Raw genomic sequence first — 72,089 nt, forward strand, 5'->3', positions numbered from 1 at the left:
GATTATTTTGGCTGGCATAAGGCTATTTAGGAGTCCTATGTTGCTCACTCAGTTCCTTTTAACACATACTACTTAAATTACAGCACATATAGGACAGTGGAAAGACAGTTCTAATTTATTTTCATCCTCAGCTAAAAGCCAGTATATAATCTCTGGTTTTTTTCTACAACAAAAGGCATGGGCTAACATAAATGTCAGTTATATATTTTATATGCCTTGTGAGGGAAACCCCAAGATCTATGCCTGGTAAACTGCCAGGCAATAATATAGGGTTGCCTTAAACTGTTCGTCCTGTACTGAGACCTCCAAAGAAAAAAACCAGCTTGGGGGGAAGAAAACTTTTGTAATACATTTGCTGATCTGCCCAGTGAGAAGGCTGACCCTGCCAGGGATCACTTCACTTACCCCACATCTGTGAGGGAGTTTCTGTCTGTGTCTAGCTTGGGGGAAAATCGTGCTCGATTATCTTAATGGTTTCACGGGCAAAAAGCATCCCGGCATCAGTCCGGGCACCCAGGCCCCTCTGGATGTGTGTGCAGGAGAAGAGGAGACTTATCCAGAACCTGGGGACAGGCCGAGCGGGGTAAACCCTTCCCATAACCCGGCACCAGCCCGGGATGGCAGAGAAGCACCTGAGGATGGCCAAGAGGCGTCCCGGCTGAGGGGAACGTCTCGCACCTCTTATGGAGGGACCAACCGCTGCAGGGAGAGGGAGGAGGAGTAAAGGAAGCGGAGGAGAGGGGCTGAGGAGAAGCGGGAGAGAAAGGAGTCGGGGGCTAGAGGAGGAGCTGAGCGCAGAGAGGCGGTGGGCAGGGAGCTGACGGTCGCCGGAGCGGGAGGCGGCTGGGGGCAGGTGCGGGAGCCGCCTACAGCCGCAGGGCGGCGGCCGCCTGCGGGGCGGGGGGCTCAGCTCGGCTCGGCGCCCCGGCAGCGGCCCCCGAGCCCTATGGTGCCGCGGCGGGACCCGGCTCCTGCTCGCCGCCTTCGGAAGGCGCCCGCGGAGCGGCGCGGGGCAGCGGAGCCCGCCGGCTCTCGGCTGGCATGAGGAACCTGCCGATCCTCCTCCTCTCCGTCTGCTGGAGCTTGGGGCGGGTAAGTCACCCCGCGCTCTCCCCCGGCGGAACGGTAAAACTCGCCCCTCCAGATCGCGGACGGGGTGACCCCTACGGCGGTGCCTGTGCGGTACCCGGCGGGCTGGCGGTTCCCTTACAGCTTCCCCGATCCCCGAAGCGGAGGGCTCAGCCGCAGCAGGTGCGGAGACTTCGGCCCCGCCGCACTCCGGGAGCGAGTGAGTCCCGCTGGTCACCCTCACCGGGTGTCCCCGGTAAGCGGGGATGTCGCAGGGAGGGGGCTCCTGCCCCTGGTGGAATTCCCTGCCCATCTCCACTCCGGCGCTCTCCGGGGCCGCTCAGGCAGCGGCGGGCCGGTCGGAGCCGCAGGTGGCGGGGCGCTGCCCTGCAGCCCCGGGCGCTCCTCGGGGGCCGGGACGGCTCCGCCCCGGCGGGGCAGCGCAGACCGGGCCCTGTCCCCATGCCGGTCGTCATTCCCGGTCCCCGTTCGCGGCAGAGCGGGGCTGTCGCCGTTTGTCGCCGAGTCACTTGTTCCCCGCTGTTTTTCCTGGCAACCGGTGGCCACTAGTTTGCTAAGAGTTTTCACAGAGCGCTGTCCTGGTACCGTCTGGAGGGTCGTTAGCAATCATAATATGCTGATTAAAACCCTAAGTGTTTAATTTGTCTTTAATACATGCAACCAGATAACAATGTACAAAGCATTCAGAATATTAAAGGCTTCAAATTTAGGGCATCTGCTTTTAACGTCTTTATATTTTTAAGCATTTCTTCAGTTGTTTGTCAGTCTATAACATCGTTAGAAACATGATGTATGAAAAAAAAACCCACAAAACCTGCCCTCTAAATTTTTCCATTTTTTGTTACTATAAATTTAAAATAACGGATGATGTTTGCCAAAAGTCGGGTAACAATGCTGAGGGTAAATGTAAGCTGCTTGTCAGAAGTGTATTTCCAGTCAAACTTCTGTTCTGGATGCCTTAAAAATTGTTAAGTCACTAAAAACACAGAGTCCTCAGCTGGATTGCCAGCTCTGTACCTTTAAAATGTGCAACACAGCACACAGTTCTGTATTCGGTGGTTACAAAGGATAACCTAACCCTGGTAAAGCAGGGGGATGAGCACCAGCGCTGAAAAGTGGTGAGTGCCCTCAAAATCCATTTTGGGGTTCTTGATGTGTTTTGGGATGTGGTCAGTGCCACGTAGTCTTGAACACTGAATCTCTTGAACTTGGTGAAGTACATCTGAATAAAACTGATGTATATATTAGGACATAGTATATTACAGTTTGGTATGCAGCCTAGGTTTGAAAAAGTAATGTTGTGTTAGCTTTTGGTACCAACAAATTTATGGTCTCAAAGTAACCTTTGCTATCGCATCACTGATACTGAGGAACTTGCATTTCTTTCTTAAGTATGAGAGAGAAAAGTCACTTATTCTGCAGGTTTCTTAATTGTGGTAGCTGCTTTAATTTACTTCTGATCTAGTTAACATTTCTGCTTCTGTACTTATAATATGTTTTGATGAGTAGGAGATCTGCTCTCAGCAAATGTTTGCAATCAGAAAGAGAAAAGAAAAAATCTATGATGTGAATGGAAAATGCAATTAAAAACATTAGATATACATGCGACTTTATTTTACATGGGAGCAATTGGGAATGTAGATAATACACAAGAAAACACAGATATTTTCAGTATAATGCTGCAGTTTCTATTGTAAGTGCTAAAAAACTTGATTTATGTTAAGGATCTGTACAAATTTTTCAGTAGTCAATATAGAGAAAAGATGGAGAAAAGGAAACAAAGTTCTGATGTCGTAGACAGTGAAATGAGACACTTGGAGAAGAGACAGGTTTTCGTGAGTTTTCATAACAGCTCCTGCTGTTACTCTTATGGCTGTTACACTGTATTTTTAAAAGCTGCGCAAATGGCTTACCCACAAGGAGACTGAAGAATAACTAGTTTCTCCATCCTAACTCTGGGTCCTGGGTTCTGAGTTCATGGTCAAAGCTTAATTAATTATTACTTTTTTTTTTTTTTTCCTAAAGTGTCTCGTCAATCAGATACTATTACCAGCTTCTACTATTAAAAGTCTCCTAGAAAAAGTAAGAGAATGAAAAAGGTCTGGGGAGAAACTTGGAGAGAGACTGCACTTTTCTTGGTACTACAAGTGTGAGGATGACTGAAGTACAGCGTAGTCACGTTCTGTTTCATTATGATGTTATTTCATTTGAGCTAATCTCACTGTCCCTTCATCTCCAGTGGCATTTCCTCTTTTTCCATTGTCACCTCCTACAGTCATTTCTCCTGTGCCGTCTCTTGTGGTCTCTGCATGTTTCTCTCTTAGATTCTGTTTGCCCCTGTGAATCCAGCTGACTTCAGTACAACTTCTTAGTGTCTTGTTTCTCTCCCCAGCGCTGCTGCATCACTATCTCTTCCCATGGACATAAATAACCCTTTCTGAAAACCAAGGAACTGAGGGCAGGGATATAAATGAGTAAAGGCAATAGTGCATTTTTAAACGAGTGGGTTTTTTTCCTCTGTAGCATTTGCTTGAATCAAATAATCATGCTCTGGGGCCTTCGGGAGTCAAAATACACATGACGGGGAGAACGGGAAGAAAAGCAAAATTTACCATGTCAAAGAGAATGCGGTTTGATCAGTTTTAATGTTCAGTGATTTGTATGAAACTTTCAGCTTCCTAATTTACTACAAAGCAAAAAATGTGAATGTGTTTACTTTCCTGCTTCAGTTTAACTTGCAGTTTTTCTCAAGTAAAAAGTGGCATGAAACAATATTGCAGAATGCACCAGAAAGTTAAACATTTTCTTGTAAATGACAATTGGCCTTGAAATGCTACAGAAAGGAGCCAGTGAATGCTCTAGTAGATTATTTTAATATTTTGTTTTGAAAAGTCAATGTGTGAGAAGCTAAACTGGGCAATGACTGTGTCTGTAAAATACCTAGCACGTACTTGGGCAAAACCAGTGCCAGATAAAGTCATGGATTTCATTATTGGTAGTTGCATCCTTCATAAATTCGTGTTTCAAGATCCTGGCCTGTTTGTTACATTGACACAGGTGAATGGTGTCCATCCAGAATGCAGATTTCAGCTGGAGATTCACAAGGAGGAAGCAAGGTGCATGGAACTTCTAAAGAATGCAAAGCCAGTGGACTACAAAGGTAAGAAAAGAGAAGCTGTAATGCAGACACAACCGGAGTATTCGAGATCTTTTCCCTTTACCTTCTTTCCTGTTGCAGTTTAATTTGCTGTATTTGTCTCTACTGTGCTTATAGTTTTATGGCTTTTAGAATTTATGCAGATTTTGCGTTAAAGGTACAGCTGCAGCAAGGATGCTGGGATAGCTGTGCCAGGCAATGGGCACGCACCGCATGGGGTGCTGCATGGGACCAAACGCATTCTCCGGCTCTCAGCTGTTGCTGCTGGTGTTTTCTGACTGGCAGAGAAGCTGCAGGCTGGTGATGCCAGGATCAGCAGTAAGAACAAGTCTGAGGAAAACCTGAAAGTCTCGGATCAGAGCATCTCTAGCTGTGGCTGGAAGTAAAGTACTAGTGGCAGGAATGACCTCTGGGTTTCTCAGGCAGAAGATGTTTCAGACAGAAGATCAGATTCACAACCAGCCTATTACGGAGTCATGCAAAGGAAAAGCTGGATAGTAGTGTTACATTCAAAAAACCCTAAGTTCTATCTGTTACTTCATTGTTCTTATTTTCTCTTTACATAGAAAGATACATATATAGGTACAGATATCGCCAATTGTAATTTAATAGAACAAGGAAGGAAGAGGAAGTGTTGTTTATTACTTTTTAACTTTAGATTTGACATTTCCTTGCTCTATTTCCCCGTGAGTAGAACATAAGATTATCAAAAAATGACATTTTTCTTGTGAGTTGGAATTGCTGATAAAGCCATTTGTTCAGCAAGCAAAACACAAAGGTGATAGATACATTCAGACAGCCAAATGAAAAGCAAATCTGTAACATTAAAGTAGCTAGGGCAGAATTTGCCCTAGTTTTTTGTCTTTATAGGAAAATTGGAATTGTGTATTACTTTTAATTATGACAAAAGTATTTAAAATTAATTATCATAAGGTTTTATGATTAATTGTCTTCTGTAAACTGTATGCCAGAACTTGTGAGCAGAAAATGTGAAAAGGTAAAAGTGCTTCTTGAATAGTGTAATTTACATATGCTACCTGCCCAGCACTTCTCTGGTAACATGTAGATATTGAAGGGAAGGATGGGCTTTCAGTGAGACTTGGGAAAAGGGGAAAGAAATTTTAGATCTAAAGGCAACTGAACACTTTGCAGGTCAAAATTCAATTTTGATTTTTACTAAGTAATGACATGTCTGAAACTAATCATTAATTTTCTGTTGCTAAATGATCTTCAAGTATCTGGAAGCATTTAATTTCACATTAGTTCTACAAAGCCATAAACATTGTTGTTGTCCTGCCTTTTGGTGTGGTAGTCCAGCCGTGTATCATCTCGGGAAAAACTGGGCTCCTTGGAATACGACAGCTCTTGCAGTGCAGTTTTTTTACGTTGGCTGAACTAAGTAATACATAGTGTATTTGGTTTTTTTTTTTTCCACATTCAGTCCTTTTTGAATGCACTGTGAAGATGGATATGATACTTCAGGGACCTGCCATCTGCAGTGCCTTCTGAGCATAAACATGGGTCCCAACTGATGACACTCTCTCCACCTCTCTTCTTGATTTGAATGTCTAACTCCTTCAGTACATACTCTAGTATCAATTTGTATACAACAAAATAATTCAAAGGATCACCATCAGTTTGTATTTTGCTATAAATTTTCCTTTTGTTTGATCCAGATCAGTAATTAGAAAAATTATAATAGTGGAGAATGATTTACACAGATATGTTTTCCAAGGAAAATCTTACTAGTGTCAAGCAAGAGAGATGAGAACTAGGACAGCCTAATGAATTAAATCTTGAATAAATAAATTCAGTATTAGTTATTATACAGTTTTGAAAGTCAAGCTTTCTTTGAGATCCTCTTTTGTGACCCAGACGCTGGGCTGCTCCAAGGGTATCCTTGTGATGAACACCAGTCTTATTTTAGGTTCCTTATGGAAAGAAAGAAGTTTTCTGTCAGTATTTTATTCACAACCTCTTTTCACTGGAAGAGGGCTGCCTCCTGAAGGCAAACTGCTGTGTAAGAACATCATGTCTTGGAAGGAGACAGTATATCTGATGGTGTTGATTCAGCCCTGCAGGTAGTGACAAAACAGCAGGGGAAGGACTTATACATTTAATTGAATGCCTAACTGAAACTAAGGGAATATTCCATTTTCTAGGAGACTGAAATAAAGGCCCTGTGGTAATGAACCCTTAAAAACTATATGTTTAATGTTATAGGAGAATTTATCCTGTGCTTCGTGTTATAGATAACTTTACCAAGAACCTGTGCAGAAGAGCCCGTGTTAAATATATGGATTTGCATTTCCAGAAATATCCATTCTCTATGTGTCCTTATTTTCCTAATAAACTCTCTGTATTCATACAAAGATGTAAGGAGTATTTTGAACAAAGATTTGCAGATTGTTACAATGATAGCCTGACTGCTGATTAAGAATTACTAATGAAAATTGGCAAGCTGGAACTAAGCCAAGTCCTGGCTCCACACCTAAAACTTGCAGTACACTTCAAACATAATTCATTACAATAAATTCACAAAACCTCTTTCACTTTTTTTTTTTTTGAATGGGACAATAACACAGCCCTTGTCATGCTTTTCTAACGTAGTATTTGCTACCTGCCTCACAAAAGCTATAATGATATTTAGTGGAAGATCCTGACTAGAATCTGGAAATAAAGTTTCACTGAGATTTTCCACAAGAGGTTTGGGTCTCTATTATAAAAATCAGGAGGATTTTTTTCATGAACTTCTTGGGCACCTGAGAAGCCTTCACATCTCTATGAAGCAGGCTATAGAATTTGGCTGACTGGCATGCACTGCTACTGAATTTTGGAGGATCCAAGTTTTATGGAACAGGCCTTTTCTCTTTGGCCTAAATGGCAGTTAGGTACAGAGAACCTTATCTAATGCTTCTCAGCTCCCAGTCAGGGAGACATAAAGGAAAGATTTAAAGGCGATTGTGGTTGGTTGGTTTGTTTGTTTTACATAACAAACTGATGTTGTAGTCATCTTACCTGAGCTGCCTTAAAATATGAGCTCAAGAATTTCACCCAGTAATTTTTGTAGTGCACCTCAAATCATTGGCTCTGAAGTCTATAGAGGACTTGTTTACTTCATGGCTTAATAAAACAATAGCGAGTTTTGGAAAGGAAACATTGTGTACATACTGTGTAAATATCCTGTGAACAACACTAAGAGTATATTAAAACCACAGGACCCAGTTTGTCTAAATTCTGCTCATTTGCCAACGTTAAACTGTTAGACATCCAGGCCTCCTGCTTTGTGCCCGTTGTGGGATGTTCAGGCATTGGCACATACTCTTTCATCAATTAGGAGAATTACACTTCAATTAAGGAAGAAAGTAATTCATCAGGGATCTATGGCAGTGTCTTCCTCTCTGTAGTGCTCTCCAGCAAATCTAGTTGTTTATTTTATGAAGGCTGCATTAGCTTCCATCTGTATAGATGTTTTCTTCTTTCCTCCTATAATTTGATACCCAAGGTATGGACGCACCTTGGCTGGAAGACTAGGAGAGGATTTTGTTTTTCATTCTCGTTTTTGGAGTGCAGATTAATTACATTCTAAGTCGCTCATAATGGCTACAGATTTTGAGGTCCATATGGGAAAACATTAATTTATCTTTTATCTACTACCCGTGGCTTGGCTTCTTAAAAAAATAGAAAGCTCCCAATAGAAAATTTCAAACTGCAAATTTCTGTCTTTATTTAGTATTTAGAATTTTACCTTATAAAGCAATTGGTTAATTTTCGTTCACCTTTAAATGACAAGTGAAATCTTACGGTCAAAAATGTTAAAACTCAGTCAGCAAACCTTTTGATAGGGTTCTACATCAAAAAGTTCTGAAAAGATCTTTTTATGAAAAAATTAAGCCTGAGGTTTGGTGTTTTGTTTTGTTTTGTTTTTTCATTTTGGACACAGTGGCTGTACAATTAAATGAGTTTTTTAAGCTCTTGTTTTCCAAAACGTGTTTTTGTGAGACCCATATGCCAGACAACATTTTTAATTTTACTTATGACATCTTAACTTTGAGAAAGGGATGTAGACAGAAAGAGAAATGGCTTTGGAAAGAATTTCATAAACCTCTCAAAGAGAGGCTTCATAATGCAGCCAGTAATGGGAAATTAAAACAGACAGGTCTACCAAAGTGACACACTCACTTATTCATAAATTTAAAGCAAGATATCACTATGTAATCTGATCTCCCAAATTGCACCACCAGTAGAATTTCACTCCGTGATTCCAACACTGAGCTCATGAAGTTGTGGATGAACCAGGGCGCATCCTGAAAGCTCTTTAGAATGTTGGGATGAATATTCAAATATTGGACCCATGGCAAGTTGTCAAAAAAATAGTTTATCTAAGTAATCTCTGCTGTTAAGGTTATTTTGCATTCCAAACTTGCCCCCCCCATGCACATATGTTTGCATTTCTCAAAAGAAGGACTGACTATGAGCATAACTGATGATCACTGTCTATTCTGCATTGGAAAACAGTAAGAGACTTACACAAAGAGAAATAATGCTGTTCTTTTGCTGTGTGAAAAGGAATCTCCTCAAGGTTCCCCTGTTCTTACTCCTCCCAACCTCATCAAGGTCGTCCATCAGTTGGGGGGTGGGGTGGGTGTTTGTTTTGTTTGTTTATTTTCCAGCTATTTTCCCTGTAAAATGAGTCAGTATTGCAGACTGTAGTGTTTCTAGAGTTAACCAAGGTAGCATTACAGGCAGAATTAAATGAAAGAGTGGGATCATGGAACTTTCATGCAGCACCAGTAGCTCTTGGCAGGAGAATTTTAGCTTTCTTGAAACTCTATGCTGCTGCTTTTCTAGCTGTAGTACAGACCTGCTACTGCTTTTTGGTTCACATATTTTTTTTTTTTTTTTTTAATCAGGGCAGCTAAAGGAGCTGCTTTGAATCTTTGTCTACTTTGGATTTAATTAATTGAACTGTGATCATTAATGACACCACATAAAAGTGATTGTCCTTATGGTGTTGACAATGCCTGGGCTTTGTGGAAGCTATACTTAATTATTGAGGGCAGAAGAGAGGCAGAGCTGGCTCATCTTTTGAGGAGGCTAGGTGATAGGTGGGAAAGAACCTTGAGTGAAAGGAGTTGTCTACTGAAAAATAACCAACAGGAAATAAGCGATGAATGCCAAGAAAATGTCCTGATCAGCCTCATTCAGAAATCTCAAATAATAAAGGGTACTAAGAGTGACAATAACAAACCTTTTTGGAAAGAAGAAAGGCAACTTGTGGCCACAGATACATTCCACAATTTTGAAAGTCTGAAGTACATCCTCCCCGCCCCCCCAACTTAACTAGAAATTCAGCAATAATAAATGACATTTGGAGCCCTGAAAAGGGAAAGTGCATAGCCGTGAGTGAATTTCTTGTGTTTTTCAGAAGATTCTGGAAGAAATACTGCTCTAGATAGTTTTGCGCTTGAGTCGTGATAAGGCAGCTGTGGCCATGGCAGTCTGCTCTCCGTAACATCCAAAGTTCTAATACCACAAGGAAGCAATCTTGAATACCAACACAGTAAAGAAGCTCTAGCTAATACAACAAATAACATGTGGGTTAGATGTAATCCAAAAGAACAGAAATACATGGTCCAAATACTTTACAGAGATTTTAATATTTTGTGGTGGGGTTTATATGAACAGGAGATTGCTATTTTAAAATATTTTTGGAAGAATGTACAGCATGCCTAAATTGGGGCAACTCGAAGATGAAGGTACCTCTTACAGCTTTGACTATGCATCCATTAATATCTTTCTAGCATAGCAGTAAATGGTGTTCTTAGGGTAAGATTAAAGTACTGTCCAGTCATACAAAAATAAATGCTGCTGTCTCCAAAGAACATTTTGAGCAATTGGAAAGCAGGATTTACACGGTAGAAAAATTGGAGCGAAATGTGTTTTCTTTTTTAGAGTTTTTTTTTTTTAAGTTTTTAGCTGGCAATTCTATATTTCCTTATAGTACCGTTAAAATATGTAAATTACATTTACAACTAAAGTTGGCTTATGGATTTTTGATTCTCTGATGGGAAATTGTTCTTCGGAAAGGAAATAAGGCATTTCTTCTGAAATGTTTCATTTGATGAAAAATCAGTAATCCCCTAGAAATCTGAGCAACAGTACTTTTGCCATACCTGGTAATAGGACTGGCTTTTGAAAACCTATAAACTGTTAACATTTTATGTTAATATGAGATAAACTCTACTGGTTTCATCATTCTGTTTAACTAGTTAAATCTGATGCGTAATGTAGACTTCCACAATTCAGCTTGCTCTGTATGAGTAGCTTTTTTTAACCAGTAATTTTTAAAAGTTTACATTTGCATTTCCTCAGTATTTCTGAATGATCAGAGCCTGTATGCGCTCTGTACAATTTCACAACAGCGCTTTAGCTCAACACGGGTATATTGGAGGTGCTTCTTGACTGTTGGGACACGGGACAGCTGGTAAGGGGCCAGGATCCGGCCCAGGGCAGGGGAACAAGGTGGGACACAGCCCTGAGGTGGCCGGGCAGGGTCATAATGGTGGGTCAGGCGCCCAGATACAGACCCAGGCCCTGCTGTGAGGAACCTGAAGTCAGGTGCACCCACAGCATTGCTGGAGGCCCAGGCTGGAGCTCGACTGGACCCCGGGCAGGGGCATGAGGCTGATCAGGGCCATTAAAGGTCCATTAGTGCTTGCAGGGCCTTGACAAAAGCAGACAGCAAATAACTTCAGCAAAGCAGCTTGTAGCAGGAGTATTTTTGCTACTGTGTTCTTCTTATCGCCGCTTTAAGCAGTTCTGCTGTGTGCTTTGCTAGCTCACTATTTCTCTCACACCTCCTTTTCTGCTTAATTGTGTGAAAACACAAAAAGAATATCCATCCATATATGTTCATAAGTTCTCCTGTGGCCTGAGTCGCATGCGGGGCTGTTCAGACCTACAGTCTAGAAAACACTGCCCATAAGAGGCGAGATTGCTTCTGCTTTGTCAAGTTAAGTACAAGAATCAAAACGTTTCCCTGCTTGAAAAATAAACCCTGGACTAGCTGACAACTTTCTGGTTGATTTTCATGGCACTTTCTCTTTGTTTCATGTATCATGCATACCTAGACAGCTTAAAAAATGCTAAACCTCTCTGCTAATTGGCAATGTTAAAAATCCAAATGCATAGTGCCACCTAGTGGCTAATATATGCATAAATATATAAAAAAACAAAACTTGCCAGTGCAAACTCAGTGGTACACATTTTTCTAGATGGAGAAGCAAACATGGGTAAGCAAATTTGTTGTTCAAAGACTGGATCTCAGATAGCAGGATGAGAAATGCAGTGGCAATGCTTATGTAAGCTGAAAAAAATGAGAAAATGTAGTTTATATTCTATTCCATTTCCTTTCATTATGGAGTATCTGCAAATGCATCACCAGCATCAAAGACCAAACATTAAAATAAAATCAGTAATCTCATTGAGACTAAGAATAGCATTTGCAATATCATCTGGAGGAGCAGGAGGGAAGAGCAATAGAGGGGTGAGGCACCATGGCCACACTTTTGAGTCAGTTGTTGTGCAAAGGTTTTCTGTGAAGATTGATTGTTTCTTTGGGGATACTGTGAATGGCACACCAGAAAAACAAATTATGCATAAAAAGAGACTGAGAAGAGGTTGTTATGTGTAGGGTGAAGGGGAGTTTTTCTAGACACCACAGAAACAGAGATGAAGAACGTTGTGGTTTTGCTGTTGTTGTTCTGGTTTTGTTTTTTTTGTTTTCTTGGGGTTTTGTGTGTGTGTTTTGGTTTTGTTTTTCTCTTTTTTCTTTGCTAGCTTTATTAATAGGTAAAGAAGGAGGTAAATAGTAGTAGAGATGCATAGAAAAAGCTGGGGAGCTAAGATGGATCAGGAGCTGGACTGGTTTTACGTGTCTACATATCAGGGTGAAAGGACAAAACCTTTGAAGGCTTTGAGAGAATCTATTGAAGCTGGATACAGAGACTAAAGCTATGGATGAACATAAAAGGATATGAATATACTTTAAAATAATTTGAGGTACTTTGAATAATTAAAAAAATATGATAAAGAAAATTGCAGATATGAAAATAAACACTGGAGCAATTTAAGTTTTATTTAAAATGTGGGATATTTTCTACAGAATTATTGATAGAGTTGTTACTAAAACCAAAACTTAAAACCTCGTTAAAGCTACAAAGAAATATGTTTTGTATCTTAATTGATTAATATCCTTTGGACATAGTAGGAAACAGATTTATATATGCAGGACATCAGTAAAACTTCCAGAGAATAAGAGCATACATAATGATTTTATGAATTGTGGCGGTGATGGATGACAGTCCAGAAATCCTAACACTGAATGCATGAATGGCTGGACAGAAGTAGCAGACAGTGAGTAGAGAGAAGGATATCAAGCTTGATCAAACTAGGTACTCTATGTGCAGAAAGAGACACATTTAACATAGCACTTATCACACCTTCATTATTCAACAGTATAGGTATTTATAGCACTGTAGGCTGCTCTATAGTCATTGGGGAGAAACAGGCAATTATTGGGAGCAATTAATCTGGTCTGTTTTCATTTGGTTTAGAATGAAGTGAATCATGTTCTGTCACCCTCTGACAACATTGCATACACCATTGTTGTTATAAAAGGATACTATGGTGGACAGTGAGCAATATCTGCTTGGAAGGTCCATGAAACTCATCAATGTTTCCAGCTCTACCACATCTTTAATTTCCAAGATCAGTGGGAAATTAATTGATAGCTTTAGTTGTGCACAATCAAGCTTGTGCTGTACAATAGAGATATGTTTTTGGGATGGAAGAGGCAAATTGACTCAAATGCAGTAAGAATGGACTTGTTAATTGTATCCCACCTCTGCATAAGGATGTGTTTTGCTAAGAGAATAAAAAGATATATGGCTGCAATGTTGTCAAAAATCTGTAGTAACAGGAGGAGGAGGAAGAAATGTGTGAGCTGGAAGCCCAGAAAAGTGCATGTTGTTTAACAGTTGTACTTCTAACAGCCCCTAGCAGGGCGCCAGTAGCATCACCATTCCAGCATCCAGCCCTAGACCAGTTTTCAGAAGCACACGGTAGTAATTCAGTGGCTATAAATGCCTCCAGGACCTTTCAGCAGTTTTCTCAGCTTCCTGGTACCATAATAAATAAGCCTGAAAATACACATAAATTGAGGCTTATTGTTCTTCTTGAAATTCTGATGACAGCCTCACAAGTTTCACCGATGCATTTGAATGTAGTCTAGATGTAAGAAGTACATCTTTTATGTTATTTCATCTATTTGATTCAAGCAGTCTGAAAAAGTATTATTCTCTCCTTTGCCATAGATGCCTGTAAAGTCCCAAAATACTGAGGAAAAACTGAGGTAAAAAATACATTCCTCAGAAAACATTAGTGACTTGTAATGTTTTAAATGTAAAGAACTTGTATACTGATTTCCCTCTGGCAAGGTAGCTTCAAGTTCTGATACAAATTGCGTTGATTAAGTTTATTGGGAATAGGACCTGGACCTCTGTTTTTTTTGTATAATATTTCATATAAATGAAGCTTGAATAAGAGTTTCAAGGTTTTTTTGTGGAAACGGTACTAATGGAGCTCCGAAGTCCATGTTGTTTAGCTGCCTGTTTAGCAAAACCTTAACCCAATCTATAAAGCTGTGTAGCAAAATTTATAAGGGCCTCTGAGTTGTTTGCAGATTACAGTAGCAAATCCACCATTTTACAGAGAGTATACTGAACAAAAGGGAAAATTTGTGAAAGTCATCAGCTTTTATGGGTGTGCATGAACACTTTCATGACTCATCTCAGCTCTCACTTGTTAGTGGAAGTCGGGATGAACTAAAAAGGTCTGAAGTCGCACAAGATGTTAATTATTCTTGTGTACTCCAGGGCTTGTTTATGCTGGCTCAGGCAGTACATCCATCAAAGCCAGAAGAGTTGCATTTTGTCACTGTAGTTGAGCTTGCTGGCAGATGAAGAAAATAGTTTCTTTGTCTTTCTTGCATGTCACGTTGTTGATGTCGCTTCTGGCTTAAAATCAATTGGGAAGAAGCATGACCTGAATTGACTGAATTAAAGATTCTTTTACTTTGCATAAGCCCTGATATTGCATCATGGAGATGTAGGACTTGATTTTAATCCAGTCCTGCAACTCAGGAAGCACCTAACCGTGTTTAAGGTCCATTGACTTCAAAGGGTATGAAGGTGATTTGCTCAGATGTAGACCTCTTGAATTACATATGCTTGGCAAAGTCAACATCACCTCAGAGATATCATTACTAATGCTAAAAGAAAAGCCACAAGTGCTGGAGGGAGTAGAAGGTAGACAAGTAAAGGAGAATATACATACAACCCATACGAGTTAATTCTTAAAGAAATGTATAAACCCACTGTAGGGACAGATACACTAGAAAGGACAAAGTCTACCTCATCATCAGGAAAAAAAAGAATTATTATGGAGTTCAAAGAGTATTACATTATTGAGTCATTTGCTAAAAACACTCATTCAAGAGTTAAGGACCAGAAACCTGGAAAGAGTGAATTGTCAGTGGGAACAGGAACTTCTCAGCCAGCTGTGGGATACAGATAAAAAGAATCCCACTCTCACAGTTCCTAATCATAAGTAAATCTCCCTTACCCTAAGGTAAGGCTAAAAGAAGAAATACGATATATTAGTCTAGGAGTCAGAGTTACTAAGGGTACAAAAAAGAATTAGTCCTCTTCAGGTAACTGGAGGATGTGACAAGCTGAGGTTAGTCCCAGAGTTTTAAGCAAATAAGGGTGAGATTGATTAAAGACAGGTACTTACAGTCTAAATTCTGCAACTGAATCAACAACTTCAGGCTCTTCTGGGCAGAAATAAATGATCTTTAGGATGAAATTCTTTGAACCCATTTTAGGTTTTTACTTTAGAAATACATTATTTAAACATGAGTCAGCAGTGCGCCTTTACAGAGGTGAGTTTTAGCCATATAGTGTGCTACATGAGCAAACTGGCTGATCAAGAGAAGCAGTTCTCTGCCTCACTTTGGCTCTTGTGAGACTGCATCTCAGCAGAATACTGTGTCCAGTTTGGGGCTCCTGTGTACAGGAAAGCCATTCACAGACTCAGCAGAGAGCACGAGATGGCACTGCAATATGTAGCATATAATGATTGACTGAAAACTGGGTTTGTCCAGCTTGGAGAAGAGTGATCTGATTTCTCTCTTCATTTACGTAATGGGCTTATAGAGAAGCTGAAGCCAAACTCTTCTCAGATGTGAACAGAAAAAAAGAAAAGAAAAAAAAAAAAGGGAAACAAACAAACAAACAAAACCCCAAACCCAAAACAAAACAAAACCAACAGCAACCAAAAAAACCCACAACAAGCAGCAGTGTAAACAACCTGCTGTAAGGGAGTCCTAATGAGATATTTGACAAAATTCTTCATGTGGGAAGTTGTGTGTGTGCAGGTTGCCCAGAGAGGTTGGGATAGATTGGAGATTTGGAACCTTCAGATCTCTTTGGAGATTTTTGTTGCTTGACTCGAAAAGGCATTGAAGCGAGAATGGGTGAGCGTGAGGTAATGAACAGTAATACATTTGTTGCATCCCTCTTCGGAGGTTGATACAGCATACAAGGCAGTGGAGAATAAAGCATTATATATTAGCTGTGCATGCAAATAAATTTTGTAAAGTGTTTCCGTTGGTAATCCCATATTTCTGGCATCATCTTTCTGAATATAGAACAGATGCTGCATTTAGAGCTGTATAATCCAAAGGGGAGTGAAGAAAGACCCAGTCCCCATGAACTAGTGACTCCTCTGGAGAACAGCAGTTCCTTGGGAAACTTTGTAAAGATCACTCTACGGAACTGGTGTCCAAATGCTGAATTTATCCCATAACCCTCCTCTCATCTTCTTTTTTAATCTCCAGCCTGTATTCTTGGTACAGTATGGAGGCTCCCTCCTGACTGTCATGCTTAGATGTCTTCCAAAGGAAAGCCAGGCCCACAGGAATATCATGCCCGAGGTGCAGCTGGGACATACCCCCAAGGCGAATCCAACTGCCGGTTCTGTGACATACTCTTGGGTTCCCTGGTTTACATGTACTTTCAAAGTAATTTAAACTTTGAAAGTAGGATGCTAGATACTTTACATCAACACAGGTTGTCCAAGTTTCATCGCGCTAAGATGGTTTAATACAGATACAGAACTTTAGAACGTTCATTTTCCAGCTTCATTTAACTCAGGTGGCTTGATTTGGACATGACCTCACTAGCACGGAGTAAATGAATAGTGAATTGCTAATACTGTAACTATTCCGAAGAATTGTGTTATACATGGATGTGAGTAGTTCCTAATCCAAGTTTCATGTTCTCTACTGAAGGAAACAACCTGTCCCTTATACTTTCTAATAACCTTATGGAGGTGATACTGGTAGGTTAAAAGTTTTGTTTCTCCCTTTAGCATTTATTACAAATTTAAATTGTCAGATGCCAATTGCCTTATTGGAAGCCATAAATGCCAGGAGTCAGAAGTTTGCACATATTTTTGTTTTGTTTTTTGTTTTTTTTTGAGAGAGAACTTGAACTGAGATAGTATGAGTAACGTTTCCTTACTCCTTTGTACTCATAAAGCTTCATAAGGCTTATACTCAGAAACTTTCGTAACTCTTCACTTCTCTTAGAAGGCCTGCATTATACATTCACCTTTATACAAATAGAAAGTGCGTGATCCGAGTGCCTGTACCAAACTACAGGAAGATTTATGCTCATTCACAAGACACTGCTTTGGAGCCACATTTATATGGACAAGACTGAAACAAATAGTTATTATGTACTAGTAACATGTTGTTACTAGTACTACTATAAAAAATGCCTATAACATTTTGTGACCTCTCCCTTCCTAAAATAAATATACAGAAACATTCTTTTTTCAAATCTCTGTTATTCAGTTTAGGATACATGATTTTATTAGTCTATGCCCATTGTTCCAAAAAATTCTATGGTCATGATGTGCTCTCATTGTATTTGTGACACTGAGTCCAATGAACTACTTTTACTTTTAAAAATATTTTCTCATTTTATATTTTCTTAGCATGATCCCATCAAAATGACATAGTTTTAAGGAGGCATTTTGCAAACAACGTATTAAGTGACCTAAAAATAAGCTGTTTCCAAAGCTTCCACCATGTCTTTATAGGGTAAATACAGTAAAATGATTTGGACCAGACTGACCTTTCAAGTCTGTTACTGCTGGTTTTGTTTCAGGATGTGTTGGAGTTTGGGACAACATCACCTGTTGGCGTCCTGCAAAGATTGGAGAGACTGTCACTGTCCCTTGTCCAAAAGTATTTAGCTTTTTTTCTGGCAAACCAGGTATTTCATTTTAATGTGTATTTTTGCTGGCTTCTCTTTTGTATTTCATAACATAATATGCTGGTTTTTTTCAGTAGTATGGTGTTTATTTTCTTTTAAAATAGTTAAAATTCTTAATAGATTCTTAACAGAGCTGTTCATGATACACAATGAAAAGACCAAATCATTGTCTTTGTGGTCCATATAGTATTATTTGAGTCAAATACTAAATATATATGCTGATATAGTGACACTCATCAAGGTTGAAGACATTGCTTGCTCTTTTTGACCAATTTATGGTAATTATTAAGGCAGCTGAGCCTGACTGACATCTTTAACAGTTGCCAGAAGGTCACATGTAAATTGTTCCTTCTGTACTCAGGAGGGGAGCTCTGCCTTGCCTTCATGAGAATAATGAGCCAAATTTAACACATAATACCTAAACATTATCACTATTTCAATTTAAGGTAGTTATTATAAAAGCTTTTACTCTGCTTTTTATAGGAACTTGGAAAGAGCTCATTGGTGTCTCAGACTGCTGAAGCATTTAACTGTTTTAAGTCTACCATCTTCTGCACCATCTTGTCAATATATCGTTTTGCACTTTGTCTTGTTAGTGGGGTTTTAAAAATAGAAGATGTACACATAGCATTTCACATATATATCTCAGAATGAAACGCAGCATGAAATATCTTATCCCCCTTGCTCAGGTGGGAAACCTTTGTCATGGAGAGCTGGTGAAAGATGCAAAATTTATCAGAGTGTTTCAGTTCTGCTTTTGAGGTCTCTGTGGAGAGCTTTATAATAATATTACTTTTATAACAGAGGCTAACTTGGTGTATGACTAAAATACCTTTATTCTCAAAACTGTTGATTAAATCTTGTTCCAGTAAAAAATAGATAACTAAAACAATATACGGATGAGCAAAGGTTTTCATTCCTGGAGCTGGTGAATCTTGATTAGTTTATCATGGATAGTCTAAACAGTTTATAAAGGGGAAAGTATGAGTAATCTTCACTAAATCTTGTGAAATCTATAAAAGTATTCAAGTGACTCAAACAAAGATATTACAGTCTTGTCACAGACAAGGCAAACTAATAAATATCAAAATTTCAAAATCTGGTTTAAAACACACCAATTATGTCTATTTGCCAAAAGCTAGAGCATACATGCTCTCTCTGGAGTGTGGATGTTTGATATTCAATAACTGCTAATATCGTATATTAAAATAACTTCTTAACTTTCCTATCAAACAACTGCAAGAAATATTTAAGCTTGAAAACTTCACAATGCATTACAACTCCATCTCACTTGGGCATGGCATTGCCAAGACTGAAAGATCACTTCCCTTTTCTAGTTTCCCATATGCAGCTTTTTAATAGCTACCTGTTTATTTCTTGCTTGTGAAACTAACAGGTTGGGATTTTGTTCAATTAAGAGGATTTTTTAAATCTTGTCTTTCTATAATTTAGAGAAGGAAGACAGAAAAACATACTGCATGGTTGATTCAATTAAGATCTAACTGGGTATCTCAGCACCTTTATAATTCGATTGTGCTCAGAAACATATAATTTATTTAATTCATACACAGAACATTTCAAATTAATTTGATTATTATGACAGGAAATTAAGAAAATATTTTTAAATGAGAAATATAACTATTTTTATTTAGCCACATTTGTGAGACGTATGGGGTTTTTTTTCCTTCTTTTTAATTGAACTATTCCAAATCATAAGTAGGATTTTAAATACTGACAATTCTTTAAGTGATTTCTTACTTGAAATTGTGATTTTAAAAAAGAAGTTGTCTTCTCATCTTTACAACTTTTCAGGAACTGGCTCCTAATTTCTACTGTGATGGTCAAGGTTATAGTTTAAGCATACCACATAATTATTTCTCTATTGAATATTAGTAACTTTATATTAAGTTATTTTTTACTGTAAAAGTGATCATATTATTCTATAATGTTTTTCATTTATTGTACATGACAATGTAAGTATATAAGTATCAGAAAGTTATCCTGTGAATTTTTTATTCAATGTATGTGTCAAGTTTTAAATGAGGTTGCCATCTGAAATATTTAAGTGCATGGAATGATGGTGTAGAAATAAACAGTGTCTTCCATAGAACATTCCCTAACTGTCTTTAAGTTAGAAGGTCTTTTAGTACTTACAGTCCAAAATATTTCAGCATCTTGAGTACATAGAGTCTTTTTCTTGTAAAACTGGCTTTGACATAGTTTGTGGTTCTGTTAACACTTTGCTCTGCTCTGCAGAGTCAGAGAATCTTGATGTACTTTTAAAGAGAAGACTCTTCACAGTGTATAAATAGGTTACATTTTCTATAAAAAATGCTATGTCTATGCCAAATGGCAGAAGTGTTCCTGTTGTTTGAGGAAACACTGTGGTTTGAGGTCAAGGCCTTACTGTAAGCTACAAAGATTTGGTTGTTGGTTGGTCAGCCATTTGTAGGGTATTTACAACTTCACACTGAAGACTTTATACAAAGAAGAAATTCCAGTAACCAATCGGCAAGATAAAATCACAAAAGCTTTAGTTTGGAGTATATATAAACACTTTTGGTTATTCGTGGGCAAAGCTGATCTGTGATAGATACATTTGTTCTTGTGTGGCGAAAAGCAGGCCAGTCAAAGTCAAAGGCCAGTGGTAAACGCCAAACCAAAGCAGTATGTTATTATACATTTCAAGTATTGTGAATATAAAAATTGCTGTAAGAAAGATGAGAGGAAGTTGCTTATGAATAAAAATTGCAAGATTAAGTTAGAATAATTGTAATTACTGTTTTTTATCCTAACATCAGACTCTTCAGTTTTCTCCTATTGAAGCTGTCCCACATTGTATGAACATTAGTTCACATAAATTAGATTAAGGAGCAGAATCATGGGTTGCCCTCATCTCATCTGTGTGACTTCATCTGGGAAGAGAGTCAACTTCTTCTCCCAGTTCTAGTTGAAAAATCCTTTCTGAAATTAATAGATGTTCAAAATTCCTTTCCAACCACACTTGCACATCACCTGTGCATTCCTCGGACTATATTTTTTCAGTGATTGGTTCAAAAAGTCAAATTCAGCATGCACCTTTATTTCCTTGTTCTTTAACCTACCACATAATTTGGCCTTCAAAGTTCATTACCAACTTTACCAACATTTGCTGAATCAGTAAGTCATCCTCATAATATCTAATAACTTTTATAACTCTACAATAGATCGTTTGATATTACCTTCTCAGAAAAGCTTAAACAGGAGGTTAGAACAACTCTCACTTAAATTACTTTTCTATCAAATTACTTTATCAATGAATTATCTTCTTTATAGAGTGAGCTGAAGGACTCCTTCTGGAATACTTTACATAAAGCAGTAAAATATTTCAAGCTTTTGCAGATGTAACATAAATAGCTGTTATACCAAAGCAAAAGCCTCTCATCACAGCTTGCAATTACTTTTCTTTTTTCTTTAGTGCAAAGGCAACTTAGAGCAAGAGTAAAAGCCAAAGTAATATGAATGAAGAGCATGGTGAAGGAAACGGCTGGATTGCTTTAACAGGAGGACTGGGAAGTACAGCATGTGAACAGAGAGTGACAAAGTTCGGTTGTTTAAAGGTTCATTGATGAGGAAACTTTTGAATGTTTCTGATTTAAACTCTCAAATTTTGCTTTGCAGGAAATATTAGCAAAAATTGTACAAGTAAGGGATGGTCAGATATTTTTCCTGACATCTTAAGCACTTGTGGATATAATGACTATGAAGATGATCATAAGGTAGGAAAAATACTTTTTCTGTTCATTTACATGCGGGTGTTCAATACAACTGTCAGACATACTCTTCTTCTAATAATTCCAATTTTAGTCTATCATCAGAATTAATGGAAATCTGTAGTAATTTTTGGTAGCATAGATTGGCATATGCTTGGATTGCAAATGTCATATAAGATAGAATCAGAAATGTAGAATTAAGTAACTGTTTGAAACTCAAGGCTATAAATCTGTATTTCTAATATTGCAGTGTTACTGGGCTTATGCATAGTATGTTTTTCATCATGTTATTTCTAGAAGTTTCTATTATAACAAAGCCTAATACTGTAATAATCTGTTAATAATATATGAACCACTTGATTGCTGGTATGTGTTTAAGTTATAAGTAAAATAGGGTGAATTGATGTCACTTCAATTATTGCAAATTTATATTGGACTTTAAAATGCATTAGGAATTAGAAGTGGTTCAAAAGCTATCAAGGAATCTTAAATAGACTATAAATGGAAAAACCAAATTTGTTCACTTGGTGGATCCTATTTCTCATTCTTTTTCTTGAGGGAAGTAGTTTTTCCATCATGTTTTACCTGTTTTCTATCTGTTTTTCTGCTGAGGCTAAGAGACCAAGATTTTATTTACAAGGATGAGCACATAATGTAAAACTCTTGTTATCACGAACAGAAGTCTTGTCATGAATAAAGATATTTGGCTGGTTGCGTTTTCCTGGATTTTTGTATGTGTGGAATGGCTCTAGCAGACCTGCTGTGTCTGGTTTGCAGAGATGTGCTGACATTCCAGCTAAGACATGCAGTTCTTGCCATCTCTTTCTGTATTTAAAAGCCCAACCCAGCTATTACTGTAGTTGAAAATAGATAATGAAGAAAATGGATGGAGTATGTTGTTTTCCCAACTTTTCTGAAGACACATTCTGAAACATTGGTATCACCTGACAGCTTGGGGATGCACACACATTACTGCTAAAAACAGCCATTTTAAAACACTGTCATTCAACCCAGACATTGTCATGTGGAGTGAAAATGGGTCAAAATGTAAAAATTTGAATTAGCAAAAGATAACATTTGAAGTAGTGAGAAGTATTTAATTAGCAGTAGTATATGAGTATAATAGAAAAGCAGTTCTTATTTGACATATTCATTAGTAATCTCAAGAAGAATGAAATGCAAGTTGACCGTACTTGCAGGAATTAACCTAGAGAAACTGGAAATAGGAACAGTACCAACACTTACAAAAGCCTGGAAAAGAGCAAATAATAATCCAGTAAGGATAAAGATCAAAAGACAGATGTGGAAAACAGATACTGAAAAAATATTGATTTATAATTATTAATTATTAACAAAAGTACGATAGATAGATAGATAGATAGATAGATAGAGAGAGAGATAGATAGATAGAAAGAATATCATAGTTTTCTAACACAGATTGTGTACATAAATGCACAGCACGCTGCAGGGAAGGAAAGTGGAAATGCAAGCACTGATTGCATTTCATCAGTGTGGCCCGAGGGCCATTTTCCTTTTTTTCTCAAGTACCAGTGTCATTGCTCAGGGAATATTCTTTCCCTGAAGATCATAAACTTGTTATTTCATGTTATTTCTCTACTAAATCTAAAGTTCATGAGTCAAAGAGTGGATACAATAGTGCTGGCTTGTCAGAAGATAACCTGTTCCTGTGCAAATATTATATTTTTGGTAGGTAAAGAAAGGACAAAAAGAATAAAATAGGAAAAGGGAAACAGGAAAGTGTATGTTTAAATCCATATCTTCATGTGAGATAATATAAAAAGTACAAGTATCATGCAGTTGTGAGATTTCAGGGGGCATTTAAGGTTGTGCATCAGTTAACTGTTATGCAGAAATATGAAATATGTTTTCTGGAATTGCATCTTAGTGCTCCTCAAAACAAAAAAATCTTTACTCAACATGGATCAGTATATTTTTATTTGACCTAGAATTTCAGCAAAAAGAACTGAAAATTAAATCCTAAGTATTTGTATACAAAATCCGAAGTATTATGGATACAAAATATTTTGGGCAGCAAATATTTTGGTCATCTATAATATGACAATATGCTTTGTGGGAGATGTGTGAGGTTGCCCTGAAGTTAGAGTAACTAAGGGCATCATACTTAGTGAAGGTGGCAAAATACTTTTCTCATGGTAAGTCTTAAATGTTTTCTCTGAAGACAATGGTAAAGGAATAGGTAGAAACTGTCATTGGTGTCAGTTCGGTGCCTGCATCTTCACTGCTGAATGAATCTTCATTGTAGATCAAATGAATTTTTCTTTTCCTGTCTTTTAGGATGTAGACTTCTGTCTTTACTTCAAAGGAGACTTATTTCTATACATATTTTATATTTATTTTTATATAGGTGCATATGCACAGACGTATGTACCTCTCCAGATATGCATCTATTTGGGGTAGTTTTGAATATTCTAGGGAATGTTTAAATGATAGAGATTGGTGAGCAATTATTGAACAGGTGATATGTTAATAGGTACCAAATTTTTATGCTGAAATGCACTGAAATGAGAATGTTTGTTTAAAAATACTATAAGTATGTTATCTATTATTTCTCTGCCAAGTTCACTGATACTGTTCAGGGTATGAAAGAACTTGTCTGCTTCCATGGCTTGCATTGATTTTACGCAGAGTCAAAACATTCAATTTTTATTCCATGTCAAATGGGTATATTAGAAGGTTCTATAACAATAAACAATCTGCTTAACACTTTGAAATTAACTCTAAGTTCCTGATACAGCACCGTTAAAGAGAATATTTTATTTTATGTTACATCTCCTGTTGGTATTCTCTAAAGCTCCTGTCTGTATTTATAGGGGACCAATTTGACAAGGGTGACAGTGTCTGTACAAACTTATCTGTATGCTGTTATCACATCAAACTGTAGATCTAAATCTTTATTATTAATATATACTCGTAGTCTATTTCCTGTAACTAAACAAGTTACTGCTAACCTTCAGGATCAAGTTTTAGATTCATCAAATGAGTGTCTTTTTCTTTTATATTTCTGTTTAGGTCGTGGCAGCACAATAGGAAAATGAGTAGCTTGATTTGACCACGCTAAAAATGCAGGCCAAGGTGTATTAACCCAATCCAAGCCTCACCTCAGTCTTTCCTTTTGTGTGGACATATCCTGACATCTTCCATCTAGACTGAACAAGATGTGTCCTAGCTGTCCTCAGAGGGTATTAGGCTCTCTGTCAACATTATCAATATATGTCAACACTATTAATATCTGCCAAGATGCCTGGTGAATGTAAAGGTTTGAAACGTGTCCACTTAATAACTGGGTTGGTTAATACAGTATTGTATAATCTTAGCGTGAACTGGCCCGAGGTTTATTCGATCACACAAAAAACAATATACACAAGTTATAGGCTATGTGATTTTAATGCATAGGTCATACAAAGGCAAATTAATGGAGATAAAGATCCTCAGGGCTGTTAAATGTGCAGCTTGTACATAAGTAGGCACATCATGTATGGAAGAAGTGTTCCCATATTTGGCTGGTTCCCTGAAGCATCCCTCTTAGTTTGGGAGTGATCAATGAGATTTTTGGTTAAAGTAATAAAGAAGTGTGGGTTTTTCTTTTATGTTAAGGATGATGTCTGGTCAATAGTAAAACTCCTTTGGACAAAGATTCAAGCCCTAAACTGTCTTCAGAGCATTTTGTCCTCCAGCACTGACTTACCCTGTCACCCCTAGAGGTCCTTCCAAACCAAGGCTGAGGCTGGAATATCCACTGGGTAACTGTCAGCTTTGCTTAGGAAGCTTCTGCAATATGTCTGTTCTGTAAATAAACAGGAAACTTCTGTCTCCTGAACCTAGTAAAAATAACATGAAACAAACTTTGAAGGAAACATTAGCAGAAAAATGTGTCTGTTCTAAGAAAATGAAACACAAGTGTTTGCAAGAATAGCTTTCACAAAAAAGAGTATTCAGGATAACACTAATTACACAAATTTGTACTAATACAATTTATTTTTATATGTGTGGGTTTTCCATAGTCTTTTAAAAAACTGTTAACATTAGGTAGCCACGACAAAAAGAGGAAACATTTTAAGATTAGGTATTTATAGACTAGAAAGCTGTTACATATTCTGTAAATGTTTCCATAGAGCTGTTCTGAAATTCATAAGCCACTGATTTTTTCTGTGCCTACTGTCGAGGGTTAAGATTGCGGAGTGACAATAAAACCCTGGCAGATGTATTGTTAACCCCCTCTCCCCCCCCTACTTCCCCCTTTTTGCCCCTCCCTCTCCCCGCTTCCCACTCAGCACAGGCGATCGGGAGGGGAAGAAGGACAGAGAGAAGAGAGTTGGAAAAATTAACAGTGTTTTACTAATGCTACTAATAAGAATAGAGAAAATAATACAAAATATACAAAACCAATCTTCAGAGTCTCAGCAACTGCAGAGCCGGCACCCAAAGTCCTGGATTGGACTCTGCAGCCAACCGGAGCTGGATTCAGTCTGTCACTGGCCTCAGTTCGCAGGGACGACTAGCAAGGTCCTCTCCTAATGTCGGCCATAAGCAGAAGGGAAAAAGCAAAGGCAAAAAGGAAAAAGGGAAAAAGGACGAGATCCTCATGATCTCCCACTTTTATATGAAGTATTCACGTGAATGGAATGTTATACACAGTTGGTCAGTTTCTTGGTCACTTGTTTCTCGTCGCCCCTCTCGCGAGATGTCTATCCATGCTTATCAATAAGTTTGCATTCCATTGCTAGGTTTACCAAAACATGTGTCTGGTTCTCCAGGAAAATGCAGTTACTATGAAGGCTTTAGCTGGCAGGCAAATTCACTAGAAGAGAAACTTGTTTTTAACAAAACCAGGACACCTACCTACCTATTGAGTTTTGTGACCATAATTTGAATATGTTCCTCAAAGCTTTAAAAGTAAATTTTTGGATTTCAGTTTTGGAATCAGCATTGCTCAAATAATCCCGTGAATATTTTGCAGAGCCCAGCTGTTCTTACTACTGTTGCAAAAGTACTATTTTTGCTAGACATGCAGAAAATTTCATGGCATTTCAATTTTGTAATGACATTTCAGTTTCGTATGTATGACTCTAATCAGTTTTGACTACAGTTACAAAATCTAAGCAGGTTTTGGTATTTATCCTGTATTAAAATGTTTTTAAAATATAATTCGGTTTAAAATTCTGTTTTGAACAATCCACACCTGGTTTGCACTCGTATTGCTCCTGCCAATCTTGTGATTTTTTTATTAAGTTCACAGGTTTAGGCTGAAGTAATTTCCAGGTTTTCAACTACCACAACACAATGCAGAATTTAATTATTTTTCTTTATGCAGGTCATGTGTATATCTAATCAACATTTTCTTTCAGAACACCATTTGCCAATTTTTTTGTTGAATCACTAATAGTGATAGCGGTCTTACATGCAAATTAAGACACTTCTATTTACGGTCATATAGGAAATTTAAATCTGAGTCTGATAAAGTACTTCATGCTAATCATCTAAAATTTTTATTGATTTTGAAAATGATAACACCTGAATTTAAATAACTATATTTTTAAATATAATGGATTAAAAATGTAGTAGTGTTTACTTGGCTTTGCAATAGTGTGAGAAGCAGGGTTAATTTTTGATCAGTAGAAAATTTAAAAACATTCAAGATTTCTGACCCTCATAATACTAGACCATTAACATGATCTGAAAGAAGGAAATGGGCTCATTAACCACAATTTCAAGTGCAGCATAGAGAATAATTAAAAATCTGTGTTGTATGATAAAATAATTTCAATTGTGCAATTAGTTCTTATTTGCTCTTACTTAGTTTGAACCAAATGACCGTGGTCAGTATTAAGATAACGTTGAAGTACGCTTGGCTGAGTAGCTTCAGCCCTGACTTACACCTCCTTGTAGCTGTCCCATGTTCACCCAGCAGCAGACAGTGTCCTGCCGACACTGACAGCTGTTGCGCTGGACTAAAAGTACACCAGATTCTTATTTTGATTTTAGTCAGACTATTTGTTGTAGGGGTCATGCATGTGTACAGAGTGCCAGAAACATTATTTTAAATAATGTAGTTTGGTTTTTTTTATCTGGATGAAGACAACCTCTTCTGTTCTCCCTGCTGGGTTGGAGTGACAGGAGTCATGTTACATCCCAGCTGCCCGACAGCTACTGTCAAGTTCAGACTGCGTAGCTAGAGGCTGAATTAGAGGCACAGTAACATCAGTGTGGCTGGACAACCGAGGCTTTGTTAGAAAGTTCATGCAGTGTCCCACCTTTTCTTTCCTTCATTTAAGAATTCTGGGAATCATACAAGACAGGTTCAATTTCAAAAGATTCTGTCAGTGGAGTTTTTCTGAAATAAAATCTAGGCAGATTTTTCAAGATGATACAGAATGATTAAAATAACCAAAACAAGTCCAAGTTTTTTGTTGGGCATGTTTCGATTGACTCAGTGCTGTTTGAACCACAGCTACTTTCTTTATACCAAAGTACAAAACACTTTCTTATTATATAGTCCAATGGCTGAAAAATACTTAATGTTCTCAATATGGTAATATCAACACCTGCCATGCAAGTTTGTTTATAGATGGAAATAATTTTGGTAAGTTTATGTAGTTGAATTCAATTTATGCATCTACGTCCACAGTTGGAGTTATTGGACAGTAGTCCAGCTCCCAACATGAATAACAGTGTTTTATGATGCCTTCAGAAATCAACAAGGTGAAGGGCCTTTCAAGTTTCAATTCTATGAACATAGTGCATATGTCTGGTGTAGTTCCATCTACTTCAAGAGGTGCCATATGGCTTATATATAGAGGACATGGTTCTTGCCTCCTGTATTTCTTGCCGGTGCTAAAGAATTGGCCACTAGATGCTTTCTAAGGGCTGAGATAATCTCAGCTGAAAGTCAATAACAGCTGAAGAGTGAGAGAACTGGGGTAAGGGTGCCTCTAGTGGGGATCCTTTATTGTCTTCAGGGCATTTCTGGACCATTCACCATTCCCTTTAGCAAATGCATTTACTACTGACTTTGGAAATTCACTCCTTACACATAAAAATAATCTCACAAATGCTGTTAGATATTTTTTGTTGAATTCAGAGACTGCCTGCAAATCCATTTAAGCTATTTTTCTCCTCTTTGAATGTTTATGAACATTTTTCTTAAATAACATCCTTCATTTTTTTCTTCGTATGTTATTCCCTTTGTCTGTTTATTTGATGCCTTTGCAAACTGACAGCCTCCAAAGTTGGTTAACTTGGCAGCATGATGGCAGATCATAGTCTAGCCAGACCAGTTAAGAGCAGACCTGAAAGGGACAATTTGTACACTTAGCCATAAGCACTGAGGGGTTATGAATTAGATGTAAACTCTCCAGGCTGTTGTGGAGGCATTACTACAGACAGGTCAGTGGAGAGCTTTGTGCAGTATGCTTTGGTAAAAACAGCAGATAGTGCTTTATTCATAAGGGCAGGAGTCCATCAGGCAAAAAATACCTTTCAATTATATTCTCTTTCCCTCTACCTATTTAAGTTTAGATTCACACCTCATGAAATAGACAGTACAAGTCAAAAGACAAGTTACACAGTGAGGTATTAAGAGGAGGCATAGCTTGAAGACATTGATTGTGAGATAAAAAATATGTTAGAGAAGGGCTTTTAACTCTTAATACTTCTATCAGAACTCGTTCTCAAACAAATACAACATAGGGATGCTATTAAAACTTAACAATTTTGAAATTAACATCTTGGTTTTCTTTAACATATTACAAAATCATTCCACAGCACTGTCTTCTGCAAGACACCATTTAAGAGAAAAGCACAGGATATTTTGACCAAAAATAGCATTTGCATTTTGCAGCAGCCAGAACTGTAGTGGTGCTCACCATGTGCTCTGTGCTCATTTTAGATCTGGTGAGAGTGACAACTCCTTTTGACCAGGGTCTTGCTTTGAACAAATGTAAATTACAATAGAAGAAATGAACTAAAAAGACTAGGGCTCAAATTCTGGCTACTCAGAAACAGAAATCCCTTTGTCTATGTGGTTTTAAAGTAAGCTGCATTGACAAACACTGTATTTAATTTTGTTTAAAATAGGTTTACTTATCTTAATTTCTAACTGACTTTTAAAGAATACATCCTCTGTGTGTGTACATAGCTGTACATACACATTAAAGGCCCTCTTTATTGTGGGAATGTTGCAACACAAGATTGAAATCCATGATTTTTATATATATCTGTGGGAAAACAGTATTTTAAGTGTAACTTAATCAGTAGCTTCTGACACCTGACCTTTTAGTGAATTACCCTTCAAAAATGCCTCCTCCCTTACTTCCCTGTAATTTCTCTGTACCAAGCACTGCTGGTTTATTTTTCATTAGTCTTTATAACTTTGAGATACAAGATCATCGTGTTACATGCTGGCATCACCGGGACCATCTGCGTTTACCAGTAGTAGTGTGATGGCTGCTAATGTAAGGACACATCATAAAACTGAGATTTTTGAACACTAAGCATAAAATACATACTTTTGCATAACTAGGATTACAAGTCAGATGAATTTCATCTGATGAGATTTTACAAAGTACTCATCTGCATTTCATCCAGGCAGCCTATGGCTTCTCTAGAGTCAAAGGAGATCTGGTCTTTGGAGCCTGGATGGAAATCGTATCATCCACATTTCTTCAATTACTACAACCACAATGAAGCACACTAATTGTAGTGTAGAGGAGTCTGTTCTTCTCCATTGCCTCCCCCACCTTTTGGGAGACAATGACTAATTCTCTTGAGTTGCCTGGCTTTTATAAAGATTATATCCCATTGTTACATGTATTAAGCTAAGTGAGTCTTACCTTCTTCATTTCCCTTAGTCACCAGTAGTTATTTGAAAGCTTTTAAAATAATGTTATATTTTTTCTTTGTGACATTATTACTGAGAAAAAAAAAAACCTTGTGGTATCAGAAATCCCATGAAAGTCGGACCTCAGTTGAAAAAGTTCAAAATAAAAGCAAAAACAAATGCCAGACTTCTAACGTTGGCCTTCAAATCAAGATGGAAAAAGAAGAATAAGGGAAAAAATCTTAATGAAGAAAGAACCCAAAGTTTCATGTTGCTTTTACTGCCCAATGGAAAGCTGACCAAATCACTGGAGAAACTCCTGGGAAAGGGTCATGTTGTTTGACTTCAGGTATCTGTCATCTGCACTAGTCTCTCTAGGTTCCATTCATATTTAATGGAGAAAAAGAAGGTGTTTTTACCTCACTCTCCTTCTAAATTATTTTAGATGCCTGTTTTAGGATGACATTAATAAGCACTCTGCTGCTCCTAGTCATTGGTTATAAAGAGATTCTTGAGATTCAGCTCAGATGACCTCATCCCTGCAAAATTCAGTGGCTATTAGTGCATCTGTTTCTTTATTGTACTGTCCTGCACTTTATTCTAACTTGTTTTGAGGAAATAAACAGGGACTCTGCATTCCTGGACATGGAAAACACTTACAGGAATGCAAAATTGCTTCTCCTAAAATCACTTTTATAGATATCTCAAAAAATCTATCCTACAAAAAGTCAAAACCATACTCACTTGAATTACATAAACCAGATGAATTTCAGTCTTGTTACTCAGTGTAATGGATTCCAAGAAAAGGGGAAGTAAAAGATACTTGAGTTCAAATGTTCTTGACATGAAGCAATGCAGAACATATAAGCAGAATCAAAGCTTTCCCATGGGAACATTGGTCTGACTGCAATTTCCCAATAATTACTTTGGTCCAGAGTAATTCCTATCAAAATCTTGATGCATGCCGTCTAATGACTATAGTGACCATGTATTCCTGGAGTCTGTAAATCAGTTGATTTTGTGTTCCTTATTTATGGAAGTATAATGGGTGCTGTGTCTACGACAGGAATGGGGAGACGAAAAGATTGTACGAGCAGTATATTTCATTCTGAAATGATGATGGGAGAAGTGTGAAAAAAATGAGCAAAGGTGATGCAGACTAAACATAGATAGAAATTTGAAATACTTAGCACCAAACAATTTGCATATTTTCTGAACGAAAACTTCCTAGGCAAGACAAAAATTAAGGAGAATATAAAATCTCTGTCTGGGTCTGGCATGCTTGGACCTTTTAAACTATTATTACCGTAATAAAAATGTAATACATAGATGAGAGAATTATATAATAGCACAATTGGTGACTGTTTTATAAGCAGTGAACTTGTTGAATTGCAACTAATTGCATCAGAAGAAGTGATCAGAAAACAAGAGATTTGTTCTTACCCATTCAGAGTAGAAGCCAAATGCGAAACATGTCACTCACCACATGCATCAGGATTTCTTAGCTGGTGGGCACTGACTTGACCATGGCCAGAACATCAGAGTAGGTGCTGGAACAAATTTTTTTGATGTCTCAGTCATGGCTGTGCCAACACCGTCAACCACATCAAATTCTTCCCAGTCGTTTGCATTCACATGCTTACGATGTATTTTGAAACCTGGAAGGCTGAAATTTAACTTGCAAATCAAAATTCCTGAAGTCAGATATTTACTTGAGTTGTAGGTGTCTAAGCAGTAGTGTGTGGGAATGGGGCTTGATGTGATTGTCTGAACACAGGTATCTAGTGCCAGGTGACTCGCTACTGCCATTCCAGCAAACAGGACCCTTGTCACATCTGCCATGCAGCTGTCTTGGGTATCCCAGGGGCATCCCAGGTAGTACCAGATGACTCCAGTTAGGCAAGTAGGTCCAGTTTGTTCATCGTGTCAGGGGAACTTGCGTTGACCAAACAGTGATGTCTGCTTAAGGGTGAATGAATGTCTCTCCTGACTGCGTTTTCTCATGTCTTGATTCAGTAATCAGTATCTCTGGCTGTGTAAGGAGGGGAGCTATATGTCTGTTGGGCAAACCTTTAGGTAATGTAAAATGTTGCAAGTGGGATCTTGGAAGATGAGAACAGATCTCTGTCCTTTCCTATGTGGTAACAAATTGTCATCCATGATAGCCAGCAAAGCTGTTCTTATCTCAAGGATTGATCTGAAATCAGCTAGTGCTACATCTGACGTGTTCACGCCAGTGTAGTGAGTTTGTATCTTCACTGTATTGAGTCTGGCCAGCCAAAAAAAAAGGCAATTTGATAATGGGGTTTTATTGCTTAGATATTTTATCGCTATTTCATGTTCCATTACATATTTCAAAGGAGAATTAATATCAATGAGGTATTCTATACTGTTGAGTAGAATGCACACTCTAGACTTAGTGTGATTTAAGACATTTCAGACATTAAATGTAAAGGAGCTAATACAGCTTAACTGAGTCATTATATGTGATAGTAAGATGTGTAGTATGCAATAAGGTAAAACTTTACGTTTTACCATTTTAACCACTGAGGGACACCACTTTTTTTTTTTTTTAAAAAAAAAAGGCAAGTTTTTTTGTTAGGATTTTAACTCAGGAACTTTCTTCTGGTCTTTCCAATGGCACTGGAAACTCCATTAATTCCATATTTTCCTTCTTTATCTCTGCAGTAAATGAATCTGATATAAAGCAAGCAAAACAGGAAAATGCCAGAGCTGTTGTCAAAAAGGCCGTCATAGCTTACTTCTCTAATTAAAAAAGAAACTCTATTTCCTGTGACAGCTCATAGACCCCTTTTAGCTCCTAACAAGCAGGAGAGTCCCTATGAATACAATTAAGATTTATGACAGTTATGTTTTTTCATTTTTCACCTTTAACCGTATCTACAATAGTGCAGTTTCAAGATTCTGCATTTCATTTCACATTTCATATAGACGTTTACATATCTGTATAATATTTTCTAAGTGAATGTCCAGCCAATTTCATCATGAATTGGGATTGCTAAAATATATTAAGTGATTTGCTTTTCCTTTTGCTGTCTTAGTTTATTTAAACGTATAGTTTCCTTGCTATTTTTTATAGACATTGTTCAGGAAGCTGAGTAATATACCATGTGCACTGAATATTGAAATTCTGTCTGTTATGCACAGCACATTCTATGCTGCTATTAAAAACTCTAAGTTCATAACATAGTAAAAAACTTTACAATTTAAATATTTTATCCACATTCAGTGGAAAATAATGTCAGTCTAATTACTTTGTTGCAGACAAAAATGAAGCAGCTTAATTCTGAGTGTATTTAGCATTATTTTCCTTGATGTTGTCATTCAGAATAGGATTTAATGTAATATGTAGCTGGTAAATTTACAGATAACTGCAGTTAATCAGCAGACTGTGCACTTCAGTCTGCTCTCCTTCTGTTCAAAAATCTCCTTTCCAAGTTTTAGCAAATAACTTTACTAAAGAGAGAAAGGGTTGTTTGGGTCACAATTTAATAAAGTGTTTGAACATTTAGATTAGGAAATTAATGAGACTTAAACATGTCTTTAAAATTAAACTCATGTATAAATGCATTAGGGAGTACACTGGAGCAGGAGGACTGGGAGAGACTCTTTTTCAGAGATAATCCATTCTGTCCAACTGTGCCTCATTGTTCCCATTTTGATTGTGTTTATGGAAGTTGTTGAATCTGATATTTTCCTTAACTTCATTGACATTGAATAATCAGCTGAAATTGTACCAGCCTGTGTGTTTAAGCTTTGAGTTTCCGAGGCTGAATTTTCTACTCAGATCAATTGCAAAAATATGTTGGGATAAAGTTTTAACATTCTTTAACTGTAGACCTCAGAGTGAAAATGCTTTTTATTTAGCTGTCAGAGTTCTTTAGTGGAAAGTGGTATCATTTCACAGTCAATTTTACATATCAGTAAGTGATTTCTGCTTATATCTTTTTCTGTGCAGGTCAACTTCTATGTGAGGGTGAAGGCAATTTATACCCTTGGACACAGCGTATCTCTGATTGCTCTTACAACAGGAAGTATAATTCTTTGCCTCTTCAGGTATGTATTTTCATGAGGAAATATGAACAATGAGAAGATGTTTTAACTGTTGTCTGATTGCTCAGATGTTTAAGAAATGCATCAGCTTTACATTTTTCTGAAATAACGACAATAATGTAACGTAATTTTTGATTTTGTCATACTAAAAAATCTCAAAGCCCTTCACAAATTTACAAACATTACAGCCCATGTAAGAAAGAATAGTCATTTAGGAATATACATAAAGCATTTTCTATTTGATTATTAAAACCAACACCTTGAATTGCTCTTGAAAATTAGTAGGATGCTGGTCTGAACATTGGTTGAGTGAGCAACCAGATTTTGCAGAAGCTTCTGAGTCGTCTCCAGGGGCACTGTAATCAAAGGTAATTGTTAATTTGTCCAAGGGGAGTTGTACAGGAATGGATAATTGTGCTGAAGGATAGTGCTGGGTGTGCAATGTTTTTGTTAGTCAGTGTTAGGAAAGGTAGTACTGCCTGTTGGTTTTGCCTAATTTCTGGAAGCTTTCTGAGTCTGAAAGCAATCTCTGTGTGGGAAGAGAGACTGCAAAATGGTATTCTTGGTATCATAGCTTTTCTCTGTCTCTCCACATTCATGCCTTTATGTATCACTTCTGCATCTCTATAAGAACAGCCTTTATATTATTCATTATATACTTCACACAGCTTGTCTCTTCCACTCTGCACCATGAAAAACAATAAAATGTATTTGATAGACAAGAAGTACATGTGGTAAGTAGAGGACAGCATGTTGTTCATCAGAGCCTCATTCCTCTGATGAACTGTTCCTATGGCAAGTCCTGTAAGCCTTTCAATCTGACATCAAATTTTCTCAATATTTAAATATTCAGTGACTATTCAGAGTAGATACATAACCCATAATTGCATTTTGGAATATCTTTGAAAAAGATGCAGTCGAGTCACTCATGGTTATCTTTTTCTACCAACAAAGACCACAGGCAGATTGTGCATTTCCAAAACTGCTAAAACCTAATAATGCATTTTAGATTGTGTGTTGTAGACATCTCAGTGTTGTCCATCACCAGAAGGCAGTTATAACAAACAGATCAAGAGTTTCAGAGGTGTACTCAAAACCTTCACTTTAAATATCCCAATCGAGAACTCCTTGATCTCTCTGTTGAGTCAGTGGAAAGACCCAGGCTTTGTTTTTTTTAGGGGGGAACATATGGTCTTCTAAGTCTCCCTCTAAAGAAGCCTCTTCCTCTGTTAGTGACAGAGAGTGTAGGGGCTCCTAACATAGTGAGGTGAATCAGGAACCCAAATAAGTTGTAAAAACACCCTGTTCAATATTTAGATTCCCAAGCACGTAGCAACCAGCCAGTTATTATGGAAGGCTGCAACTGAAGCAATTGTAAATTATCAATAATAAAAGTGGATGCAGATTGCTATGTGTATACGTTTATCTCTCAGACATGTTGTAGGGCACCCTGTACATTATGGTCATTTTTAAGGAAAGAGTTTGGAAAATAAGAATGTTTCTGTAAGTTTTACATTATTGCTACTCAAGTGGTAACATCTCTGATCCACGTAACATATTTTGCCCTGAAAGGTCTCAGGGTTCTTTATAGAGAATGTCAACATACTGTTTATAAAGATCAGTTACTCACTCCTGAAACACATTCAACTTTGAATGTAACCAGCAAACTTTCACCTTGCTGTATTTAAAAAGGAGAACAAAGAACAACTCTTCTAAGTGGAACCATCTGAAGGAAATTTGGTAGTTAAATGATGAGTGAAAAATTATTAACTCAGTAGGGTCGTAAAAATCCTGACTTCATCTAGCAGGGTTAGAATTTGAACTCTGGACGTTAGTAACACAAGTGATTATGAAAATTGTGCATTGCTGGATTTGTATATGTATGCTTCAAATTATACTGCATTTAATCCTGAATATGTGCAGTATATGTAATGAAAAAAAAAAAAAAAGGCAACCATGGAATAATGTGGAGTTTAATTTAATTGTAGGTAATGTGTTCATGACAAGGAAGTGGAAATTCTCTTTTAAGTATTATGGCTTGACTTCTGTAGTCCATTATGTATTGTTTTGTACTGTCTGGCAGAACAGATCCAGCCCCTGGGCTTTGCAGTTGTTCACAGGATCAGCAGAAGCACATGAAAGACAGAACTGTTGAGTGGGGAAAGGAGAGTTGCTTCTGAAAGGTTCCATGCAGTTGCAGTATTCTGTTTTGCATTTCTTGCAAAGAACTGGACTTGATTTTAATCTTTACAGAAACATTATATGGGTTCCCATTATTAATATCTGTAAAGGGCACATTCAGAAGCATTGTAAAAGGAAAGGATTTTATATCTGGCTAATCTTTTAAACTCAAAACAAAGACATAAAATGTGAATATCTGTAAATACAAAGCCAGACTAAGCTGACAGCATTTTTCAAGTGGTGCCATTCCCCACATAATACTCTATGTACTTAGTATAATTAAAGCTAATTTTTAACCTTCCAGCACAATATTTTCCTGTTGGAGTTTCCCAATTTTTCAGGCACATTCGTGCTTCTGCAAACTTAATTTATAAACAGCAAAGGTAATAATTTTGGTTATTTCAAAAGAAGTTTCTTTATGCCTTCTTAGAATGCAAATTTCTATTTCTTCATTTTGAATGTCTGAGTTTTAATATAATATATCATAAAGTTTTAGAAAAGTGGAAATCAAAATTATTGAAAATGGAAATATTATTTTTCAGGTATTTTTTGAAAGGTTAGTTTGTTCCAACACAGAATGAAAATAAATTGTAGAACAACATATTTCTGCATGACACTGACGTTCTAGATCTTACTATCGATCTTCTTATATTTCATTCAGGGTCACTCTTGTATAACAAAACCTTCTAAAAAATGTCAGTTTCTCTGATTTATGTTTCTTACCAAGGAGAAAAATATGAATCTCCATAATTTCTTTAAGATGTGCTCTCGTGTGTCATCTGTCATTAAACATTCCTCACATAGTAGTTTTGTACCACGAGGCACTATATCGAAGGAGCAAACATGACAGCTTCTATTCCATTGTTACAGAACAGCATTTCTTTGTTATTCTGATTCAACATATATACCCAAAATAAAAATACTTTCTTGCCCACTACCTCATATATACACAATATTTCTTATTTCAGCTACTAAATGCGATGAAGAATTCATAATCTAAATCAGTTACTCAAGAAAAAGATTTTTCTCCCATTTGCAGCTTGCATGTGTCTCTGATTTCTATAGGAACATATGATGCAGTCCAAAGTAATAGCAGTATTTCAGTTTTTCTCAGGACATGTTTCAGCTTGGCCACAGAACTCGCTGGAGTTTTGACAACTGCTTGAAGTTCAGCCTGGTATTACGTCCTTTGCCAAACTGGGTGCTAGTAAGATGTATCAGTTATGTATTTCCCTATGCTCACTGTAACTGTCCTTGCTCTAGTAGTTTTAGTATAGATTATTTAGTGTTCTTCAGTAAAAATCAAAACACGAGGACTACTTGGAAGCTACCGTTGGATACTGCCATAACATCCTATTGCATCTTCATTCTTTCATCGCTCACACTTGCTAAAATGTCCTGGCTTCTGGCTTATTTCCAGGTGCAGTTCAAGGTGCTGATTTTGACCAAATAATCCTCTTAGCAGTTTGATTTCTGGTGATTTGCTATTAAAAATTATGTTAAATGGAAAGATCTTCAAGGGAATGTCTTTTAAGTGGAAAGCCTTCAACTTACAACTTGCTTCCCATGAGCACTCCTTCACTTCCATGGAGTATTTAATTTGTCATTTGTTTGCCAGGTTTCCACATGGCTGCAGGACTGAAAAAGGGGGGTTATGTACCACTGGATAGAAAGGATAGGCAATCAAGTGTTTGAATGCATTTTTTAATTGTTCCTGCATAAACTCACATCACAGGATGAAAAGCCATTATAAACCAAAATGCAGGAGTTAAATAAAAAAATTAAACCAGAAAATAGTAGGTGAGAGCATGTCTGAAATACATCCAGGATAATCAAAGTTTTGTTTGCAAGACAAACACTAGGATGAGTGCACACACAGACGGATGTCATAAGCGATGTTTATTGTCAGCTTATGTTAAAGTGTGGGAGAAATACCACTTGGATCTTTTGGTATGTGATACTGAAAAGGACTGAGAGATACTTTATTTGTATATTTTGGACAGCCTATAATGATGATGAGGATATGATTATGAAAAAAGCAAAGAGCCAGGCAGCACTGAGAGTGTGACAGAGGAGGAAAGGGCAGGCTCTTACTCAAGGTTCATGTTACTAAGAAACGACAGGAGAGTAACAAAAGTCTGTTCAAGAGCTTTCTGTCTCAAAATCTAAAATGCCTGTTTTTAACTCTCTTCTTAGAAAACTTCATTGTACTCGGAACTACATCCATCTGAACCTGTTCCTCTCTTTCATTTTAAGAGCAATCGCTGTTTTAGTCAAGGATGATATTCTCTATTCCAGCTCCAACACAGCTCACTGTCCAGAGGATCAAACCTCATGGGTAATAAACCTCATTTGCTACCTGCTATAACACTGTTGTGTCATTATATTTTCCTCCCAATCCTTTTAAGTATTTAGGAATGTAATGACTAGCAAAATGGTCTATTAGAAGTAGCCAGAGAAAGAACGTTGCAGCACAGGTAAGAGAAGTTAATGTTGTTTTGCACGTCTGTGAAGGGACAACATGTTATCTGCCAAAAGCAATCAAGACCAGCTATAGCTAAGAATAAGTGTGGCCAATGCATTAATGAGCTGGGAGAGTTTAAGAGAGGCAGGAGTGTCATCAGCTGGAAATGTTCCTGCAACTTTAGCAGGGGTCCGTGAATTGGACAAGTATCAATAGAGGGATATAAATGAGTGAGGGAATTAAATATTTTCGGGAGTTGTCCTTATGAACTCCTCTTTACTTTCTGGCTGTGACAGAAGTGTTGTCATCTTCATTCTTGGCAAGCTAATATGTTTACTGCATTTTCATGTACAGTTGTTAAAAAAAAATCTCAAGTCTTGCTGTTGAAAGACAGACCACTATATGATATTTCTCATTCTCTGCCTGTGTTGTGCAGAGGCAAGTGCTGCAAAACAACCCTAGAGATATTGCTGACTAACTTCTGAATTTAATTTACTACAGTTTAAGTTTGCGAGAAAATATGGACAGAAGATATTTTTATATTGATGAAGTCATATTGTCCCAAAGCATGAAGTTCTTAGCAATGACTACCAAGCTGTAGATATGAATTTGTAATCTGGGATATTTCTAACGAAGACAAAGTAGACCCAAAGTAGGGAAAGTAGTTAGTAGGCAGACTGCCAGGAGTAATCAAAAGCTCTTAGGTCCTTGAAATATGAGTCAATGGGCTCCCAAATACTACTTGATTTCTGCAAGTTCTTGTATTCTTCAGTTATTATTGGCTGCAAAACCTCATACTTTCCTATTTGGATATGTCCAGTTTTGTGGACTGTTGAGCAGTTTCTGTTGCATTATACATGGGATGATCTGAGGCCGGCTTGGCAAGGCTGTTCTGTCTTGCACTGACTGGATGCTGCCTCACATCATGAGAGTTTGCCCCTTTTGTCACATGTGTGATGTTCCACGGTTCTGCTGCATGCACAGATGTCTAGAAGCACACAATTCAAAATGCAGTGTAACTAGATCCTGGATCCTGATGACACAGAGCCATCCTTTTGGCAGACTCTTTACTGAGAATACCTTCCCTGTTCAGCGTCTGGAAATACACCTGATATAGGATTAGCTGCAAGTGGAAGGGAAAATATGTTGGTGCAGGGTTCTGGTATGTAATTCAATAATATAGTAAAGGGGAGTATTAGAATTTAAAAGAGATTACAAAAATTTTATACTTTTACTGCTAATCTGGTTGTAAGTCATCATAAGCATAAATGAAATTTCAACTTGCCTTTTGAAATGTTTAATTTTCTCTGTATAATTTTCTGGCTAATTACTGGTCTGCAATGGATATCCTTTCAGTGGGCACAAAGTCCAGTGGTTAGATTCGTCTTACCAAATGAGATGACTGAACTAAGCAGTTTCTGTGTGCTTCTGTCTTTCTCACTGCACAGTTTGTCTCATCTGCTTTAAGATTTTCTCTGGACATGCCCGTCTCTCTTCATGAGCTGTACAAGGTGCTAGCTGGCTAGCAAGTGGCTACCTTTTACCAGAAACCTTGCTTGTAGGCAGCTAAAATCAGGTGAAGCAAATTCAAGCCTTTGGACTCTCATTCCGCTATCTTTATAGGCATGTACATAGGCATCAATATAGGTGTGTACGTTACTTGGGGTGCACTGACATACCTGAGACACCAGAAGGGGCTGATGGGTACACAGAAGTATCTCTAGGAAGTCTATGTCTGGCTGGCTTAGCAGCTGGTATCTGGGGTTCCCGAGAGCATCTCACTTCATAACAAACACCTATGTTTAGACAGAGGAATCACTCACTAAATGATTAAGTTACCTACTTAGGTATTTGGTGTACTTGGAATTTTAACAGTAATAGTGGAGGTATGAACCATATTTAAAATGGGGAAGGGAGTACAGCAGGCAGAAATGAGAAGTTTTATGTAGTCCATTTTGTTTAGTCTGTTAAATTCACCATACCATTGCATTTCTCGGCTCATTCTCAGCAGAAACATCTTTATGTTCAGTTCTCACATCCAAGATTCCTGATGGGAAGTACCAAAGTAGCAGCAGCCAGCACTGTGGAACATCAGCAGCACAGACATCCAACAATTAATTCTGAAAAGCAGCATGCAGACTACAAATATATTGGGACTTCATTTTATGGCACGTGCTTATGTGTTTTGTTAATTAAGAAATGCTACAGCATTTTCTAAAAGGAAAATGTAATCTTAAAAAGTCCAGTCAAATTTTTCTTATAAGTCTACTTGCAGTCCTCAGCATGTACATTTATATGGTTCACTCTGTTTCCCACTTAGCCTTGAAAAAATCCACAAAGCAGTTTCTTTGTTAATTTTTACAGCTGAGATTTTATTACATTTATTAGCCATGCAGTAGATGATCATTTAATCTAATAGCCATTCATTACTCAGCTGTTGCAAATGTGTGCATTTATTTTACAATATTTATTTTACAATATTTATGCTCTGAAGTTTTCAAACTTTCGGAGTGAATTTGCTATGAGAGCCATCTAAATATTTTTTTTCATAATTAATTGTCTTTTATATATACAGTAGTAACATTTACAATGGCTCAATTTGTTTGACTGAAGAAAAAAAAGTTCTACTGGACCAGGGTTACTAGTATGACATGGACAGTTAAGACCTATAGGATATATTAATAACAGAATAATACAATATCTTTCCTGCAACAGCTTTGATCCCTGCTTTCATTTTTCAGATGGGGTGCAAGGCTATTTTGGTGTTTTTTCAGTATGGTGTTATGGCAAACTTTTACTGGCTCTTAGTTGAAGGACTTTACCTCCACATCCTTCTTGTGCTGATATTCTCCCCCAACAGACACTTCACAATCTACCTGCTGATTGGATGGGGTAAGAACGTCCATGTCTTCCAATAATATTCTTTGTGCTGTATGTGCGTATTAGTCACAGTATCACAGTATCACAGTATCACAGCATCACAGTATGTTTGGGATTGGAAGAGACCTCAAAAGATCATCTAGTCCAATCCCCCTGCTGAAGCAGGAATGCCCAGGTGAGGTCGCACAGGAACATGTCCAGGTGGGTCTTGAATGTCTCCAGAGAAGGAGACTCCACAACCCCCCTGGGCAGCCTGTTCCAGTGCTCTGTCACCCTTACTGAGAAGAAGTTTTTTCTCAAATTTAAGTGGAACCTCTTGTGTTCCAGCTTGATCCCATTACCCCTTGTCCTATCATTGTTTGCCACTGAGAAGAGCCTGGCTCCATCCTCATGGCACTCAACCTTTATATATTTATAAACATTAGTCAGGTTCAATATTTCACACCAAGGCAGTCGTGCCATTTCTGTTGGACGACTCCTCAGACTCTCTGGTTCCTCAGTTCAAGTCCAGCTCCAGCTGCTGAACTATGGGCTATTCTGTGCTATTTGACTTTTTAAAAAGCACAATAATACTGTCCATCTGCTTTTAAATATGTTATTCTTTTCATTCCCAGAAAGTGCAATGATATTTATATGGAACACTTAAAAGCTTCCAGTAAAAGCTGGTCATAAAACATTTAGGTATTGCTGGGAAATGAGAATAAGCCAGTGTGTGGGAATGGTTCCTTATGAAATGATTTACACTTTGGTTTTATATTGTAGTCCTTGGAATTGCATTGGGAATGCACAACTTGTATCTGTCTCCTGGTAGGTCACTCTGACAGCTTGAAAGAAACCTGAGAAAGGCACGTTCTTCATGTATTAGTCGTTACAGCTGCATTTTTATAAGAAATAACCCCACTTCCCTGCAGTCTCTGTTTGTAACACATTGCTTACATCACATGGCTTATCAGATGGTTTTCTCCCTCCATTCGCTAAACTGTTTACTATATGTGCATATTTGGGGAATAACTGGTTACTAGAAGGCTGAAGGTTTTTTTTGTTTGTGAACTTATATTTTTGTGACCATCCTCTAATCCTCTTTGTTTTTTTTTTCAGGAATTCCTACCATATTCATTATTACGTGGACAGTAACAAGAATCATTTTAGAGGACACGGGGTAAGTGTATGGAGGAGAGAAAGCTTAAAGCCTCCGACTGTGCCTTTGCAATCCTTGCCTTGGATATGGTGGCCTTCACACATGGGTGATTTGCTGATCTGAAGGGAATGAGCACAGAACTGAAATTCCAGATAATGGCAATAAAGGGACAGATGTTGGGGAGCTCTTCTGCACGCTGTTTATGCTTGCTGTTTATTAGAAAAGCTCCAAGGGCAGGAGAGGGCAGAGATAGGTTATGACTAATCACAGAATCACAGAATCACAGAATCGACTGGGTTGGAAAAGACCTCAGAGATCATCAAGTCCAACCCTTGGTCCGACTCTAGTCTGTTTACTAGATCATGGCACTAAGTGCCATGTCCAACCTCACTTTAAAAACCTCCAGGGACAGCGAGTCTACCGCCTCCCTGGGCAGCCATTCCAATGTCTGATCACTCTCTCTGTAAAGAATTTCTTCCTAATATCCAGCCTAAATTTCCCCTGGCAGAGTTTAAGCCCATGCCCCCTTGTCCTATTGCTGACTGCCTGGGAGAATGTTACCCCTTGAGACCCACATTTAGAGCTGTGTGCCCTGGAAGTCAAAATAATGCTTAAAATAGTGGGGGTCCTTGGGTCCAGTGCTGCTGTATAGTATGATGCTGGGTATTCTAATTTGTTAACTAGCAATGGAAAAGACTGAAATCTAGATAACATTGGGTATATTTAAATTACATTCCCAGAAGTGGAGCAATGCGACGTAAACGTAGGTAAGATGCAGGAAGTCAGGTAAAACTATGACTAACCAGAGCTAGGCCTGGCTCCTGGCTTGGGAAGGGGAATTGAAATAAGAATTTTGTAGGAAGGTCAGACTTGATGCTTTTGCTGGTGCCAGGGAGTGGGAGAACTTTCCTAGCTAGTGGGACAAATGGTTTTCACACTCCTTTTTTTCAGCCTGACTTATATTTTTCAATTGACTCTGCAATTAAACTGAAAAATTGTGTCCTACAATAATTTCTAAGTTTTCTTTGCAAGACCTCTAACATGTAAACCGAAGGCCAACTACTTTTTCCTTTGTCATTGCCACCACAGTTAGAGGAACTCCGAAGGGTGTTGCCCTTGCTTAAGATTAATCTTTCAAGAGTGCTCGTTCTCAGACTATTTGGACAAAAAGTGCTGAGCTCACAGTGAAAATTAAACTTTATTTTTTTCAGCCAAAGTTTCAGGTTTGGTCTCACATTTTTATAAACCATTTCCAGCCAGCAGTAACCTAAATATCCCACAGGACTTATGTCATTCCAATTGTAGCTGTCAGTTGCTGTAGATCTTCCTGCTACCCAGAGGCTGGTGTGAAGAGTTTATTGGAAAAAGTGTCCTTCCACAAAGTGAAAATAAGCTTGGTTTACCTACAGACAATGTCCTCCATGATGTCTAATGGTACAGTCTAGTGTGCCTAATGTTGTAGCTGATTTGCATAAGCATCTTAAAACCAGGGTAATAAAATTAAAAGCAGAAGATTGAATGCCAAATTCTAGGCTAGAGCAGGCATTATTTCAGTGTGCTTTGACGTGTATATAAGAAATACTTATCCTCATAAGTTTTAGTTGCCAGATATTAATGTCAACATCATTTTCCCTCTTTTTTTATAGTTGCTGGGATACAAATGAGCATGGTGGTCCCTGGTGGGTTATACGAATACCAATTTTAATTTCTATTATAGTAAGTAAACTTTGAAGCATGAATTATAGATCAGTTCAGCATTGTGCAGTGCGTATAGCCATTATTCTTTGCTGCTAGTTACAGATAGGCAAGAATTCTGTTTTAATGAGAAGAAATTGCACTGTAGGAGAAATGTTAAACAGATGCCAAGGCCATTAAAATTTGTTGCCTTCAAAATTTATCTGCCTCCTATTAAATGAAAAATTGCTTTTATTTGTATGTTGTTCTTTCCTTAAAATTTCTCCTGTTTATGAGCCTGGGGGAAGCAAAAATCTAATTATACTTTCCAATGAATTGCAGATTTGATTTTGCATGTAAATAGATAGCCCTGCAATTGAGAATCTGACATTATTGCAGCCATAAAAAACTATGACTGTGTATATCTTTCTTTAATTGGTAGCTTACTGGAATATATATTGAACATGAAGTATTTGCAAAACAATATCATTTGAGGATGTTTCATTGGACTTTTCCTATGTGGAATTCATTAGAAGTACTGGAATAGCATAATAAAATTCCTATTCATTGTGATGATTGTGCAATTAAGTTTGGACATAATATACTGGGGTTTTATATCTACTTCTGAAAACAGTCACAGTGTAAATTAATACATTGCAGATACACTTGTCTTATTTTTAACATTTTAGTCAGAAAAATTAGGACATTATTAGATTACACAACATTTCAAGAGCCCACACCATGTTTGGGCTTGCCTGCTGAAAATTATTTTGAGAGAACTTCCTATCATCTTCATCAGAGTGAATTCTACAGTGTTTAAAGAGAAAGCAGAGTAGGCATATGTGTGAAATGACATAAGGTAAGGACTCACAGAAAAGATGTTTTATGATATGAAGAAATTGGCATTCAACAGAACTACAGCAGGAAGATAATATGTGAACCTCAAAGGACCTGGAAAATGGGGGATCATCCAGAGTGAAGAAAATATGCTGAAAAATAAAAGCAGAACAAACCAGCTGGTGTTTACAGAAAGATGAATGTCTGTTCTCTGGATGTTCAATTTAAACAGCTGATAGGCAGCTGAGACTTCATGTGCCAGAAAGCTGTGCTTCTCCTAAGTCCTAGACCTGGAAACAGAAGTTATCCACGTCCTCATTGCCAGACTTACATTTCAGCTGGATCTTAGAAAAGACTGGGAAGGAGTTGTGATTTATGAACATGGAGAACTAGTCAGTCAGCAAGTCCAGTGTATCATAAAACATGGAGCAGAGTCACTGTTTGAGGCAAATTAACTGTTGTTCTCCTTTTATTCTTCAATGGATCTATCACTGATTTGATACAAAGGAATTGTAAGACACAGGGAAATATTTTGCAAATGACCTTTTTTGGCTTACCAGGTGCACATGTTTAGGATCTGCTGCCTCCTTCCAGATGTGTTTCTTCACTTAAACAGCATGTTTTAGATTTCAGAACAACTAAAGAGAGTCAAGTGATTCTACAGTGTGAACTGTGTGAAGCCAGTTACTTCTCCGATTAGATGATTCTGCAGCTGTTTGATCAACTGCATTTTGCATTTGAGAAGTTAAGTTGTGAAAGGGAGTTATAAAAGCAGTGATACTCACCTGTTTCTGCTGGATAAGTAATGTATCTTATTGGAGCACCGAACTACAACCGGCACATCCATTGTGACAGCTAGGATGCCATGCAAACTTACTGCTGTGCAAAGGAGAGCATGCATTCACAGAGCAAGAATTGCTAGTGAAATGTCACTTAAAATTGGTCATTGTTGAGTGAAAAACACTATGTTCATGGAAACATATTTTTTCATATACATATACCACAATGAACCTGCACATTTCCTGTCACCTTCTAGAAAAAATAGAAGTTGAAAATTCAAATCTTTGAATAATGAGTTTAGTGCTGCCTGCCATTCAGCAGTGAAAAGAGATCATTGCAAGTTCTTTGGACAGCTGCAGTGAAAGAGTCATGATGATTCTCAATAGAAGTATGAGGTACATACATCACGCGGTGCCTTCAGTCTGCTCAGGAGTGTAGTGTGACAAGACTCACAGAGAATGGTGACAAGGATGATCAGCAATGACAAATGACTTCAGCAGTAGGAACAAAGGAGAGCAGAACACCTAAGCTGAGAACTCTGATCGACTGTCTCATGTAATGGCATGAAAGGAAGCCCAGAGTATGGCTGATATGGAAAATCTTTAAGAGGAAGAAGAAGCGTGAAGAAAATACAAATAGAACAGAGCCTGATTGTGAGGATGGTGCCATGAATATGCTTTAGAAAGACAGAGGAAGTCAGGCAAAGGTTTTAAAGAACAATAGTTTAACTGCATTGGATTTAATAGGAAATCTGCTCAGTCTTCATGCCTTATTCACTGTCTTCCATCAATTTCCGTGTTAAACTAACTTCAAACATTTTCACTGCTTTCTGTAAGGTTATTATCCAATAGTAAACAGTATTGTGAGAGAAAGTTCTGAAGTCACTTCTCAAAGTGCGGATGGCTTCTGTTAACTAAGTATGTCAGAAACATTCCCCGGTGCCTCCTCCTGGCAGTTTTGGCTTGAGAAAAATTATTTGGCAGGCTTCCATGCTTTGAGCTGTGCGTATTTCAGAGTTATTTAATTGGGAGTGACTATTCCAAAGAGTTAATGTGGTGTTACCCGTATTCACCATTTAGCAAAGGCCTCCGCAGCTGCCTTCTCCATACCTCCCCTTGCATAAACTGCCCTCATTTGGGCAGGAATGACGTTCAGGTGGAAACAAGACTTCTGTCACATCAGAGTAACTGAGAAATGTTTGTCTTGTTATCTCACATTGCAGGGAGTGTAAGGGAGTAAATAGCAAGAAAGAAGCAAAGTGAAGACAACTTTAAATTCTACATTCCCAGGCCATGTGTTTAGACTCAAAAAATTATTGCCAGAGGAAGCCAACCAGAAGGAAAGGGTACCAGCAGCATCTTGCTGTTACTCCACTAAAGAGGCATCATTTGTCATCACTGTCTTGCAGTTTCTCTGGATTCACATTATTTTCTCATTTTTCTGTTCTTAGATGTTCATTAGACAGTATTACTTTGTTTAGACACATTATGCTCAAATTATGTTATGGGACTGAAAAGCCACAATACTAAACATAAAATTCCAGGGCATTTTTTCTTTCATATTTTATTGAAATATACTGTTCTAAATCAGATATATCCTATAAGGGATTTTAACAAATGATCAATTCAATAATAATCTTAGATAAATTAATTGAGAATTGTAGTAATTCAGTTGCAGTTGCCACATTTAGATCTCAATACCCAGTTTCAGCTGGCTGGATTCACAAGCTCAGTAGTGCCAAGGACTGTTACAAGCTCCTATCAAGAATGTATTTTTTTCATTAATCCAAGGTTGTGCTTACAGACAGAAGTGTGTGTGTTTGAAAACAGACTTAAAAGTAACACGTGAGTGTCAGTCAAGAATATGAGTCACTGAGTGTAGTTTTGCAGATGATTTGATGCTTCAGAAACCAAGCAGGTAACAGATCATTCCGTTATAGTAGAAACTAGGGATGCCTGTGAAGAAGTTACTTTGCCAGTCCCTTTGCAAATAGAGGATAAAGATTTTTTGTCCTTCTCCTATTTTGTGGCTAACAAATATATAATTAAATTAAAGCTCTCTCCTTAAACACTAATACTGACTTCAGCGCATATCACAAACTAAATGTATATCCCTTGGTCTGTACACTCTGCTATGGCAAGTCTGTAGAAACAACCAGCAATAACAGGCTTTTGCCTGTTACTTTTATAGGAGACTTCATCCTGGAAAACTTCTAAGTCATCATCTGCATGAAAAATGTATGTTAAGTTCAGTAAATCTGTATATTTTCTAACATGTCTAATTTTCCTAATTTTTTTATTTAATACCTGTCAGTTCCTGTCACTTCCCTTCGCCTGTCATTTCTAACAAATTATTAAATACAGAGGGGCATGAAGTTGCAATGACCATAGTTTATTTATTAACCTCATAAATTGTAGTGGGTATGTCAGAGAAGACACAGACATTAATTGAAGCTGAAAAGCTTACAGCCCAGTTGTTAAGACTGCAAAAAGAAGAGTTCCAACAATACATCAAGGCAGAGACTGCATGTTTATAGCAGTGAGGCAGTGGGTACCAAACCTCCTGGTTCTGGGCTTCGAGGTGGGGTTAGTTAAAAACAATAAAATGCTCATTTTCACGGTGACGAAACATTTTTCTCTAGGTTGATTTCTTCTGAAATGTGTGCATTTGATGCAGCTTTTTATGTAGCTGTAGTTTTTAGCTCACATTGCTGTGAAGGTGTGGATTTGAAGTGTTCCCTCCCTTTAGTATGGGCATGATATATTTAGTGTGTTATTTTCTATACCACACCAAACAGTTCAGCACCAGAAGGGCTGGTGAACACAAGATGCCAAAAGCCAAGGATGAAGAAATAATGCGAGTGAGACATAGAATCTACTAAGCTTTATACTTCAGTTTGCTAGATTGACCAGGGTCTGATCACAACTTTTGTTATGCCAGTGCCTATCCATGAAATAAAATCTGAAATAAAATAATACTGCTGTGCTATCTCAAAGGGCCATCACAAGAATTAGGCTGCAGGGATCCATATCCTTCAGTGATAATATCTCCATCAATATCCATGACAGATACCTGTGAGAGGCTCTTTTAATGCTTGATTGAAGAGGACAGATCACCTGTGCAACAATCTGTTTCTGTCATTCAGACAGAATCCTGGATCCACATGACAATTTAGGACAACGCTTGATTGCATCACATCACATCAGATGTCCCACCCTGCTAGGAAACCTGTCTTCAGCTGAGATTTTGGAAGGAAGGGATTTCTGGAGGTGGGGGGGACAACTGGGGCTTTCAAAGGCTTTTGCCAGCCAGACTAGAACTGGTGGCCATGCAAAAGGGTGCTGAACATAACAAACCTGGTGAGGCCAAACATAGACAACAGGTTTGACCATGTAGAACTCGATGTTTTCTGGCAGGAGGAACACAACACCCACCACTGAGCTGATTTGTCTGACTTTATAAGCATTTTTTTGTGCTGTGTATTGAGCAGAGTGGGCAGAAATAACCATTATATTTGTTTTCTTTTTCAGGTGAATTTTATACTCTTCATTAGTATTATAAGAATCTTACTGCAGAAATTAAGATCTCCAGATGTTGGAGGAAATGACCAGTCACAGTACAAGTGAGTTGTATTTCTAGATATTATATACAGAACCAAAATAACCTCTGTAAGAGTTCCTCTGCTGAAACCTACTACCAACAACTGCTGTGAAACTATAATTGCATTTAATTCATAAGTGCTTTTAGATGTGGTTTAATAAAGATTTTATCACTATGATGGACTAGAGATGAACATAAATTGTATATCAAACAAAATTTACTTAAAACATGCAATTTCATAAAGACCAACAAACTATTTTGTTGTTCTATTTACATGTCTTCTAGGAGCTGGAAAGAAGTTATGTTGTTCCCAAAAAGTAAAAAGTGAAATACAATGTTTTGTGTTCATTTAGAATAGCTTCTTTATTCTCTTAGAGGAAAACAAGTGTTTCTGATTTAGATCAACTTCACTTCTGTTTAGGCTTTCTTCTTTTGTGTTTTGGTTTGAACATCAAATCCTAACATTCATTGGTTCCACAGCCTTAGAATCATGGAGTATTGAGAGGCAATTTAAATACATTGCTAAAATTGGATTTGTTCTTTATTACATTGCCGTATCACTTGTTGTTTATTATAATAGCTGCTGGATACTGTAATCCAGAATCAAGAGTCTGTTGTAATAAGTCTTATTTTAAAGCCCAGATACAGACAGATAGTTTAACACTTCAGGATGTTAATATGATATTTCAATGATTAATCCTGACTTGAGCACTGAAAATTCAAAATCATGGAAGTGGCCTTTGAAAATGTGCTCCTGGATAACACCTCTTCTTCATTTCAAAAATACTGAATTCGTGTCCTAAAAGCAGATCATACATGGTGTGCTAAAGTAAAACATATCTCTAAAGCCAGAAGAACTAGGACTTCAAGGGTTTTGTAAACAACATGACATTAAATGCAGAAAGAGAAGAATGCTGATGTGCCGTGGAAAAGGTGTCACAAGCAGGTTGACATGACGCTTTTCTTTGTAGGGCCACAAGAGTCCTTTTTGTGTTTTCTGCTTGAATTAACTAAACATGTAGGAGAATCAAATCAACCTAGATGAAATTATGCAGTCACCACATTATTATTTAGCACAATGACCAACCTATGGTTTGGAAATCCCCTCAAGTTTACTCCTTGTGATAGGAACTTTACTTTGGTTTCCATGTGGTATTTATGCATTGTAGGAAAATGAGGCATTCCCTTCCTATCAGTCCCATTGTTTTCCACAGTTTACTGTAGCACTTCATTGTAAAAACTGTTCATTAATAGCAACCTTGTCCTTCATTATCCAGCACTGTGAATTCTTTGCTTTTACCATTTGATTGCCTGATTAAGTTTGGATTGGATGGTCTTTAGCTGATACCCATGGGAACAGTAGATTAACCTCCTCAAGAAATGCTGCATCTACAGAGCAAATTAAAGGTCTGGAAAGCTCGTTATTCAAAATGAAAATGCATTTTCTAAAATGCAGAGAAGAATAGGCTATTTTATCTGTCCTTTTCCTTCACTAAAACATAAGTGCAGTATAGAGAAAGTAACATCAGCTAGACAAATATTATTAAAACAAGAATAGAGTGAAAGTGAGGAAGGAGTCTAAAATTAATACTACTCTTACAATTCACTGTTTTCCTTCCCTTGTTTCCCCCTTCCTTGTACCTGGTTTCATCCTTTTTGCTGCTTGTTTTACTTTCACAGTGGATAAGGTTAAGATCAAATAAAATTAGTTTTCCATTTCACTTCGGAAACTGAGAAATTTGCTGCCATCATCATCTCCTCTAGCTGCAAATGAATTTCTTCTGCTAAGGAAATCCTATTTGTCCCACTTACTGGTATCACCTTTAGATGTGAGTGTTTTACTATTCTTGAGAAACTTTGCTGTCAGAACTGATTTTTTTCCACATAAACAGATACAGCCTCTGGGACTTTATGGACAAAGCAAGGCCATGAAGACTGACATAGGAAAAATAAAACTGCCTGAAATACCTTGAGTTTTCTGTTAAAATAAGTGAATTCATGACAGCATCATTTCATTGTTGAATCAAGTTATATTCACTGAGACAGTGATTAATTACAAGACTCAACATTATAACTTCTTCAATTTGATCTGATACCAGACATCCATAATCATGCATGACTGGCCCTGCATAATATATTAAACTGATGTTATTCGAGTGAAATAAGTGACAGATAAGGAATAATTGGCAATTCATCATTTCAGTGGTTTCACAGACAGTTTGTCAGAGCTGCTCTGCTTAATAACTAAACTTCTTCCTTAACTTCAGTGTCTTGTGGTAAAACGTATTATGTAATCAACATTAAACATTAGTTAATGATATATGCTTAATACCATCAGTATAGTTATGAGATTTTAGTATTTGGGAATAAACCTGAAATGACTCATGAAAATCTCACAATTGACATTACATTTCCTACGTACCATTCGCATACTGTGTATGTGCAATATACAGACTCAACATACAGTTGCTCATTTAAAGGAAATTAATTTCAAGAGAGAGATTTTAGAATTTACAAGAGGATCTGTCAGTATGTCTTTGGAGGAAGGTGTTATTCTTTTCTACTCTAAACCCTTTATGCTAGGTAAGAAATACCTTGTGAGATTTGACGGCGGCTCGCGCCTATTTGCTGAATGCGATCCCATGGAATAATGCAGTAAAACCTCACCCCAAAACCCGTGCCATGAAACCAGGCTGGGGGCTGGATGTGCGCCAGAGAGGCAGAGCAGAGAGCAGGTCCTACACCCTGCTGCTGTTCAGGGGCAACTGAAAAATGCCCTTTGTTTTGCTGAGAGGCCCTGCAGCCTTTTGCTGGCTTTTGGAAGAGTGTGAGGTCAGAAAATTCAATGTAATGTGGAATTGCACATGTTAATTGATGAGGTTACTATGTGGCTAATCTCATGGCAAGCCTGAAACACAAACAATTTGCAATAAATGAGACTTACTAAGACTGTTTATAAATCTGAAGTCATATGAGGTTTATGTAAATGACATTGCATCTTAGTGAAATGAGAGCTTATCACTAACTCCAGCTTTTTTATTTACCCAGGAGGCTTGCAAAATCCACGTTGTTGCTTATTCCGTTGTTTGGAGTTCACTACACCGTGTTTGCTGTGTTCCCTGACCACAGTTCCAATAATTATAAAATAATCTTTGAGTTGTGTTTGGGATCTTTTCAGGTAAATTCAAAACCTTTTATTCAAAAGAAGTTTTATTGACCTAGGTGGGTGCTGCCTACTAACTAAGGAATATTGTCTTTTTTCCAGGGGTTGATTGTTGCAGTCCTATATTGTTTTCTGAACAGTGAAGTAAGTGTCACCTTTCCTACTGAGGATGTTAAATGTTGTTTTCAGCCCCTACAATTGTGTGCTGATACATGAAGCTGTTTTAGAAGGATGTCTGCATTCCTATCTGTAGAATAAATATGTAGCAGTTTCTACTCAATGGGAGAAATTAGTGTATTTGGGTGAAGAGTTAAGAGCTGTTTGAAACCTAATTCCTTGCAAACCGAGGTGTTAGTAAATGTGTCTTCTGTCATTTATCATGAATCTATTTCTACCTCTGTCAGAAGCAATGTGGATTGTGCAATTGAGGTGCAGCAATCTAGAAATTTATCCAAAACTTAAAAAAACATTTAATAAGTGTTTAGAGGTAATCTGCCAGAACAACAGCAGATTTTCGGAAGTGTTCAGCATGTAGCAGCTCTCCTAATCTCAACCGAGGAAGACGCAAATAATTCCTTTTGGAGTCAGCCACTTTTTAAGGTAGAACATACATGAAACAGCATGCAGTGTCTGACAGGAGGAACCTGTGTGAAGAAGATGCTTGCACAAGGAATTGACATGCAGGTGTCCTGAGTGCTATTCTGGTCTTTGATATTCATGAGATGCATGATTTGGGGCTAATCATTTGATTCTGTGCTTTAAGTACATGTGATTAATAGCTAGATATCAAAAGCTAATGTTGCAGCACAAGTGATACAAAACTGATTTTGAAAGAGGCCTTGGGACATCTCCTCAGACAGTGTAGGCACAGTCTTCACTTCAGTTTTGTAATCTTTGATTTGGTATCCTAGAGGGAAGGGATGCCATCCAGAGGGACCTTGACGGGCTTATGGAGTGGGTCCATGTGAACCTCATGAAGTTCAGCAAATCCAAGTGCAAGGTCCTGCACCCGAGTCAGGGCAGTCCCCAAAATCAGGGACGAATGGATTGAGAGCAGTCCAGCAGAGAAGGACTTGGTGATACTGGGAGATGAAAAATTGGACATGAGCTGGCAATGTGCACTTGTCGACCAGAAGACCACTCATATCCTGCATTGAAAGAAGTGTGGCCAGCAGGTCAAGCTAGGTGATTGTCTTTCAGTACCAGAGTGACATGGACCTTTTGGAGTGAGTTCAGAGGAGGCCACGGAATGATCAGAAGGCTGGAGCAGCTCTCCTGTGAAGAGATGCTGAGAGAGTTGGGGCTGGAGAAGAGCCTGGAGAAGAGAAGGCTCCAGGGAGACCTTATTGTGACCTTTCAGTATAAGGACTGGGGATTACAAGGAAGATGGAGAAAGACTTTTTAGCAGGGCCTGTAGTGACAGGACAAGGGGGTACACTTTTAAAGTGAAAAAAGGTAGATTTAGATTGCAAGTAAGGAAGAAATTTTTCTATGAGTGTGATGAAGACACTGGAACAGGTTGCCCAGTGAAGCTGTGGATATTCCAGTGCTGGAAGTGTTCAAGATTGCGTTGGATGGGGCTTTGAGCAACCTGATCTAGTGATAGAGGTCCCTACCCATGGCAGGGGGATTGGACTAGGTGATCTTTAAAAGTCGGCCAACTCTATTCCTACAGGTCCCCATTTGACAGCAAATAAACATGGAAAGGTTCCTCACATAAAAGAACATTTTGTTGTGCATTTTCATTTTAACACAGGTGCAAGGGGAGCTGAAAAGAAAATGGCGGAGTTTGTGCTGGAAGCAGACAGCAGGCAGAGATTACAGATTCCACAGCTCGTCGATTTCTCGAAATGGATCAGAAAGCGTTTCTCAGCTCCACCGGAATTCAAGGGCTCAGTCATTTATGCAGACAGAGACCACCATGATATAAATCAGCTAGTTCCCCCAGGACATGAAAAACTGTGGGATATATCATTCATTATGCAGCTTGATGTGATATTTTATAAAACATACAGTTTAGTGCTTTGCTTTTATACATGTTGGTATTTGGGAAATCGGTTTGTGCAACCAACTAGTTAATAACAGATAGGCCTGCCCCATGGATGCTTTCTGGGTTTTGGGGTTTTTTTTAATGGTATCCATATTCATTCTGATGTTCTGTTGCCATTTATGAGCCGTAACTATACAAAAACTCATTTACTATAATGGTCCGTTTACCCTCCAGCATGTCTACAAGATAGATGTATGGTATCCTGTTCAATGCAGACTGCTTTGGTACGTGTTGAAAAGGCTGAGATGGGAAACAAGAAAATTTCTTACACTTTATTTATACTTTAGGAAACATTTATTTCCTTGAGCATTCAGAAATTCTCTCCTAATTATGGAAAAGAAAATAAAGAACTGTAAGAATATAATTAACCACACTGGGAGTTTAGTGTGCTAATCCAGGAAATTGTTAACGTTATTTATACAGAGGATAAAAAGTTAGTACTTCTTGGCTAATTGTATAGATTTCAGGTATTACTTTCTACAGAGTTTTATTCCAATCCTGTTTTTCCTTTCAGAAGTGCTTGGGTTTATGTTTAGGTACAGAAAGTAGGGCTACCTTTGCAGTCCATATAGAACAGGCTATGTAATAATTTTGACTAAAACATGAGCATTTTCCAATAGTGCGATTGCAATCACCAGTCGTTCCCTTCTGTTTAAAATCAAAGAGATTTGTGTTGATCTTTTGTTAAACAACTTTCTGAAGAGGTGCTTTATTGCTAGAGCAGTCTAGCTTAGGATAAACAGCCTTGGATAGCATATTACCCATTGAAAGTAGCATTTTTATATAATATTTTCATTGAAATATGTCCCTAGAACTACATACTTGGCAGCTAAAACAAGTAATATTGCAATAAAGTTACAACTCCCATTTAAGGAATAATGTAAATTCTTTTCGCTTAGTTTTATTCTGTATCTGTCTGAGCTGATTTAAAATTTAATCCTGATCATGACTCCAGCAAAAAAGAAGTTAGACAGAATCCCTAAAAATTACCATAAAAGGCATAAATAGAAGGCATTTTCAGCAATGGCAAGGCTCTTATGGAGCCACTTTGTAAAAAAGGAACATGGAACTGACAGATTCTTATAAATATATACAGAATATTTTCACTCTTTAAAAGAAATAGACCAAATGATGTTTAGTTCCCAGGTCAAGTTTAGCCATGTCCACTCTAAATAGCAAGTGGGAATAATACATATTTGCATTAATTCCTCTGATCCATAATTGCACTTGCCCTGATATTTCAAATAACAGACAGTATAGAGCTGGCAGAATCCAAAGTCCAGCATATTGCCAGGTAAAGGGAAGAACAGCAGCAAGGGCAGGTCTTGGCAGGCTTGCACATACATTCTTGAAAATATTACCAGTACTGGGAATATTGCTGGCAGTCATCAAAGGGTCTATACATGACTTGGTCTGATTTAATTTAGCTAGTTATCAGTCAAACACAATTTATTTTAATGGGAATACCCAGGAGTGATGCAAAGTTATGTGAGACCAAAGAGTCTCCGTGGTTCACACGAGTACTGCAAAGCACGTATTATAATTCTGTGAATGTTATATGACACTAAACTTTACAAAGTACTTATCATTTGAGTTAAACAATAATCACTTGACAAATTGTTACTTTGCCTAATTTGACTTCAAAGAAGCTATTGACCACCTGCAGTCATTCAGTGTTTTGTGCTGTCACTTGGTGAAGTTAACTATGAGGCTCTGCAGTGAAATAGGCTGCCCCATGACAGTCCCATGGGGTCTAAAGATAAGCCCTACACCTCTTTAAATTAAGTATATTCCCAAAAGTTTAGACTCAGAAGCCAATGTTAAACTTTAGTATTTTTCCTGGATCACTGAACAACCTTATCAACAATTTTAATTGCAAATATATGGAGATATATTGGAGCTTTGGGGGCTGCTCCTATACCTAAATTAAATACATCTGTGCCCGCTAGGCTTCTTTGTATGACGTGGCATTGGGACTGTTCAGTTCCCTGAGATGTGATGTGCAGGATGTATTTTTTTCCCCAGATTTCTAGGATAGAAAAGCACGCTTGACAAGCGTTCAAGTGCACTCATCTTTGTGTTCAAGGGAGGTTCTTTGACTGAGCTGGCACATAGAATGATCATATAAAAATAGAGATTTCAAGCAATCAGTTCCATCAGTCTCTTCTGCATCATGCATCACCAGTTATATGTGTTTATAATTCACTGTATCCTAGAGCAAACTATCATTGTTCTAATTGGGTGAGCATGGAGAAAATCTGTATCTCTGGATTATAAGACAGAAAAGCTTAAATAAGAAAATGCATTTTAAGTTGCAATGGAAGAGCATAGTTTCTTTTAACAGGGCGCAGATGCATTTGGCCTTGATTCTACTTTTCTTGGAGGGAGTAATGCCATATGAGAGGATGAAGTTGCACCAGTGGGAGAACACAGATGGAATCATTAAGTTTGTAAAGGACTACGTGGGCATACAAAGAATGCCACACAAGGGAGAGAGGTGCTGCAAATATTTTTCTTTCAAACCAGTGCAAAGTGCAGTACTTTGTAGAACCTCATTCCCCTATTAAAAATCATAGAATCTAAATACAGAAAATTTGTTTTCTGTGAGACAATTAAACTTCCTAACGCTTTGTGCAAGCATTTCAGTGTCAGTGAAGGCCTCGAGGGCACTGTGCTCACTTGTTTCCACTCCCGGAAAATTCTGATTTCCAAATAATTTTATGCAAACTTACAGCATCAACTCCATCATCACCTGTTTGACTTTCGGCTGCTTTTTCACACACAGATACACATCATAATAAAATATAGGTAGATGCTGCAAAACAGCCTGACAGATCTAGTACTTGATCAATCTCTTTATGAGACCAGAAACAAGAGAGCTTCTCATGGTTTTGTCTTTCTTTGCATTTTTCACAGAGGTGTGGAGTTAAATGCTCCTGCTCTCTGCTGTGCTGACTCTAAGAGTCAAAAGAACAATGCAAGCAAACATTTGACCTTCTGTTATCCCTAAACTTAGTTCTTGCTCAGTCCTGGCAACACCAGTGGAGGAGGTAGAGGTAGGAAGACAAATGTCACATAATTCTCCCCCATTTATTCCTTTACTGCCTTTCTCTGGTTGCATCAGGGTCCAAACTGAGTTGTAAAGTCTTCAGAGCAGGAAATCTGTTTTTTCATCGCCACTAGAAAGCCAGTAGCACATCATGTAAAGTTACCAAGCAAGAATGATAATAGAATTCACTCTCATGCTGTGGTTAATTGTTGTAGTTTCCTTGGAGTTGCCAGGGTGGCACTGCTCATCCTGAGTGATTTTCATCAGCATTACCTGCTGCTGATGCATGAGGGACACAGTGACAGATTACTCTCCGGTTGCTAACTATACTCAAAATCTGAAAACATAGCAAGCATTGACTTTAATTTTCCTCTGCAGAGACAATTTCAGCTGCGTGCTTGATAAACTCAGGTGAAATTCGTCTGCCCTGGTTTCCCTATCTAAAAGCTGGATGTCTGTCTCTGAGATAAAGATTCTTCTTAAGTGCCTTCTATAGTTGTCACAGAGGAATAGGCACTAATTGAAGATGAATCATCCTATGTTTAGCTGAGCATCTAAGATAGGTAAGCTGCATCACCTTTCTCCCTTTACTTACTATAAAATGAGCCCAGGGCAGCTGGCTAGTACTTAGATTTCTCACTCTACATCTGAAATCAGGCATGATGAACCTCTCCAGAAGAGGCCATTCAGTTATCTGGCTAATATTACCCAGATATTCCTTTTTAAGCCAAGTAACTTGGGTTGGCCAAAGTTCTCCAAGAGATGTGCAGGATGCCTCAAAAGTTCATGCAGTGAAAGATCCTTCATTCTATTAGGGTGTCCCTGTGGTTGACTGCCTTCTGTGCTAAAGCCTTATGTGCTGTTTTGATTTGCCTGCCTTCAGCTTTTAACAATTTTGTCTTGTTTCAGGTTAGGTGTTTGGCTTTTTGTCTTCTGTAGAGGGGCTATGCGCTAAAACAAAATCCTTTAGACTACCAGCAATTTTCTTTATGTGAAATCTCTTGAAAGTCGCTCTTCAAATCATGTCTTGATTTCCTCTTCCGAGAAAGTAACATGTCAAATATTTCAAATTCTGACAGTGAGGCATTTTCTAAATATTCCTCCTGATTCTCTTCTGTGCCATGTTCCATCAGCCAAGAGAAATAAAGAAAGTATTTCAGCATCTTCTCCTTCAGAAGCGCACATACCATTGATCATATTTCTCACTCCCACTTGCAGCTCACCTGGTCATACCTTTGAAATCTTTGACTTTATATGTGGTCATTTTAACTGACCTGGAGCTGGCTAGTGACATGCAATTAGATTATTGCTGGCCTGCTTTTTGCCATATAAACTAGTACCATTTTAACTATGCTGGCCTTGGTGTCTGGGTCAGAGTTTGCAAAATCACCTTAGGAATGAGGAGACCACCCTTTTAGCTATTGAAAGAAGTGCTGGCTTTCATGAAATCTGAAGAATTCGACAGGTATTTAAGTACTCTGTACAGGAGTGTGTGAGAGCCCAACAGGTTGCATCTGAGCAGCACGGTGATGGGTGCTGCAGGTAGCCAGTGGAGGAACCACCCAGTTTTAGCATGCATTGGAACTGGACTGCAGAGGCAGTAACTAACTGGTGGTGAAAAGCATTACAAAAAGCCTCCTACGGTCAATCTGGAGGCAGTCTGCCCCACTCTGTAGCATCTGCTTCGAGTCCTGGTCCACCCAGACAGGCGTCCTTCTGCCTTTGACACAGTGAAGAGGAGAGCAACAGGTACAAACCCTCAGCAAAGCACAGAGTCTGTCTGGGGTGTCTTTATGACATTGCCAGGTGCACATCTCATACTCCATATGTAAGGACTAAGATGGGTCACTTGCATTATTCATCTTCTATTTTTGTCACTTTAATAGTCATCTTCTGTTGACTGTGAGTTTGCCCATTTCAGCAAAGCAATTGTGGAAAATGTCCAAATCCACATTTTACAGATTTTTTTCAGACGCCTCCAATGAAAAATCAAACATTAAATATGTCTGATAAAAAGGAAGAACTGCCAAGTAACCTGCAGAGAAAGCTGCTACCTATATAATGGTTATTGTCCAAGCAATTAGTGTCTGTGCAGAGGGATATAGGAAATAGTGTTACTAACAAAAGAACCTTCACAGTACCATGAGTGCCTATATAAGCTGTGGGCTGTCAGTGCTACTCTGACATAACCAAATAGCAGAAGTTAGTATGCAGTGCTGTTCTGTTGATGAGAAAACAATACTAAAATAATAATAATGTGTTATAACATGTATGTTACAAGAGTAAATCGAGATAACATTTAAAAGGAGCATTCTGTGATACGGTTTAGCCAGTCTCTGTTGGACCTGGTTCTGCCCAATGATAACAGGATGTAGTCAAATCTAAGTCAGTAACATTTCCATTGTCAGATAAACCAGTGACTGAAATGTCCCAACCGCCTTTATTTCCCAAAACGCTGTAGTAAGTTTAAGATAACCTGCAGCTTTTTTTTTTTTCCTGGCACATTAATATGAGTGTTGTTCTGAAATTCCCTTTTGTCGTCTCTATCAACAACTTTTTATCTGTTGAGTAGGGTAAAAATTAAAGATGATGTAAATGAATGTGATTATTTTTTACAAAATGTACAGACTATGATATTGTATAGATTAATGTGTGTAAATAGATTTCTTTTTCATACTGTAATGTACTATATGTTTCTTCTGGTTTTGCTCTTTTGTTCTTTTCTGTTTTCATTTTTTAATGTCACGTACCTAACAGCCTTCTCTGAGATGTTATATATAAAGCTGTGAACAAATAAGCGTTTACATCTTTATGCTATTAGAGATAATAGTACTTAATAACACCATAATGGACTGAAGAGGAATCAGAGAATAAAAATTTTAGAGGTTTTGCACAGAACTTCTTTCATTTATGTGATTTATGTATGTATGAGTTGTCCTAACAAACCATATTTTTAAAAATGGCAATGGTCCTCCTGCCTTGGCACCACAGGGTTCCTCAGCAACGTGATTAAACTTGGATTGTATTGAATGGAAAAGGAAAGGCTGAGGCTGCTCCTGCCATGGGAAGGGACAGGGGGAAGAGACAGAGCAGGGCAAGGCTGGCAGTGGTGGCTGCTGGTGGGGCCAGCGAGGAAGGTGAGCTCCTGGAGGAGGAGGTGGCACCTTATGGGGCAGCAACACCCAGCAGGGACAAAGGACAGACTGCTGTTGGCTGTCCCTCATCGACCAGGGAATGTGTCCCCTTCTGCGTGTATCTATAGTTATCACACAAGCCACATCTCCAGGAAGGGTCTTCTGACCATTTGGGAGACCTGAACTCTCATCCTCTCCCACCTTGCGTGTGTGCCTGTGTGAGCTGCCTGTCAGTCTGTCCTTGCCCACATGCTTGTTCTCCCTCCCCCATTGCTACCTGGGTGCCTCCACAACCAGATCACCTTGACTTCTGCCAGTGAGCTGCTTTGGGGCTGAGGAGCCTGAACGTGCAGCAGGGCCAGGTGAGCAGGGGCGCTGGTAACCGGACTGATTCCCATCAGTGCTGCCGAGTCTGACTCCTGCCAAATGCAAAAAGTGGATCCCTTTAAAAAATGCTGGATAATTTTAACACTATCAATGCTGACAGACTCCTGTAGCTAGAGAAATGGATGTTCCCTGAACAAAGGCAAGAGTCAGCATATTGGAGAGGAGAGAGAGTATGGGAGACTACACTCAAAAAACAGCGTAAGAAAGCACATGATTACAATTTCTGCTTGCTTGTGCAAGACAGGTTCACCTGCAGGAGTCTCCTTTCAGCTCTGTACCTGTAACCACTGGCCCACGGGCAGGCTTGAATAGAGCACAAAGCTCCCAGTTTTCTCTGGTTGTAGCAAGGAGCTTCTAACTGGGGCATTTAGAAAGGTAAAGATCAGTGCTGCGATAGTGAAACTGTTAGAAAGACTGGATGCATTCCCCTCCCCTCCTCTCCATGAGAGAAATGAACCAAAGAACTGCAGCAGACAGCAGAAGAAAAGGGACTGCAAACTGTATGTTTTTGTATGTGTGTAAATCGGGGTGTGGACTGCAGAACGAGTTTGCTGTCACAGAACTGCTTGTTTTCCCTTGGCAGCACATAAACCAAATCCCAGTCTCACTCCCAGTTCCAGCTCTGTTTGCCCATGTGCAGCCGCCCTGCAGCACAGCCTTGTCCATGGGGCTTGGGGGTGACTCCTGCTGCAGGGGCTCGGTGGCAGCATAGAGGTCATTCTGGTTTGGAAAGGGTATTCCACAGACTGCACAGTGCTTTTGAGCTAATACAAAGTCTCTGCGTGTCCAACTGAGTAAAATAAAATGCTTCCTATTAATTAGGTTCTATTATTTATAATTTATTGTATTTTGATACCCTCATCTTTCCTTAATAGCATAGGCTGGGATATATTGTAAGATAGCTGAGATGCAGCTTAGGTTGAACTATTCTATCAAACCATTTAATAATTAAGTATATGTTGTATCAAACTAGTTGCAGATTTTTCTCATAGGAAAAATAAATATTTTCCTAGTAATATCCTACAGAACATAGTCAGTGCCCTGGGATATTCAATTAAATACAAAAATTGGATTTGGAAGACAAAAGAAGGCAAAATGAAGAGCTGGGCTTTATGCTGAAGCCCTTCTGTATTTCTGAGCTGGTGCCTTTGTAATTGAGACTGCTTCTCAACACAATCCTGTTAAGCTGTGAAATTCTCTGTTCAGAAAGGCTTTATTTAGCAATAGCCCTCAGCCACTGCTTATCCCTGATTTCCTGCTTATATTCTTCACCTGCTCTTAATTAGTGCCTTGGGCTTTGGCTGCCTGTCTCTGTAGGATATGAAAAAAGACTCTGCAAATGATGAGGGAATCAGTAAGCAAGTTTATAACAATATAATTAATAATAGATGCTGACTACCAGGGGACATTTTATTATGCAGAGCTGTATTCATGAGAAGCAATTTGAAAATTAGAATACAATCTGAGTAATACAGCAAATTCTGCTGTAGAGGATGATTGTTTCTCAGCCAGGTGATGAATTGGACAATTTAATCATTCCTGCAGATTCTAGTTTCTGTTATTCAGGTAAGTACCCAAACCATATGGCCTGTTTTAAAAACACTTAACTTGACCATATTACTCAACAATAAAAACATGAAGAAAAATACTGTTTCTCTCAAATACAACATGTTTAAAGAATAATTTTCGTTTGCCTATAAAGACCGTAACATCCTGTTTTGTGGATTAGGCTAATAATTTATCAATTTAGACACTTGAAAGTACTATTTTATTAATAAAAGTTTTAAAAATCCCAGGACACACCTTGCTCGGGGTACAGCTCATCATGATGCCCTGAATAAGAGCTGACTCCAGCTTGGAAGACACAGGCAACATTGGGTTTTTTTGTCATTTAGGCCCAGTTCATTTCTGTCTAACTTTAAACACCTCAGTTAAGTGTTCTATTTATAAATCTGCTTTTTGGCTGAATGCAAAGCCAAAAATCCAGCCCACACATGGACGGATCCTGCCGCTGGGGTATCTCATGTCCCTCCCAAAGGGAGGGCTGCACTGAGGGCCTGACCCATGTCCCCGCAGAGGGTTTGGCAAGTCCTGACAGTACCGCTGACCCACATGCAGTTTCCCTCTCATTGGCACTCTGACATGGTTGTGCCATTGATAAATTGAGGTTTTCCCATTCTTCCAGCTACTTATGAAAGCTGAATCTTAATTTGAACCCGGTGATCACTAGTTTTATTGTCCCACGCCCATGACATTCAGTAGTAAGATGTTTACAACCTTCTCTAACTTTGCTGCAATGAAATATTGAATCGATAGCAGTGCTTTGAAACAGCCTAATGAGGAGGAGGAGGGTTTATTTAAAAGGACTGATGTTGAGTAACAGCTGTCCTTGGATGTATAAACATTAACAGAAGGAGTTTTTCATGGTTCTGCTACCTATGCAAATTCCCATACAAGGGTCAAATATTGACTGGCATAGCATAAGCTGAGGCTGGAAGTTAGAAAGTTGTTTTTAATCACCAGATGAGTAAGGTTTTGAAAAAGCCTCATGGTATCTAAGGAAAATTCTACTTTCAGATTCCATTAATATGGCTTAGAGGGAGTAATATGGTATGTGTCTAAAGCAGCAGGGGATTAGCACTCATGACCCATGCGCTTATACTTCCTACACTCCCATAAAACTGTGTAATCTTGACTGCATTAATATGTCCAAAGTTTTGGAAAGAAAAAGGAAAAGTTAGAAAAAAGGTTATAAACTTTTCCAAATCTGAGAGTTTAAACATGTAAACAAATCACGAAAATCATTAAGTTTTGATCTGCTGTCAATTGCTATCATCAAATCCTGTATTAATGCTATTTCAGTCACTTCCTTCAGCTGTAGATCCAGTTTGACATGTCTCCATTGTGTCTGGGTGAACAGGAGCTGCTGTTGATGTAGATATTTGGGAAGAAAATGTGAATATTATAAAGAGATTTTTAGTCTAAGTTCATCTTCTCCCTCTATTGTGCTCTGCATTCATCTCTGGCCTAAGAAAGTTATTCCAATTACCTATTTATATACTGATCCATGAATAGTACAACTGTACTTCTATATATGTTCTCAATGTGCCTGGGCTGAATAGTTTATTTTCTTTGAGCTGTTATTATTCATCTCAGCATTTGGCAATGTTTTTGAGTGGTTTTAACTTTCCTCACGCAATGTGTCATCAGGTTTAAAAAACAGTGGAAACGGACAATCTGGATGCTGAAATATTTGGTTGGCTCATAGGCTGGAAAGCATCTTCTGACCCTCAAAACTAATTTGCAGTCAGCTTTAGTACATTTAAAAAAATCAGATTAACTCAAAATGATAAATTAAAACATACAGAAAAAGATGTGAATTTGGGGAATATAAGGGGGTCAAAGATAGGATCTAACTTTGAGGAAATAAGATTATGCTCTAGAAAGACAGAAAAGCAAAGAGAAGCTCGGTTTGGGGGGCCACATGTAGCGCAAGGTGGGTGGAAAACAGGTTGTGACAGGAAGTCAAGAGCTTTGCTGAAGATCTCATTTAAGTCAGTCACTCCTTGGGGACCATTTTCATGGGGAACTGTGAATGATCTTGAAAAAACTTTCTATTGTGTATTCATGAAGCTAATCTAGAAGCTAAATTTTCAGAAAAAAAATAGTGGACTGCATATAAAACCCCAGCAGCTTTGCTCCAGTTTGCAGCAAAGTTATACACGCTTCAAAGTTCAGGTATTCAGAGACAGTCTACCTACCAACTGATGTCTATGTTTCTCTCCTCCTAAATAGAAATTTTACATATTTTAGGTAATACGAAGGCTATTTTTTGGCTGTCTGCATATGAAAGAATGAACAATTTTCTGAGAAAAGAATAGAATTGGGAAACACTGATTCATTTGCTAAAATAGAAAAGACACATCACCAGACTGAAAAAGCATTTTTACACTAAGAAGCAAATAAGGTAATACATTTGGGAGGCATTTAATATAAATCATGACATAAATCTAGACTTTCCTGTTGCTTGAAGTATTTCCACTATAACAGAGATTTTTTCTTAATTTTTTTTGGACACAACATGGCTTTATTCTTCCATTCTCCCAGACCAAAACACAATCATTTTGGCTTTCACTAGTGTCTAGTTTGTTTAATTGCAGATGATTCACTAATGGTACAATTACAGTAGCCAGCAGGCTGCTAACCATCAAAGTATAACTCAAAACCAGCGAAGCAGAATGCCAGTTTTTGATGATGACTTGTTAGTTTGCCCTTCAGTTTTCTACTTGTGCATTGTTAACATCTTCTTTCTTTATTAATTCAGCTTAAAAGTTGCCATCTGGCTTTGTAAAGCCATAGATTTCAGACATGCAAAGTCAAATTCCCCCAAGGTCACCTATTGCCTGTCCCAATCTCAATTGTCTCTGCTACTCCTGACATCTTAATTCAATCTGTTCTTCATGTCCCACATCATCAGGGACTAAATAATCTTCCTGGGGCAGAAATCCCATCAGGGAAGATTTTTGTCACAAGCTGTGGCTGGTTGAAGACCTATGCTTTGTGTACAGCCCTTCCTCAAGCGGGATCCACAGATGTCCTGCTGTCATAGTGCTTCTTGGCAGGAAAGGAATTCTGCTCTAAACTAAGTCTTCTGCAATATGTTTTAGTTCAACTTCTTCAATGAACAAAAAACAAAAGCAACAAAAAACATCTGGATATCTGTTTACCATGAAGTTTTGTTGCTTTAAATATTCAGATTTTCAACTACTCCTGTACAGTATCTGCTGGGGGTGTACAAGTGACAGTATGATACCAGCCAGGAATATCTGCCCATCTCCTACAAAGGAACATTGTCTCAGGCCTATTCAACATATATTTCAAGCTTTAAACCTTTTTTTAAGTCCTAAAACATCAGCAGATCTTAAGGAGCTGTTCTGGGGTTTTGCTCATCATAAACACAATTTGGAGCTACAGTGTTTGTTCTTCCCCTGTTTATGCTTCATGGTTTCCATTATGTTAAATTATATATGATCTTGAGAATCCCTTACCAATACTTACCCGTCTTACAGCATCTGCTTGTAACTCATCTTTTGCAGTTCCCCAGGATGCAGTTTCTTCTTTGCAATGCTGTGAATACTTTATTATGCTGTACATATTTCCCTTTCATGTATATAGACATTACTTGTTTGCTGGCATCAGTCTACACCTTATTATTGTTGCTGGATGCATTTTTAGAATCCTTATGGCAGGAAGAAAACAAGAGATATATCTGAGACAAAACAGTCATGAGACCTCTCAGGGCAGGAAAAGGAGACTGGAACATTAAGTTGAGAGGGTGAGTGCCAAGGCAGAGACCTGGAAGACCAGAGCATGTCAACATGCTGGAGGAAAGAGCCTCAAGAACCCATAATACTATGGGCAGATCCCAGGAGATACAACCAGAGCCTCCCACCGAGGAGTCTGGAACCCTTTCCTACTGATCTCGGTGTTGACATAAATTGACACCCAATTAGAAGAGCATAAGGGGGGACTTGGATCAGCTGCACCAATGCTCGGGCAGCTCTTCTGAAGGCTTTAGTTGACCTATTTCAGTGGGTGATGCTAAGGGACAGCAATCTTATCTGGGGCCATTGGAAGCAGTGCAGACAGCTCCACACTTGCAGTATGACCTCCCAGTTGTGGGTTCCAGCAGGACCTCTGGCTCATACATGAGAAAGTCTCGCTATCATCGCTCCAGATTCTGTTTATTATTTCAGATATCTTCTTGCAAATATTTGTTTTAACTCCTGACATTGTGTTTCAAGTACAGAGGTAACTGTTAATTATGGATCTGATGTATGGCTTGAGAATATCATGAGAGTTGCTTAAATTGAGATGGCTTTAATCATAGTTAATTACTAAGAACCTGAGAGATTTATGTAGCACTGCTTGGAGTAGCTTCTACCAGGCCTATAACTATGTTACTGTAGAAGGAGAGAGCTTGAGTAAGTTAAAAATAGTTTCAGATTTTGAAGATCTAGGGTGTACTATGCTGTTCGTAAAACATAAGAACGATCATCCAAAATGCAGAGGGCCATTAGGCCAGAGTTTGTTTCTTCTTTTCTTGGTGAATAATAACTGAGAGCTAGCTTTTAACTGACATCAAACAAGTAAACACTTATGCAAGTCCATATAGGTCCCAGTGTCACCTACCATTCTTTAAAAACCAGCCACTGTAACATAAATGAGGATTTTAAACAAGTGGAGAGACCACTAGACTTTCCTTCTAACCTCCAATGCAATTCTATTTTTAAAATTGTTGTGTATTCTGGATGGATAATAAGAATAGTAGCCTATATCACTGCTTGTACAGCTGAGTAATTGTGAATGACATTTGCAGTAATTCTTGCTTCTTCCTACAGCCTTGTTTCTCATACATAGTTTCTTTCACCTTTTCTCCCCCATACAGCAATATTGTTTCTGATTTATCACATGCTGTTTTAGAGCCAAATTAACAAGCCCCAGAGGTGATGACTGGACACAGAAAATATAGGATGTAAATCACTGACATGGGACACTGAATTAGTGGAGAAGTTTCTGTGTAGTTTTCTGAGTAGATTGTGCTTGAGAATGGTGTGGTGTATTTAAAGTACTTCAAGATCTCCAGTTAAGTCACACATGATCCAAATGAGATGATTGTTAAAGTAATGTTTTTGATGGGGAAATGTAAGAAAGCTAGAGCTTGTGGCTTTTTTCAAGTCAACAGCACTATCAGTGGTTGAAAGAGGTTTACCTACAGGTAAAATAAGTATTCCAGACACAGAAACTCTGTGGACTTGTGAGGGGTGTCTTTCTATTTTTCTTCATAGCATCAGATTGTCATAAATTTACGTCAAATACCATTTTACTCCACAAACCATACCACTGGATTATATGAGATGTCCCTGCAAAGGGGAATAATTGATGAAAAATAGTGATGAAGACTGCAACAATCTGTTATAAACTGGCTATCATGTATGTCAGCTAGTTTTCAAGAGGAGGTTTTTTGGTTGTTTGATTGGGTTTTTTAGCTATTTACAAATATTTCCGAATGCATTACTATATCATAGATAGTACAGCCTGGCATATTCGATCAAATCAATGATCTTACCATCATCTATACCACATGCTTCAGGAAAAAACACATCTAAACATTGTTACTTGCGAGTTCGCGGCTGAGGAAAACATGCAGGCCGACTCAATGTGAGTGATAAAGCATGATTCAACTTTATTGCCCGGGATAGCGCGTATTTATACCAAATACCATAATTATGCATACTTGTCTCTATCTAATAGGATTAGCACTAAAAGGTTACATTTACTTACTCTACCTACTTGGGTTTAGCTAACTATGCGCATTCTGCATTCCTTCTTCTGACTCTTATCGCTTCTCAAAGACATTCCCCAATCTTCTGGTTCTTATCTCTTCAAAGACATGCAGACCCTGCCTTAGTCAGTAGTTTTCCATTTCCCCCTTCCCTACGGCCTAATATTCAAGCTAAGGCCTACTTATGTCAACTAAAATGGGCTCTGCTCGTACAGTGGACTCATGGACTCATGTCCATGTTCCTTGAGCCAATCCCTGACAGTTACTGAACAACCTCTGCTTGGTTTCTTTTTAACCCAAATTGTTCATGATATACATGCAACACCCAACTCCCCCTGTTGCATTTTAACTATTCCATAACACTCCCCCAGGACTTATTATTTTCCACTGCTACCCCACTGTAGACTGTTCTTACTAAAGGGTAACTTTCTTTCTAGGTGTGGCTGTCGAGTTGACCAGTGCATTTTCCAAGTTTGACAATTCTATGCTATGTAATACAATACTTCAGTAGTCTAAAGCTTCCAAACTAAGACATTGCATTTTCTTATTGACATCTAGCCCCTGGGCACAAATACTGCTCTGTGTCGCTCGATTCTGCTTTGCTGCACACCAAGAGATTTTCTTGCTACTGCTGATCACTGACAGATGTTCCTCCCCCTTCCCCAGCCCTTAAAATAGCAATTTCCAGGCTGCTTACACAGATGAAAACACTGGGATGTACCAATGATTTTTCTCAGTATTTCCACTCCCAGAGGAATGGAAAGCTTCATTACACATCAAATTTTTCAGACCCTACTATTCCATAAACCTTACAGATTCACAAGATCAGATGTAATTGCAAAACATCAGTAGACTAATAATAAAATCCTCCCTTGGTTGCTTTCATCCCAATTTAAACCAAGGTGGAATTAACTCTCTGATGTTAAGATGAAGTTTTAAGAATGTGAAAGCAGCAACTTCTTCCTGACTCCCCTTGCTCTTCTCTCTCTTTAAGGACAGGACCCAAAAGCCAGAATTTTCATGTGCTCACATATATATTTTTGTGGCCATTTGTCTGTTATAAAACTTTGCCTCTTTGTTTCTTGCTGTTGCAAGGGAACACCTTATGATAGCTCTTTTTCCAATAAGGAAAATTTTCTCCTTCAAATTGTGTAATAGTCTTTAATGCTTTTATTCACATATTTCTGCTTTCATCTGTCGTGGCCTTCTGAAAATGCTCTAGTAAAACCTTTTGCATCATTAGATGAATAATTTTCAAAGCGCATTTTTTGCCAGATTGTTTTCTACCTGTGAGGCTGTAAAAAGCTCTGAATATGATATCCCAGGTGGTGATAAATAAATCTACTTAATTCAACTAATATCCCTTTCCCTAATACGTGGTGTTTGGGACCCCATTCTATTCATATCCTGTTCCATCCATGAATAAATCATGGGCATGCTGGCAGTTTTTGTGGGTTGCAGCTCACAGTATTTCTTTCTAAGGGTGACATCCAGAATTTAAATAATGCAGCATACCCTTGTATTGCCAGCTCTGAGTGATTTTGTGTGAGGATGTGCAGCTTACTTCTGTGTGGAGCTGGAAAGAGCAATTGAAATCGTTTTGTTGGAAAGGAGCAAGACTGTGATCAGGCATTAATTAAGCAATCAAAGTGTTTTGTTTACGGTACTGCAAGGGCTGTCAATTCACATTATTTGTTAGATTAGTTTCACTGGAGTGGAGCTGAGGGTTAAAGGGCTGTTTCTTCTCTCTCTCTTCCAAACCAGCAGGAATAGCTGGTGCAGAGCAATTGTCAAGCTCCTGGTCCAGCAGGCAAGGGAAGGGAATTGTCGTATTCTGGCATAAGTTGTCCTGCCAATCAGTCAGACACTCCGTCTCTGAGCCTTTGGCAAAGGAATGATTCTGTCTCTGTGCACATGTATCCCCATTAGAAAACCACCTTGCAAAATGTGATAGGTTTAGCTTAGAGCAGTTCCCAGCTCTGTTTCAACATGCTGCCTGGTAAATGGTTAATTCAGCACACTGAGAGATGAGGTATACAAAGGAATGGCGTGGGAAAAGGGGATCGGAGGCTGCTTAACACAGAAAGACTTGTCACACCCTGCCCATGTGTGGGGATAGTACAAGATCCTACCTGTGGCCTTTCAGAGGAGCTGCAAGTTGAGGTTTCTTAGAGGAGGGTCCATTGTTAAAGTATGAATGTAGGGAAACTGAAGGGAATGAAGAATGAATGAAGAAGCAAGAAATCAAAGAAAACTAATTTTATCAAGTGAAATATAATATTATGCCAATATCTTGTGTTTAAAATCTGCAGTGAACAAATAATTTAGACTCTTTTAAAGAAACGGGATAAGTTCCAGGTGTAGACATCCTGTAGTGCACAGGGACAAAATATAATTTATATTAGCCTTTTGCAGCTCTATACTGTCTCAAAAAAGTGTGTCAAAGGGCTTGAAAAATATCAGCTAGTTTATTATTATCCAGATAGAACTAATTACATTTTCCTAGGATGAAAACTAAATATTTTAGATAGGCTTAGTTCATACAGGAAGTGTGTGGCAGTCCAGGATATAGTCCAGAGCTTCTGAATCGCAGCCCCGCAATCTAGCTATGAATTCAGCTTTCCTTAGACTTGACTTGTTTTGAGTGACATCTCATAGTCTGCAATAGCCCCCAAAGTTTTAATTCAAAAGGATTAAGGGTATGATTTTGTGGTGGATTTAGGAACTTTTGATGAGTATGTACACAGGGACAAGCCTCAAATTTACCAGCAGACAGACTGGCTTGACATCAATTAGGAAAACACAGAAACTCCAAGAATAGACATTTTGGAAAGTTCTCAGTTGAAAGGTTGCAGGATTGCATGTAAAGCGTACTACAATGAAGTATGCTGTCATTAATACCCTCTACTCCTTTTCTGGGTGACAGCAAAGTCAAATCAGCTGTTTGTTGCCAATATTCTCCTTTTCAAGGAATATGTGCAAGTTTATGAAAACCATTGTAGACTGCCCTGGCCTATTCAAGAGGAGAGAGATGGCCTGTGTGATGTGATTTTCTTGAGAGCTGAAAATTCT

General features: G+C 38.2%; 1 protein-coding gene across 1 annotated transcript; it reads left to right on the forward strand.

Moving 5' to 3' along the window:
• Positions 1–1,041: 1,041 nt before the first annotated feature.
• Positions 1,042–54,982, forward strand: VIPR2 (vasoactive intestinal peptide receptor 2; the record flags this gene model as incomplete). Its single annotated transcript, XM_080340570.1, has 13 exons — positions 1,042–1,092; positions 4,147–4,249; positions 17,545–17,652; positions 21,313–21,410; positions 34,241–34,338; positions 38,713–38,854; positions 41,722–41,872; positions 42,959–43,019; positions 44,645–44,714; positions 49,820–49,911; positions 52,938–53,067; positions 53,155–53,196; positions 54,809–54,982. 13 exons carry the CDS (start codon positions 1,042–1,044, stop codon positions 54,980–54,982), a joined length of 1,320 nt encoding a protein of 439 aa, XP_080196696.1.
• Between the last annotated feature and the right edge of the window lie 17,107 nt (positions 54,983–72,089).

This window comes from Nesoenas mayeri (assembly GCF_963082525.1).
Source record: "Nesoenas mayeri genome assembly, chromosome: 2".
Classification (NCBI taxonomy): domain Eukaryota; kingdom Metazoa; phylum Chordata; class Aves; order Columbiformes; family Columbidae; genus Nesoenas; species Nesoenas mayeri.